This window comes from Nuphar pumila, chromosome 2 (genome assembly GCF_984573655.1).
Source record: "Nuphar pumila chromosome 2, dmNupPumi1.hap1.1, whole genome shotgun sequence".
NCBI lineage: Eukaryota > Viridiplantae > Streptophyta > Magnoliopsida > Nymphaeales > Nymphaeaceae > Nuphar > Nuphar pumila.
Window position 1 is genome coordinate 29,685,975 of NC_143250.1, and position 72,089 is coordinate 29,758,063.

At 35.3% G+C, this 72,089-nt stretch overlaps 1 protein-coding gene across 2 annotated transcripts; it reads left to right on the forward strand.

Moving 5' to 3' along the window:
- Positions 1 to 11,561: 11,561 nt before the first annotated feature.
- LOC149845133 (RNA polymerase sigma factor sigF, chloroplastic-like) lies at positions 11,562 to 42,324 on the forward strand. 2 transcript variants are annotated; one of them, XM_089997482.1, is made up of 9 exons: positions 11,562 to 11,788; positions 12,792 to 12,907; positions 26,881 to 27,002; positions 27,110 to 27,352; positions 27,458 to 27,737; positions 27,844 to 28,074; positions 29,229 to 29,369; positions 29,917 to 30,114; positions 41,858 to 42,324. In XM_089997482.1, the coding sequence occupies exons 1-9, from the start codon at positions 11,695 to 11,697 to the stop codon at positions 42,143 to 42,145; spliced, it is 1,713 nt and encodes a 570-aa protein (XP_089853608.1). In that variant the 5' UTR covers positions 11,562 to 11,694; the 3' UTR covers positions 42,146 to 42,324. The 2 variants fall into 2 exon arrangements, with proteins under 2 accessions (XP_089853608.1, XP_089853607.1); XM_089997481.1 differs by having other exon boundaries at positions 11,582 to 11,788; positions 12,756 to 12,907.
- The last annotated feature ends 29,765 nt before the right edge of the window (positions 42,325 to 72,089 follow it).

Genomic DNA, 72,089 nt, shown 5'->3' on the forward strand with positions numbered 1-72,089 from the left:
TACATTATCTATAAACTCACGACTCTTAACAATCCCTACTCCATTCTCATTCATATTTATAAGAAGCAAACATTGTTTTCAATCAATTCCTAGATTGAGGAGGATTGTATGAGACCTAAGTCTAAGTAAGCATGAATAATGCCTCCTCAATCGATCCTACCAAATCAAGACTAAGTCTACATGCAATCCATGTCAGCTGGGTTTGAGTCTAGGCTCCTAGGTTCACAAGATATAGAACTGACATTATAGAACATTATTTTGACAAGTTAGATAGAGCAAAGCACAAGATTGATCAGACGATGACAGGTCCCATCATGGTCGCCAAACCTGTAATCATTGCAAAATTTTACTTTTGCAAGTCAAATTGACCTTTGAAAAAGATTTTGAAAATAACTCGCCTCCGTTTTAAAATGCAGGATAATTCTGAAGAATGGGACTCGCCTGTCGGTACGAGGTTCGACTGTTCTTGGCGCCATAACCAGAGATAATTGAACCAAAGATCAATCTGATGCTTTGTTTTGCTTAACTGTCTAAATCGATGTTCTATTTCCTAAATGCACAAAGAAGCATGCATGTGCTATGATCTTTGGAAAATGCAGATTAAAAGCATGATGTTTGCTTGGAATACTTGAAATACTTGGAGAAAGGACACTTTGAAAATCGTGAATCCCATCTGAGATTATTTTTGAAGAAAGAAAAATTAATTTATGAAGAAAATAAGATCTTTTTGAGAAAATCAAATTTTGAAGAAACTTTAGAGATTTTTGAGAAAATCAAATTTTCTGAGTTTTGAACTCTTTAATTGATCAAATGGATGGGCGTGTAACCCTGTGAAAAAACTATTCATGATGCAATCTAACCTAGATAATACATGAATGCAATTTGAGAAAATATTTTCTAAGGAATTTGAGGAAAATCTTTGTAAAAGAGATTTTTGTGCCTTATAGAATTTAGATGAAATAAATTCTTTACATATCCCTGACTATGACCACGAATACATATTGAATATATCTCATTTGATTCTAAAAGAGATAAATACTTAGAAAAGTCTGGAAAATATGCTATAATTTCTGAAAATGCCTAAGAGTGTAGGTTGTTTGTAGCTTAAAAGAAGATAATAAATCTGGATTTTGTTCGTATTTTGACTATGGCTAAAAATACGAAACCATCAAGTTTATCAATTCCTTAGAAGCTAGTGCACGTGCCATTCATGTAGACTTTGGTGAATTTGAATATACATGAACCATCATCCATCACACATTAACATTTATAAAAAATAAACTATATGCAATACAGTCTTATTCTAAGCAGAAAATTAAATTCTTATTCCAATGTTTAATTACATTTTACATCAATAATAAATTGAAATAAAAAAATAAAAATAAAGAAAATATAGTCTTGAGTATCCTTGCAAAACTAGCAAACTCATTAGTGAAGATATGTTGGCTTTTCTAGATTTATCCAATAATATCTAGAAATTGCTAGATTTATCCAGATATAAGTCTTTTTCTATGTTTTCCTGAGATAAACATAATAAAAGATGATATAAAATTAAATATATAATAAAAACAAATAACGTTAAAATTCAGAATTTTGGGAAAAGTGATCAAAATGCCCCTGAAAACAAGACTATGGCCTTGAAATCAAGGTTTTCAGAAAAGATTTTTGTAAAACTTTTAATTTATGGATCAAACGGATTCAAATCAATACCAAATCGAGTATGAAGCACCCTAGCATGATTATGAACATGATCAAACCCTAAAAATATAAAACTTTTCAAAAAAAATCAAAATATCATAAAAATATCAATTTTTGTCTGTGTTTCAGTTGAATCGGGACTTTGTGGGCATCCTGTTTTTATGACTTAACCAAATAATGTATCAAATAAATTTCAAAATTCATAAAAATCAACATAGACACTTCTAATAACGCTAAAATTAAAGTGTAATAAAAAAAATTGGTATTATTTTGATATGAAAAATAAACAAAATATGAAAATATGCGATTTTGCCTACAAGCACGTACCTGTCACAGTGTTAGACTCAAATCAGGCATCAAAAAATAATGAAAAGTAATGAAATTTCATATTAAAAAACTAGACAGATAGACAAGAATATTCCTTTTTACATATTAAAAAAAGCATCTTTGGTTAGGAAGATATCATTCTGACAATATACGCTTGATTCCGGCAAACACATAACGACTCCATAAAAGATAGTTCTGATTTTGTTTCAAATAAAAATAGCAGATAGAATTAAAAAATTATAAAAATCATACTTATAAAACTAGACATATTGCTGAATCTGGAGTATTTTATGGATCAGAAAAATGGTCTTCGGTTAGGGAGATACAATCCGCGTAAGTTGAACTCGGGTTTAAACGATATATATCAGTCACTGTGAAATAGATTCTGATTTCTGACAGAGAAAAAATAACAAACGATCATAGAAAAATCTAAAAGTTTCTCAAGATATACTAGACATCATAACGAACACACAATAACTTACATATTGTCGATCGAATCTTGGATGAGGGAGATATCACCTCGACAAGCCGTTCCTGATTCCATGTAGTGTTTTTATGGTACAAGAATCCGAGTTCAGTTTCTGATTTTTTTAGCAAAGTTACAGAACTCAAAATAATCCAATTTTTTAATATAAAGTCATTGACACATGCACAGTTTAACCCTAAAAAAATTAAAATTTAATGACAAAAAAATAAACATAAAATAACATTATTCTCGCATACCTGGAATCAAGAACGCATATTATCAATAAAGCACATGAATAAACCTAATCAAGTATGTAAAAAACCATAAGAAATATAAAAACAATATAACGAATCATGATTTGATGCTTGCATTCATAAAATAAATATTAGCATGATAAAGTAAACAAAAAAAAATCAAAGAAAACATGGTTGGAATTTGATTTAGCCATTAAAAGAGGGATTTGACCCATCGAACGGTCAAATCTCGATCTTTTTTGGGCGTTTAACATAAAAAATAAATATTATTAATGAATTAAAAATGTGTAAAAGAGCATTAAACGTCATCTTATTATCATCTTGAGGTCCTCACATGATTTTTTTGAAATAAAAGAAAAGAAAAAGCATGCTAAAAGAGGCGACAATGGTGATTTTAATGAAAAATAAACAAAAATTAAGAAAATGGGAGAAGACCTTACCTTGAAGCTTCAATAGAGGAGGCTGAAGCTTGGAGGAGAGAGAGTCATGAATTTGGGAGAGAGAGAGGAGAGGAAAATCATGGGTTGACCCCCCCTAGAGTCCCCTATTTATAGTTTTTCAAAACATTAATTAAGAAGTTCTAATTAGTTTAAAATTTTCTTAATTGAGTTAATTAAGGGGGGTGGTTTTTTCAGCTGGGTTTGACTTTTCAATCTGCCTAATTAGACTCTAGTTAACCTAATTGAGTTCTAATTAATCTAAAATAAGTCCAAATATGGTGCCACCTAGTGTGGGCCTACATTTGATTTTAAAGCTTTAAATAAAAAAGTTTTAAAAATGTTAAATGAAAGTGAGATTTTAAAATCAATTTTGACTCTAAACTAACTAGGACATTGCCTAATCTTAAACTGACTTAAACACTTTCAAATGTGGTGACACCTAGTGTGGGCCCCATTTGAGTTTTCAGAAAACATTTTTTTTTAAACTCGAAAAATGAAGGATTAAAAAAAGAAGATTTTCAAAAGGGAATGGAATAAAAAATGAATTTGAAATTAAAAGTTCTGAATTAACCAGAGTCTTGACTGGATCAGAATTCCTCCAGATGTGGCGCCAACTGTGCGGGCCCCACATCAGAATTTTGAAAAAGTTGAAATAAAGACTGAAAAGGGTTTTGAAACAGGGTTGAAATCACCAAATGAAAATCAGAAGTTTTAAAAACAGAGTTCTAGACTAACTGAAACTCTAGAACAAAGTTCTGAAATTTTGAAACTCTTAAATTTGGGTTTTTAAAAGACAACCAAAGAGATTTTGAAAGTTTTTCTATGAGATTAGTAGAAATAAACAAAATACGAGACCAGGGTCAGAGTCCTAATCAATTTTAGTTTTTGAAATACGAGACTAGGATAGAGTCCTAAAATTTTAAAACTCTTAAATTTTAGTTTTTGAAAGACAAACAAAGAAGAAAGATCTTTTCAGAGATTAGTAAAAATGAACAAAAAGGTAGAATCAGGGTTAGAGTCCTAATCATCTAGGACTCTGGAATAGAGTCCCAAAATTTTGAAACTCTTAAAATTAGATCACTTTTTTCAAAAAAAAGTGAAATAAAAGTAAAAAGAGGAAACCAGAGTAGAGTTCTGGACTGACTGGAACTCTGGGACAGAGTCCTAAATTTTGAAACTCTACAACGAAGTCCTAAAATTTTGAAATTTGATTGTTTGAAAGATAAATAAAGAAGTTTTTGAAAGATTTTATCAAAAAAATGAAGTTAGGGTTAGGGTCCTAATCCAACCGAAACTCTGGAAAAGAGTCTTGATTCGACTAAAACTCTAGCATTTTGACTTCTTTCAAAAGATTTTGAAAGATTTTCTTGAAAACAGGTAAAAACAGAAGTGAAAGGTAGAGTCCTGATTTGACTGAAACTCTATGATAGCGTTCTAGTCCTACTAAAACTCTAAAATTTTGGTTTATTTTGAAAGATTTTGAGAGATCTTATTGAAAACAGGTGAAAATAGAAATGAAAGATAGAGTCCTAATCCGACTGAAATTCTATGATAGAGTCCTAGTCTGACTGAAACTCTAAAATTTTGGCCAAAATGAAGGGAATGGACAAGTAACAATGTTACTTATAGTTTAAAATCAAAATGAAATTTTGAAAAGGGTTTAAAAGGTAAAAAGACAGAGTCCTAATCTGACTAGGACTCTGAAATTTGAGAAATCTAGATAAAAGAAGTGATCCAGAAGCGGCACCACCTAGATGGGTCTCATCCGAGAATTAGAATCAAATTAAAAATTGAGTTCAAAATGAATCCAGATTATTTTTCTGAAGAAAATGTTTCTGAAATGAAAAATGCAAAGCTCTTGAGTTAACCAAATAGAAAATGTTGATTTAAAACCCAAGTTTTTGAAATTGATTTTGAAAGAGGGTTTTAAAACTCGAATCTGGATTGGAGATTTTGAAAAACCAGAGTGCTGGATCTCGAGAATGACATGCAATGCAATGTAATGCGATGAAATGTCATGAAATGATATGAAATGCCATGAAATGATGTGCAAAAGGCAAACCCTGGATGGGGAATTTGAAGTCCCGGACCCCTGGCAGAGACAATGAATTGAACATTTTTGTTCGAATGCAAAAAATTAATGATTGAAATTGAGCCAAAATGGAGATTGAATTTTGAAATGTTTGAATTTGGGGCAAAATTTGGGCTCTGAATAGCCTTGGCTCAGATGTTGACCAACTGGTTTCCTGAAGGATTTAGAGAGCGGGCCTTAGTGGCAAGAGGAAAGGGTTTATGAGTGAAGGTGAAAAAATTGGGGTGTTTACACTTGCCATAAAGGCCTCACATCTATTCTCCACCTTCCTCTGAGCCTTCAGAGCTAAGATCAATTTCGCCTTCTCTAAGGATTTACCTGCCCGATACTCAATGACATGCTGATTTGGGTAAACAAAACGAATCCACCTCTCACAACATGTCATAAAAGCGTAGTGCTCGTATAACCAATCCATACCCAAGATTATGTCATACTCGATCATTCCTAAAATAATCAGGTTGACTGGCAAGTTTTGTCATAAAATCATTATTTTTATATTTGGCAAATAACTTCAAGTGACCGTCCTATCGCTCGGGGGTATAACAATTTCTAATAGATAACCCAAAGTGACAGAAGGCAAGTGCAACATACTAGCAAAATATTTAACAATAAAAGAATGAGTTGCTTCAGTATCAAATAAAATTCTAGCACTGTAGCCTGAGATAGGGATAGTACCTTCGATCACATCCACATCTTGCTCAAGATTGGCCGCAATAGTGACATATATATGACTTGTCATCTTTTTCTGTCCTTGAGGCTAACATTGTTGTTGTTGAGGTTGTCCTCTAGCTGTATGACTTTCTCTATTACTCTTCCTCTAAGGGCACTCCCTGATGAAGTGACCTATCTTGCCGCACTGCAAGCACACTCTCGTGTCTTGTGGACACATCTTCTCTTTATGGGCCTATTAACACTTCGGGCATCAAGTATACTTATGATGTTGGTGCCTCTTACTTGGTGGCATGAATTTCTTCTCGCCTGATCTCTTCTTGTTGCCGTTCTTCTGACCTCCAGACTGCTGATGTCTTAGCTTCTTCCATGAAGTTCTCTAACTCTTGGTCTAGTCATCCTCCAACAGGGTAGCCACCTCGATGGCCTCATCCAATGTCCCTGGTCCACACATTTATACCTTTATGTGCAAAGTCGTCTTCAACCCATAGACAAATTTCATAGCCCATTCATGCTCCATCATATACAGGTTGGAGCAATACCGCTCAAAGCAGTGATAGCTGGTAATATACTCTGCCAGGGTCCCTATCTGCTATAGGTCAAAGAACTCTTGCATCTTCTTATCGCAAGCGTGCTTTGAAAAATATGTTGCATTAAACACTTTCAGAAACTGGTCCCAATTCACTGGCCCATCACATAACCTCACAGTATGGGTGGTACTCTACCACTTCTCTGTTTGACTTGTTAGTCGGTACATCCTATAATTGACCTTCCAATTCTCGGAAACCTCCAAGACCTAAAAAATGTGTTCGATCTCTCGAACCCAATTTTTTGCATCCTCAAAATCTGCCTTCCTTGCGAAGGCTGGTGGTGCCATCTCCATAAACTTCTTGCAGGACATACCGCTCCTTGTGGCAGGCCTATTCTGAGTAACTTGTTGTAGGTTGGCTCCTATGGCTTGCATTGCTTTGGCTTATTGTCCTTTCGCCCCAGCGAGGTGGTTAAGGGTGTTCATAATATCGTTGTAGCGCCCTTGCCAAGCCATCTATTTAAAATAAAAATAAAAATAAAAATAAAAATTGAAGCAAACAAGAGTTTCCGACCAAACTTCCATATTATGTTTCTAGCATGTGTCTAAGTTTTTGCATAAACTATAGTTTCAAATATTAACATGCTCAAGGTAAACAACTACAACTGAAACATACTAGCAATGATGCCGGATTACTAGGTGTCCGAGAATCATCATACTCTTCGCTTAAACTTGCTTGGCTCTGATACCAAAGTTGTAACGCCCTAGATTTATATCGAGAAATTTCAGAGATTTTTGTTTAAACTAGCTATCCAAGTCATTTGCAAACCCGAATAAACTTAAGCGAGCTACAATAAAACCACAACACACATGATTAAAATAGAGTCCTAAACAAACCATTCATTAATTTAACATTCAATCATAATAAAATCAGAGTTTTAATACATTATTAAAATGTCTAAAATGCCCAAGAACTAAAATATAAGCCAAATATTCAGGAAGAGTGATGATGTCCGTCTTGACAGTACCACAAGCATACCGCATCACCAACTTACTTATTGCCTAAAAAATGGTAAAAGTAAAGGGGTTAAACCGTGCTCTAGTAGGTAACACTCAACTACATAAACAAAAAAATAAATTCTAAATACACAAAGCATGCAATACACATATCAGTTAAGTATATATCATCGATCAAGATTACTTACACACTTGAGCATACAGGTAAATAAACAACATTAACTTACTCTTTAGCACAATACTTGCATTCAAACTTGTCAGTAATCAAGATCATGCACTATTGCATACAATCATTTCATATATCTCAATATAAAATATGTGAATCATGTGACTCATATGAACCTCATCTTAATATATTGTTTCTTTTTTCTCACCTTGTAAGGGTACACTCTTAGGGACTCAACTTTGATCTAACCAATCCGATGGGGGTTCGCTATGCCATATATTTTATTAACCTCATGGGCTCATAAAGATATGCAATTGCCCACCGAATTGACCAACCGTCGAGAGACACTTCAGTGGTCTAGGGAATTGATTTTTACTTTACAGAGATGTGAATCTACCAACCTAGGCCTTATCAGGTAGTCTTGGTTCCCTACATTGAGGATGGGTAGGGTAACTGGGAAGATACCTCGCTCTCTAAATTAATCATTTCTTTCCTCAGTCTTATATATCGCCTACTCTCTTTAAGGTAGACATTGGTTTGAACGAGTTACTTAATGTTTTTTAATTAAACTCAACAGTCAACTCAAGTGCCTAAGCACCAAGGGCTCTCCAGCTTGAGCCTTCACTCAGGACACTCTCATAACCAACATAAGATAAACCTTAACTCATTCAACACCAAGCTCTCGAAAACCTATCCTCACTCTGAGATACCCTTAAGTCCTAACTCATAGTAACATACTCCCCTCAGGAGTATCCTTGAGCCACACATCCATTAAGGTTTAGAGTTAGTATGAGCATATATGACACATTCATAATATAGTGCATACAAACACTGCAATGGTTCCACCAAACCCAGGCTCACTTATGAGCTATATGCATGTAGGGTTTCTCATGACCCATAAATACACCATTCAACATAATGCATGATGCCCATAACATAAACCAATTATGCATCCTTTATGAAATTCATCATCACACATCGTTCATCTCATTATGAAGCATCATATCAATAAACATGGCATTCATCATAACTATCATGCATAAACCATTATCATGCTATCATACATCAATTTCATCAAATTCTGTGTACACTGATCCACAAATCGACCATGTACATGGAAGCATGTTATACATTAAATGACATAGGTTCATAATTCATTATTCAGGAATAATATATAGCAAAAATTATCCTCCTATAACAGACTCTCTCACGATTCACACAAAGCTCAGACTGACAAGCAAAACTTATGAGGAACACCTACAAGTGTCTCCTAACATTTTCAATTTACAAATTCGTAAAACCTTTTATAATTTTACTGTAGTAATTCTCAGACTGAAACTAGTTTTTTCTATTAATAGATAGAGGTGCAAAATTCTACTCCATGAAGAAGTAGTGATTCAGCACCCTATCCAATGGCTTATAATTTTCTCAAATTTTTTGATAATGGCCTTTCCTGTTACCTTTCAATAAAATTTATTCTTGCTGCGAAACTCTCTACCAATATTTTTAAATTTATTCTGGACCAAACTTCTATCAGGGAATTACATGATTCCCGATTTTCTACAAGTAACATATCTTTATCAACTTGGATGAAGTTCTGGTAATTACTAGCAAGAGTTATAATTTTTTTTCCCATGGATTTCATAGATTGTTTTACAAGACATATCCAAGAAACAACTGAAAAATCCATAAAACAGATTTAATGATTTTTTTGTGTGGTAACATCTAACAAACTCCTTTCTGTAAAGAGGCCAGATTTCCTGGTTTGTGTTACAGAAATAATAACCCTCAAATGATAGACTTTCTAGCCAAACCTTATTTACTGAGACTTTGTGTACATGTCTACTGATTCACGTAAAAATTTTTTGTTAGAATCTAATTAGTTTAAGCATTATGATTTTCCTACCGACATTGTTCAGTTAGGAAAATACAAACAACATATAACTATTTTTTTGAATTTAACAATATACATGAAAACACAAATGTAAAAACATATAATCATGGATTTATAAATATGGTACACACATGATCAAACAATCATGATGTTGTAACATAGAATAGAAATCGATTCATGCATTAACACAACCAAAATCATGTTTTTACCAAGATCTAAAGCACATGTTTTAAAAAACACTCGCTTCATAATGTATCATGGTATTTAATAAAACTAATTTTATTATAGATCTATTAAATCATCATACACATCAATTTCAAAATCATTATTCATCTAATCATGCATATAAATCAATAAACATGCATGATCAAAACCGATTTGCATCTAATCTACAATACTACATGTTTTTTCCAAAAACTGTTTTTTGGTAAAACCCCAAATTAGATCTTGTTTTCAAAGAAATCGATATTTTTGAAACATATCAGCATGATGTATTTCAAGTTTAGATATTTAAAACCACTCTAATACAAGATCTATGACTGATCCATCATCGATCACCATTGATCTTGATTTTGCATTTTTTACGTACCCAAAATCCACTTTTGAGCCTATAGAGGTACCTACCTCAAGTGTGAAATCCAATAAATTAGACGTCTCCTCCACTCTAAGAATCAATCAATTGCAACTCTAATGATTACTGAAACCTCCTTCAAGATTGGAGAAGAAGAGAGAAGAGAGAAGAGAGAAAGAAAATGAAATAGAAATAAAGAGAGCGAGATAGTGTGTTTCACCCCCTTGGCTCCCGAACTTTTTAATAGAGTTTGGGACTTGCTAAGGCAAGTTCTTGGGTTTGCCTTTGCAGCCTAAAAGGCTAGGAAAGGAGGGTTGGTCGATGCCCCCTCACTGCCTCTTTCTCTTTCACAAAAACTTCAAACAAGCTATTTTAAAATTTGTCTTTTTTGTATATATTTTTTCTTCTTCTTCCATTTTCTTTCTTTCTTTGATTTTTGGAAAGTAAGGTCCAACCAAGAGGGCGTGGGCCCACTTAGGGGGTGTCCCACCCTCCTTGGTAGTTTGCTTAATTAATTTTATTTATTTAATTATAAAAAATCTAATATTTCTAAAATAGATCTTTGATCCATATTAAGCGTTGGATTTCATACTAAATCCAAATCCAATAAATTTTCAAACCTAATTTGGATCCAAACCCACATACTAAATTCAACTTTAAGCAAAATTAATTTCAAACCCAATTAAAATTTGAATTCTAGTTAAATTTTAATTTACATGATTTTAACTCCGAGGTTAAATTCCAATTTCATTTTAGCTTTCTATAAAATTTCAATTCACCTGAAATTTTATTTTCAATCAATGTACTACATAAATTATAATTCATAAGCATATTTAAATAAATAAAACCCATATTTTAGATAATAAATTATCTTTATTTATTTAAATAATTATCGAAAATTTTATAAGTATTACAGAATCGGTGGCTAAACGATTCAGGGCTGATACCGATAATGACAAAATTGAGTGCGAGTACAGAGTCTAGACCTGAGTTCGATTAGATCTGCCATAAGGAAAACCATATCTAGATCTTATAAGAATCACATGAATAAGATCCGATCTATACCAAGCAATATATATATATATATATTTCTTTTTTTATATTGAAAAGTCACATATCCTAATCAGAATTCAGGTCAAACCTGTGTCAGATATGAAATTTCACAAACCATACCCAACTTCATATTGGACCCGGATTCTAGCCTTCTTCTTTATGACTAAATCCTGAACCTATGAGGTTTGGTACGGGTCGGGTCTTGGTTAAATCCGACCAATTGACACGCCTAGCCTAAACGCTTGCCGTAGATATTTTTTTTTAAAGGCAAGCGTCCCAACACAAGGTGACGTGCACTAGCTGCTCCTGCCAGACAAGCGGAGCTCAACACAAGGTGAGTAAGACGTTGGTGCTCGCCTTAGATATTTTGCACAAGCGATATCCGTTTATTTTGTGTGTGCTCGTGGTGGACCGATTGACGGTGAATGCAAAAATAGAGAAATACCCGAAAAAGAAAAGAAAACAAATCAGAGCAGCATGGTGGTGTAGGGAGAGACTGAAGCAGCGAGCCCGGCAGAATGGAGTCCACCAGTCGACTCTGCTCCCACCCTTTCCTTCCTTCGAGAGCCCATCTCAAAGCCCACCCACCTTCTCTTCCTTGTCCTGCTTCAGGTGGGTCCTTTTCTTATCCTTTCTCTAATCATAATTTGCATGGTTTGGGCTCCCAAGCACTGCGGGAATTCTTAAGAAGGAAAGAAACCAAGAAAAGATGAATTTGAGTGCCTCTGTTGTAGTGTTTTGGTGTTCTGAGTGAAGTTTGAATGTGGAACTGAAGTGGGTATCTTGTATTTTTACTTGTAGTCTAGTTTCTGTAGTTGTGGATTGGATTCCGATAGCTTTTTCTTGTATTTGAGACACCATAATGTTGGGTCGCTCAGCAGGAGATGCGAAACCAATAGAATAGAAGTTGGGTTGTATTTTATTAAGTGTTTCATGTGAACTAGTAGGACTAGGAGATGGAAATACATTTGATTTTGCTGTACCCTGTCTCAATTTTTTACTTTTTGCAATTGCTTAGCCCTGGTTAAGAGGGTTTCTCTATGGTAGCAGTTTGAGATAAAGGGTGTGGAAGGAATTTTGGGTTTGGTAGGAAGGATGTGTTTAGGATTTCCATGCATTGATAGGCGATAAATTTTCGTGATATTTGTTGTGCAAGTGGGTTTTGGTTTCAGGTTGTTGGATTTAGTTTTGCTTGGGCGTTTTGGTGAAACTCTATCTACTTTGGGAATGTTGGTCGCTAGGGGAAGAACTGAATTTTGTCATGTGGGTAATTGTCAAGCTAATGAAATGTTTCTTGCTGTGGTTTGTTCATCTTCTACCCACATGGTGTGCCCAAACTCCAACGAGACTCTTGAAATCCCCCTAAAACAATTATATCTTTAAGGTTGTAAAGCTGGAGCGAAAAACAAACGTTTTGTTGTCCACCATAGTGTATGTGCCTACACTAATATCACATTGGGTTGATAATTTTCACTGCAATAAATATTTCTGTTTCAAATGATGCCCCCTTTTTGTTTCCAGAAAACTATTGAGAAGTTACTGTTAACATCCTTCATGCATTTCCATCTTTGTTGCACAGTAATGTTGCTTCATGAATGCACACCTCTCATTGTAGGCGCCATGTCAACTACATCAACACTTTGCCATTTCCCTGCATCAGTTCTTTTACAAGAGCAACGTGATGATTCAAGGCCTTCTCTGCATATTGTTAGGGAGGATAAAACATCCCAGGTAAGATTTCTATTTTAGTTTAGTTGTTTTACTCTTTTATTTTCTGTGGTAGTTTGTCATTGTGGATAAAGAACAAATTTTTTCAGACTTACGACCTATGTCACACTGATATAGTATGTGTTCTAAGCATAGTTACCTATATTGTTCATGGTAATTTCTCGGCTAAGGTTTTTCTCTGAGAGATTTTCAAAAACTAGTTTTTCTTGGGAAAACCTTGGGAGTTTTAAAAATTAGAAAAATAAAAAATAATAAGAAAGGTAAGAAAATAATAGGTTTTGTGTCATTTTTTCTGGCAAAAGTATAAGGAAATAAGTTTGAAATTTTTTTAAAATACAAAAGAAACAAAAGAAATACAAAAATTAGCTTAAAATATATAGAGATAAGATTTTTTTCCAAAAATATCGGAAAAATATTGTGACAAAATCACGATATTTCATATTTGTTGATATTTTGCCGATATTATGGGCTTACATGAATTTTTCAATATTATCATGATATTTTCCAAATATTATCGATATTAGTGACACTGGTTTGAAGTACCATGTAAAGAAATCAACAATTGTGTGGACAACAAACACACGACTAAGATGTCGATCCTCACATGAAGAAGGAACTCATGCACACTCAAAAGCAGAAACCGAATTTTAACGTGGTTCGGTTATGTCTACGATACCTCTATCTCTCTTACACTTAACGTGAGATAAAGGTCCTCTATTTATAGAGAATAGATTACAAGTTGGTTATCAACTTGTTTCCTTCTTGAGGACCTTGAATAATAGGTTTACATAGGGAGTCTCTTTTGATTACATCTCTATTAGCAAGAGGTGTTACACGAGCTTAGTTTCCTTCTTGGGACTTGCTCTCATTGAATGTTTCCTTGTTGGACCTGCTTTCTTTGCTCACATTAGGAGTGTCATTAAACTTGTTTTCTTTAGTCATTGGATCCAGATGCACTTGGATCACAGACTGTGGATCTGGATCATGTGTCTTGACATCCCCCGCAAGTGCAATGGGCCTGGGATGACGTTGAGCTTGGACCGTAAATAGGTGAATCGCGGAACAACAAGAGGCTTGGTGAAAATATATGCAAGCTGGTTGTTGGTGGAAACATGTTCAACAACAAGAGCATGGGAAACAACCTTGTCCCGCACAAAGTGAACGTTGAGTTCAATATGCTTGCTGCGACTGCGAAAGTGGGGTGTGCAACAAGGTACGTAGTGAAACATTATCACACTATATGACAGGAGACGCTGCGACCTGATAACCGAGTTCACAGAGAAGATATTGAAGCCACATGCATTCAACAACTACATTAGCAATAGACCTGTATTCAGCCTTGGTATTGGAGTGGGAGACAACAGACAGTTTCTTGGAGCTCCAAGAAATAAGATTGTGCCCAAGGTATGCCACATACATTGAGGTAGATTTATGATCATTGAGTGACCGACCCAGTCAACATCAACATAAATAGAGAGCTGGTAGGAACTGATCGGAGAGAAGTGCAGCCCATGTTGAATGTACTTAAGATACCAAAAAATACACTTGATGACAACCCAATGGTCAGTGGTGAGAGAATTTATGAATTGACAAATGCGGTTGACTAGAAAGGACAAATTCGGGCGAGTAAGGGTGACATATTGGAGAGCACCGACCACACTTCGGTACACATACGGGTTGTCCAAAGGTGTCCTAGAAAAGGTAGAAAGACGAGTGGAGGTTGCCATCGAGGTAGACATGGGTTTGACATCAAGCATGTTGGTCCATAGAAGAAGTTCAAAAATGTATTTCTAATGAGAGAGATGCAGTCCGCGAGAAGAGCGAATGACTTGAATGCCCAAGAAGTAATATAAATCTTCGAGATCCTTAAGCCCAAACTTGTGACCCAAATAACTGATAAATGAACTAACTGCAATATGAGAGCTTCATGTGACAAAAATATCATCTACATACACTAAGACATATAAGCGAAGACTGCCACGAATGAGGATAAATAGTGAAGGATCAGTGCGAGAGCTATGAAACCCATGTTCAACGAGAGCCTGACTGAGCTTATGGAACCAAGCACTTGGAGCCTAACATAGGCCATAGAAAGCCTTGTGCAACTTAACAACATAATGTGGACATTGTGGATCCTGAAACTTGAGTGGTTGTGCCATAAAAACCAATCCCTGAAGATCACAATTTAGAAATGCATTATTGACATCGAGTTGTCGGACATGCCAATGATTGCTGATGACAATAACAAGAACCATGCGAATAGTGTGTGGCTTGACAACCAGACAAAAAGTCTCAAAGAAGTCTAGTCCCTCTTCTTGATGAAAACCTTTTTGCAATGAGATGTGCCTTATAACGATCAAGGGATCCATCAACACGCCATTTGATTTTGTAACCCACTTGTAACCAACAACATTCTAATGGGGATGTTGAGGTACAAGTGCCCATGTGTTGTTATGAAGAATATGATATTCAATATGCATGACACACTGCCACATACGATCACAGGAAACTTGTTTATAAGTTGTAGGTTCAAGGCCAGACAATAGTTCAACAAGAAGAACAATGGATAGAGAATGTGCTGTAGTAAAAAATAACCATGGTTTGCGAGTGCCGTCCAGATGGGTGCGCTAGGGAGGAGGTGGCGACACTGTATGGGGGTGGGGGGTCAATGGCCATCAGGATTCCCGACAAGGGAGAGAGTGACGGGGAGACTGAACCTTGCAGAGAGAGACGCAGTGGGCGAGGATGCAGGACTATCACTAGAAGGACCAGTTGACGATAAAGGCACAATAGGCATATGATCGAGGAGGGGTGGCAATGGAAGAGCCACAGGTTGGACTTCAGGTGGTTTAGGGGAAACCGAGTTGGTGGCAAGTGTATTATGCAAAGGAAACCTGCCTTTATCAAAGACAACATGGTGGAAGATGACGGTTTATTGGACATTGGGTCCTACAAATATAGCCATGGTGAGTAGGACTGTAACCCAAAAAATATGAAGTTTGGATTGATACTCGAGTTTATGAGATTTATAAGGTCTAAGGTTGGGATAACACGCACAACCAAATTTCAAGGGGGGTTTTATTCCTGAGGTTAGGGGTAGGTAGACAATTTATAAGGTAAACCGTTGTAGGAAAGACATATGTACAAAAACGTGTAGGAACACCTGCATGTGTCAAAAGGGACAAACCAATTTCTACATCGTGTCAGTGCTTCCATTCAACACTCCCATTCTATTTTTGGGTGTAAGGGCAAGAGACATGACGTTGAATGCTACACTTATTTAGGTAACGGTCGCAAGGCTTTGAATTCTCGACCACCATTCGATTGAAAAAAAAATATTTTCTTGCTAGTGGCATTTCCAGCTAAATTTTTGAACTTTTGAAAAGCCTTAAGAACATTATATTTATGAGACATCGGATATATCCATATATATTTTGAGAAACTATCAACAAAAACCACATAATATCACATGCCATTATTTCCCGGATCAGGGGATGGTCCCTAAACATCAGAATAAACAAGCTCAAGAGGTTGCGTCATAGGATTAATAGAAATGAAAAAAGGCAACTTATGAAATTTGCCTATTTGGCACGCCGAACAAACATGTAAAAGAGTTCTATTTATGAGCGACAAACCAAAACGATTAATAACAGTTCTAACAATTCTAAAAGATAGATGGCCAAGGCGATTGTGCCACTGATCCAGTTAGACACATTCACCAACATTGGCCTCTTTATTGCAATCATCAAAGTTTATGGAATATAACCCATTTTTACTCATGCCTCGGTGTAACTCCTATCCGGTTCTGCTGTCCTTGATGCAACAAAATTAAGGGTGAAACTCAAAATTGACTTTGTCATCCTCTATGTCATATAGACACTCTATTTTTTCCTCCATACCCGTGTCGACACGCATGTCTTCGTGTCGACACGCATCAACACTTGGACACACCATTTTACCTTCCGTACATGCAAGTTTGTATTCAATTCATAATTTATAATTATATTTTTAGCTATGTCACATGGGTGCGGGTGCGGGTGCGGGTGCGACACGGGTGCGGCGCAATTTCAAAAATTTTGGACACGGGGACTCGGCTATATATATATTAAAATATATATATATATAAGACTCGGTCAAAGTTGTGCCCATTAGGGGACAGGTGATGAGTTGTAAAGGCATTCTGTACACTTTCTTCATACAGGAATAATTCACTTTTGGGCACTTTCTTCATACACTGTAATAATTCACTTTCTTCGTACAGGAAAAACCACAAAAACTTGAGTTGTGCCCATTCTGTACTTAAAACTTGAAAGTGTACAGGTTTTTTAGTTGTGATGGGTTTTTTTAGCCCAGAAAATTTAAAAAAAAATTTCAATTTTTTTTTCCAAAAAATGGACCAAAATGACCCTGGGTGCGTTGACCACACCCAGGGTCGGGTTGACCGAGTCCGAGCCGCACCCGTGTCCGCACCCGTGTCGGTGCGTGTCGACGCGGGTGCGGCGACCTTGGAGCCGAGTCCGTGTGACATAGATTTTTAGTTTATAACTTTATATTTTCAGTATATAATATTTATTTTAGATATATCATATATATTTAGATTATATTCAGTTTATTTTATGTTTATGTGATATATATATATATATATATATATATATATATATATATATATATATATATATATATATATATATATATATATATATATAGCCGTGACCCCATACTCGCATTTTTTGAAATTGCCATGTCACACTCTCCGTACCTGTACCCGCACCCGTACCCATGTGACATGGTTGTCCTGTGTGAATCTTTGAATAGAAAGTAACCATTTAATAATCTCAGGCACATGTAAGATATCTTTCAACAGGAAATTAGAGGAATTCAAAGTAAAAGAACTATTTCGAGTGTGAAGAATGCTCAAACCTTTATCGTTTCTGATTTTCACAGTCATTGCCACGATATTCATTGTGAAGACTCAAGAAATTCAGATATGGAGCGACATGATGTGACACTCCGGAGTCGAGGTATCATGTATCGTTGTTGTTTTCTGAATCAAAGTTGGCTGAGTCGACATGAGGAGAGCGCTTTCAGCCTGATTTTGTGCAAACAAATTGCACGACTTGGTGGTGTGACCTCCTTTGTCACATAGTTGGCACACAAATTGCTGGCCGTACGATTGATCTGAATTTTGCTGATTGCCATGGCCTGCATTATTTTGATAACCACGACTTGATGACTAATTTTGCTGAAATCGTCCTTGTACAAACCGTCCTCTACTCCTATCTCTATTACTGCGATTAGAGAAACCACCTCTATTGCCGCGATTATTATTGCGATAATTATTCTTTTGAGTGAAATTGGCCTCTTATGGGCTCAACTTCTCTTCATCGTCGAGAAGTCGAGCCTCCTCAAACAACAATAGATGTTGCAGTTCACTCATGGCGATGGGTTCAACACGAGTTGTTACAGATGTGCGAAAAGATGCATATTCATGCAGTAAACCCCTAAGGATGTGCATCACCATATCCTCATCACCAACTGGCTTAGCAGCCATAGCCAGTTGGTGGTCGATCGACTTGACCTTTTGGATGTTGGCTTCAATGGACTTGTCACTCTTACGCATGGTCTGCAGTTGGCCTTGTAACTGCATGATCTTTGATCGAGAGTGGGCAGCATATCCCTCTCTCAGGGCTTTCCAAACGTCAAATGACGTTCTTAAACCGATCATCTGTGTGTGCGCAGGTTTGGTAAGAGATGAGATAATCCAACTTAGCAAGGCCCTGGTCTCGCCTCTTCCATGAGACATACTCAGGATTCAACTTTCGAATTCCATCCTGAGTAGTATATTAATTTGGACTCTTACAATCCATCTATGAACCCTTCCAGATCATGCGATATAAGAAGAGTGAATTGAGACTCTCATAGCATATACTTTTTTGCAGTTAATTTGGTCGAGAGCAAATATTGAAGAGATCTAGGAGAAGGTAAAACGAGCGATGATGAGATGGAGAAACCTATCTCAGATGATGATGACTCCATCCTAGATCATGCAAGCAGCTGGAACAAGGAAGATCCTTTCTATGATGACTGCCCAAGATTGTGCTCTGATACTATAAATTAATCGACAGTTGCGTGGACAACGAACACACAACTAAGACGTTGATCCTGATGTGAAGAAGGAACTCACACACTTAAAAGCAGGAACCAAATTTTAACGTGATTCGGTCTTAATGACCTATGTCCACGATATCTCTCTCTTATACTTAACGTGAGATAGAGGTCCTCTATTTATAGAGAATAGATTACAAGTTGGTTATCAACCTGTTCTCTTCTTGAGGACTTTGAATAACATGTTTACATAGGATGTCTCTTTTAATTACATCTCTATTAGCAAGAGGTGTTACACGAGCTTGGTTTTCTTCTTGGGACCTTGCTCTCATTAAACGTTTCCTTGTTGGACCTGCTTTCTTTGCTCACATTAGGAGTGTCATTCTTAAACCTTCTTTCTTTAGTCATTGGATCCTGATGGACTTGAATCATGGATTGTGGATCTGGATCATGTGTCTTGACACCATGTAGATACAGGTACGGCCGGTGCACAGAGGAGTTGTTTGGAAATAGTGGTGCATGCATGTGACAGCACATATGATCATGCACATAAATGTGCCAACATACACATATATGAATGAAATGTACAAAAATACACTACATAATATATGTATATATGGCATCACCTAAGACCAATGACCATGAGTACCCTGAAGGTCCAGTGTTGGCATCCGTACACTGGGATTTTTAGGTGTCCATATCACATAGCTTTCAGGAAATAATATTGGTGGTTGCTTAAACGGATGAAACATTCCCTTGTTTTGGCTGATCATATTGTTACTCTAATCAATATAATTCAAGTTTTCAGGTTCTTTAGTTCATGTTCCACTTCTTAGGCTTTCACACATCATTCCTAGTCTTTATTTATAAGTAGAGTTTGATAGAAATACTCTTTTTGTGAATCTTTTGTCTAGAACAAGCACTAGATTGATGTCATATGTGAGTGGCATGTTACTGTTAAGAAAAAAAAGATATATTGGAGTGAATCTATATTGGTCAATTCTGTTTTATAAAGCATGCCATTTATATATCTCTATAACCATGGTCTTATACTTGTATGAAAACACACACACACACACACACACACACACACACACACAAACAAGCACAAACACTTGATGGTGCATCTTTGCTGTGCTTAATGAATACTGAGGGGATCATGAAATTTAAACTGTTTCATCTTTATGGCTCATGAAAAGAAACCTTGATGAACGTCACTAGCTGGATTCTTGTGTTCATGTTTCTTTTATTTTGTGCTCCACGCTGTTATTGGCATGATACTGCATATAGGACTTCTATTAAAGCTTTTAATAAATGGAAGGAATGCATAGTGGATGATGTTTAAGGCTCAATGAGGCCTGGATCAAAGCCAAGCCAGGCCAGGCCAATTAGCTCAGACACAAAGCTAGCCCAAGTCTGCATGGTCCCTCCTATTCCAAGTTGAGGGTTCATTGATTTTCTTTTGGTAGGCCCAAAATCCATTTTTTTTGTGGCAAAAGGCTTGTGTCATTTGGCTGATGCAGTCAAATGCGCTATGATTTGGCTGATGCAGTCAAATGCGCTATGAGATACAAGGACTGGTGATAACAGACGGAACCAGAGGGTAGAATGAAGTTGATGTTGCAGTTTCCAACTGAAGTGCTTTTTCACATATTTGGTCTCGTTATCTATGTTTTCCTTTTTGTTAATTTTCATATCCACTCATCTGCTTTTGAGTAGGCTTGAAAGTTGTTTCCATACATAGGTCTTCTGCTTAAACAACATTAGGAAAAGTGGAGGTAAATTTTCTATATTGAGGAAAATGGTCCATGTGAAATCAAGTCCACAGGAAGGAAGCATATTTATGGTGAAAACTTTTGTATCATAACTCAGCAATATAGTCATTCAACCCATATAACTAGTTTGTAACTGATAAAAGATATAAATTTCACCTGGAGCCTCCAAAATCTATACACCTTCAGGGGTAAGCATTTTTTGTTAGTGATTTGGGCCACCTTGATATTGGAATGAGTCTGAACTCTGCAGCTCCTTTGCCCAGTAGAGTGACCCTTCATTTCAATCAGTATGCTTGAAAATTCTTCCTCTGCTGTACATCTTGTATCTTGGCATGCACATGTGATTGGATGCAGTTTCAGACATTGAGTGAGATATAATAAAAAATAAAGAATGTTTGAAATACATCTTTGTTCTTTAGTTCAGCATAGTGTTAAAATACATTGTGTATATATATATATATATATATATCAAGGGTATTTTGGTCTTTTTATATATTGTAATATATACATTCCAATAGGGATTGTACAGTCTTTTTATTTTTTATTTTTCTATTTATTTTAGTATGTAAATCAGTGTTGACTGATTGGGAGTGGTCCAACTAGTCGTTGGACTGCTCTCAACGGTAATAATTCTGACTGTTGGACTGCCTCCCTTTTCTCCTTTTTGAACTACATGTATTGATCTATAAATAGAGCCTCTTGTAAATGTAGAGATATGCTTTTCTAAGCATATTTGTTGAGAATACAAAGATCATTATTTTTACATTGTGTTCTATTGAAGTTTGTGGTTTAGATATCTCTTTTATGAGATTGTAATCGGTCCATTAGAGACCATATTGTATTTGTGCACTTGTGTATCCCTTTGTTGGCATTGTGATTGTGCACATCTTGTTTCATTTCATGGGCTCTTGTAGTGTTGAAAATCATTTTGGTTGTGCTTTATTTGTGGTGGTGGTCTTCAAGCTTTGCTCTTCCACTTCAAGCCATTCACTTCACCGTTAGCATGGGTTAAAGAGAACCCACCTCCGTCATCTTCTACAAGGTCAATGAAAACAACTACTTGATGTTGGCTACTGCAATGGAAAACCACATCAAGGGAAAAAAACTTTGGGGCTTTGTTAGTGGGACAACTAATGAACCCCAACTTAAGCTAACGAGAAGAGAAGGAGATCAAATCAAAACTCTTTCCGAACAAGAAAAGGAAAAGACTTTGCAAGACTATAAAAAAAAAATGGAGGGTTGGGAGGCTAATAACGCTCAAATACTCTCATGGCTCATAAATACCATGAAGCTCAAGATTGCCACCATCTTCATCAAGTTCAAAAAGGCATGCATGCATGGATCTTCTTAAAACGTACATTCATTCAAAAGGATATGGCTACACTATTTTATCTCTAAAACAAGGTACGTACAACCAAGCAAGAGGATAAAAGTGTAAGAGTTTTTTATGGTCTTTTATCACCTATTTAGGATAAATTGGCTATGTTAGAATCAAAATAAGAAGGTTCGGCAATTGAAATAAGAAAACAAGTTGAAAGAGAAAATCTCCTCTTTCCTATATGGTCTTTGATCAGAATTTGAGCAAGTTAGGTCATCTTTACTTCATAGGATTTCGACTCCTATAAGTGAGGCCCTTGCTCAAATATGTCAAGCCGAAACTAGACTTTGAATACACAAGTCTAGTGATGAGGTGCTTGTCGTATCAAGACCTGACAACTTTGGAAAAACTTATAAACCTCATCATTTTGAGAGAATTCAATGGAAAATGATATAACGAGGAAGGATATAACGGAGGATACAAGGGAGGAAAAATTACTTGTCACTATTGTAAAGAACCGGGACACATAAGACTGGATTGTCCTAAACTCAAAAAGGTGGCCACGGTAAGTGAAGAACCTCAAGAATCAAAGAAGGCAACTTCAATGATTTGACAATTGCCCCAAATTACGGAGGCTATTTAACAAATACTAAAAGCCACTCCTACATCCGATGCTGCCGTCTGTTCTTCTTCTCCTCTGGGTAAGTCCTTTTGGATTTTGGATTCGGGAACGTCTTTTCACGACTCATAATGAGTCATGTGTATCTGATTGCACTAATTCATACTTTTCATGTGTATCAACTGTCAATGATACTTCTTTAAAAGTTGAAAGTATAGAAAATCTTGACAATGATTTAAAAAAGTTCTTTGTTCCAAATGTTAGGGTTATTCCAAAACTTGATTTAAACTTTTTTTTAGTTTCTCAAATTTTCTATTATGGGTGTAAATTATTTTTCTCATCTAAGGCTTGTTGGGTGCAGGATCTCCAGTCAGGAAAGCTGATTGGGCTAGGCCATAGAAGAGAAGATCTTTACTATATGGATTCCTTATGTTTACCTAAAGATTCTTTTTGTAATCATATTCAAGAAATTAATTTAGATCTTTGGCATAAAAGACTAGGACATCTAAGTATATCCAAATTATCTCTTTTTCCATTTTTTAGAAAAATTTTGTAAGGAAAAAAAATTTGTATGTAAAAATTGTATACTTGAAAAAATGCAAATGTTGCCTTTTAGATCTAGAACCTCCTTGACTAATGAAAGTTTTGAATTAGTGCATTCGGATGTATGGGGTCCCACTCTCGTTTTGTCAAAAGGTGGTTATTCATCATGGTTGCCAGTTGAGGAAGCGGGAGCAGGAAGCGATACGGGAAGCGGGAGTGGGAAGCGATACGAGAAGCGGGAGCGGGAAGCGAGGCACTTTCAAAATTTTAGGAAGCGGGAAGCGTGGGACAACTTAGGAGTGAGTCGAGAATCGTCTCGGAAGCGACCTAGGAAGTGAACCGGAAGCGACCTAGGAAGGGAGGGGGAAGCGAAAAAAAAAAATAAAAAAGATAAAAAAATTGAAAAAAATTGGGGAAGTGTGGGGGAAGCATGATGGGAAGCGCGTTTCCCATTAAAGGGAAGCACACTTCCCATAAAAGGGAAGCGCGCTTCCCATTTAAAAGTGGCGCTTCTCCGCACACTTCGGAAGCGCGATGTTTCGTGCTTCTGAAGCGTGCTTCAGGGAAGCGCGCTTCCCCTTTTACCTAGGCGCTTCCGGTAACTCTGTTATTCATACTATGTCACATTTATAAATGATTTTAGTAGACACACTTGAATCTACTTTCTTAGGCTCAAATCCAAAGTTTTTTCGTATTTTAGAAATTTTCATAATCTTGTTAAAAATCAATTTAAAACAAATATTAAGATCTTCCGCTCTGACTCAGGGGGATAATTTCTTTCAAATGATTTTCAATCTTATCTAAAAACCCATGGTATTTTTTATAAAAAATCTTGTCCTATGACCCCTTAACAAAGTGAACTTTAACATCGTCATATTATTGAAACTAAAACTACTAGGACCCTACTTATTTCAAAAGAAGTCCCAAAGAATTTTTGGGTCGAAGCTGCCCTCACTGCGGTTTACTTAATAAATAAAATGCCTTCTCAAACTTTAGGAAACAAATCTCCAATTAAAAAACTCTTCAAGGTTACTCCTGATTTAAAAAAATTAAGGGTTTTTTGGATGTTAATGTTTTATGCTTCTTGAAAAATACAATGAACTTTATCCTAAAGCTATTAAATGTGTCTTTCTTGGATATGCCAAAAATAAAAAAGGCTATTAATACTATGATTTTAAAAATGCTAAACTTTATCTATCTAGAAATGTAACATTTCTTGAAAAAGAAAAGAGATTTGATCTTGAAAAACCTAAGGAAGAATCCGAGTATACTTTCTTGTTTGACTTATTGCCTAAGTCGAACATTGAAATTTATGATGAAATTAGTGATAGTATTGAGACAAATGATAAACCAAGTAAAGAACCACATAACATTATACAATACTCTAGATGAGATAATGGGGAGCATCCATGTAAAAATATAGCAATCAACAAATATAGAAGAATCTAGTGTTAGAAGATCTGAACGAATACCTAAACCTCCAAATAGGTTTGTCTCCTATGAATCTTTTTCCCCCAAAGTATAGGGCATGTCTTCTAGCAATTCACTCATATCATGAGCCATTCAACTATAGATAAGCCAAAGATATAAAAGATTAGGTAGAAGCTATGAAAATAGAATTAGATGCATTAAATAAAGTCCGTACTTGAGAAATTCAATATCTTCTTAAAGGAGAAAAGATAATAAGATGTAGATGGGTATTTAAGGTGAAAACAAAGAGTGACAAATCCTTAAAAATATATAAAGCTAGGTTAGTTGCGAAAGAATATGATATAGATTATAAAGAAATCTTTGCCCCAATAGCTCGCATGACCATAATTAGATCTCTAGTTGCAGTAACATCCATTAAGAATTAACCTTATCAGTTAGATGTTAAGAATGCCTTTTTAAATGATAATTTAAATGAAAAAGTTTACATGAATCCTCCACTTGGTCTGACTATTGAAAATGATATGGTTCTTTGTGTTCAAAAGACTTTATATGGGCTTAAACAAGCTCCTAAAGCATGATATGATCGATTTAGTGGAACTATGGTTAATTTTAGATTTAAGTCATGTTATATTGACACCACTCTTTTTATAAGATCTACAAGTACTGCGTTCACCATTTTACTTTTATATGTTGATGATATGATCATCATTGAGAATAATCACAAAGAAATTGAAGAAATTAAAATTATGCTTAAGAAATATTTTGATATGACTGACCTTGGTTTTTTGAGGTATTTTTTAGGTATTGAAGTAGCATATTCGCCAAGAGGATGCATTTTGTCTCAAATAAAGTTTGCAGCTGATATTGTTGCACGTTCGGGAATCACATACACAAAATATGCTAACACTCCTGAAATGATAAATATCAAAATGAGAGTTGAAGACAAAGTTTTATTAGATGATCCAACTCCTTATAGGAAACTTATTGGATAACTAATGTACTTATCTATTATTAAACTAGATATAGCGTATGCAGTGCATACTGCAAGTCAATTTCAGCATGCGCATTATCAGTTCATATGAGTGCTGTGTTAAGAATAGTTTGATACATCAAGAAGACTATATCTAAAGGGCTATTCCTATCATCTTTAAATCATATTACTTATACTGATTCTGACCAGGGAGGAGATCCCAATAACCGACACTCAACTACGGGTTTTTGTTTTTTGTGTGTTTGTAGGTGATTCCCTCATTTTTTGGAGATGCAAAAAGCAACAGAAAGTGTCTTTATCTTTCACGGAAACTGAATATAGGGCAATGACTATAGAAACAACCAAGGTCGTGTGGATGAGATCGTTACTTTCAGATTTGGGTGTTGATATTTCAGAACCTTCAAAGTTATGCTTTGATAACAAAAGTGCCATATACATAGCTAGAAATCACACATTTTGTGAACGAACAAAATATATCGAAATGGATTGTCACTATGTTCGAGAATAATACTTCAAGGGAACGATTACTCTACTATATGTTTAGTCCAAATTTCAGATTAAAGACTTATTCACCAAAGCTCTTCTTTTACCATGTATTTTGTTTCTTCTTAACAAACTTTCAGTGATCTGGCCGTAAGTTTGAGGGGAGAGTGTTAAAATACATTGTATATATATATACATGTATGTATATATACCTGATATACATACATTTATATATACACGTATATCAAGGGTATTTTGGTCTTTTTATGTATTGTAAAATATACAGTTCAATCAGGATTGTACAGTCTTTTTTATTTTTTATTTTTCTATTTATTTTAATATGTAAATCAGTGTTGACTGATTGGGAGCAGTCCAACTAGTCATTGGACTGCTCCCAACAGTCATATGTTGGACTGCCTCCCTTTTCTCCTTTTTGAACTACATTTATTGCTCTATAAATAGAGCCTCTTGTAAATGTAGAGATATGCTTTTCTATGCATATTTGTTGAGAATACAAAGATCATTATTTTTACATTGTGTTCTATTGAAGTTTGTGGTTTAGATATCTCTTTTATGAAATTGTAATCGGTCCATTAGAGACCATATTGTATTTGTGCACTTGTGTAGCCCTTTGTTGGCATTGTGATTGTGCACATCTTGTTTCATTTCACATAGTTCTAACTTTGTGGGGCCTTTTACTTTTTCTTGAAGACAATGATAGCCAAAACAATAATTGATGATGAGGCATTATCTCTGAGGAATTATGGTGATTTTGATCAATACCTGAAAGACTTTCAGCGTCAACTACTTTACGGGCCAATGTTTTGGAATGTGTAATATACTGAAGCTTTTCTTTATCTTCACAGATCAGTCTTGTTCCCCCACTTGATTACATTTTGATAAAGGGTTCATGTAGCTAACTTCTTGTTTCTATTTGCAGAACGCCACCTTCATGTGTAGAAGCACAACCATTGCTATCCCTGCCTGTGGAAGCTGGAGAGCAAATAAGTAATGATGTTTACCATAATGAAAGCCAGACAAAACAGCATTGTTCCAATGATGCAACACCATGGAATGCTCTAATGCTTGCAAGACAAGCGATGATGGCCTCCTTAGAAGCTGCAGCTTTATTGTCAGATTCTATAAACTTAGCCGCTCATTTTGAAGAATCACTTTCTCTAGGGTCTGTCCTGAACTGCTTGGTGCCTCTTTGTGTGTGTAAAGTTCTATTTATGTTTTTGTTATATCCCTTTCATTTTCTTTTTATTTTTTGTTGTGAAACTTACAGTTTGATGACAGAAGAATTTGTTGATCATAACCCCATAGAAGAGCAGATGACAGTAAGATCAAACAGGCATTTGGAAAGGAAATCAAAGAGACGGAAGTTGCCCAAAAAAGTGAAGGACCTATCTCACAAAATTCCATGTTCACACATTCCAGATAAACATACAAAAGACAACCTTAAAGGCTTTGACCTCAAGCACCCCCTCAGGTTATTCTTGTGGGGTCCTGAAACAACAAAACTTTTGACTGCGAAAGAAGAATCACAACACTTTGTCCAAGTTCAGGTATGTTATTTTGTTCTTCACAGGAAGACCTATAGATTGTCATTGGATTCACAGTATAAAAAATGTGGTGCTAAGTTCTGACTTAAGTTGTTCAACCCTATTGTAGAATCTTATGAGACTCGAGCAATTGAAACAGCAGCTGCAGTTACAGACTGGTCACGAACCAACGTTGGTTGAATGGGCTGATGCTGTTGGCACAAGCTGTCATGTTCTGCAGTCGGAGCTTCATTTGGGGATGAAGAGTAGACATAAAATGATTTATGCAAATCTTCGTTTGGTGGTTTATATTGCAAAAAAATACCAAGGCATGGGAATTAGCTTGCAAGATTTACTTCAGGTATTGTTTGAGACGAGTATGCTGAATGTGAAATGGAGACCCCAAAATTTGGTCTCGTTTCATAATGCAGTTAATTTGAAGACATTGTCCTTAAGGAAATGACAGTTGACTTAGTTCTGATTTAAACAAAATTGAAAATTCCCATGGATTACTAATAACTGAAGATTTTGTGTTAATATGACCTTTGACATGCCTGAATGAAAAGGCGGAAAAAAGGACTTTTTGAACAATGTTGAATATTAAATGCAAAAATACAATTTCAAAGCTAGTGTTCTATTTCTTAATTAGTACATAAAAACCCGATTTTCTAATTAGCTACTAAAACTGAAATAATATGTTACTTTGATATTTTATGTGAATCATTTTCTTAATTTCAATTCTTTTGATTCTTCATCTCTCTCTCTCTATATATAAGAAAATTGGTAGCTGCTTAATCCATAGGGGTTTAAACGAAATGCATGTGCGCTGACCGTCCATCGCGTGCGCGTGATGGACGGTCAGCGAGCAAAAACACACAAAAATGCACAAAACACAAAATTGACACTTTAGTGGCGCTTTTGAAGCACTGCTAAAGGTCCCAGTTCCGCTGGTACCTTTAGTGACACAAAACACCGCTAAAAGCCTCTGCAAGGATGCACCTGGTATTTAAAAAAAAGTTTTTAGTGGCGTTTTGAAGTGCTTCTAAAGCCCTTGTTTTTTCATTTTTGTGCGTCTTTGCACAAAAAAAATGCTGAGCATCCATCGCGCGCATGATGGACGCTCGCTCAGGGTGAGTGTTTTTTGTGTAAGCACCTATGGATCAAGCAGCTACACACACTATAACTATAACTATAACTATAACTATAACAATATATATATATATATATATATAATCTGCATGTTTGTCCATGCGTCCTTTCTGCTGCATGGATGATATCATTTTTTGCTTGACATGATTGGTTAGTAAAAAAAAATTGCTTTTTCAGTCAAGTTACAGTTAACACTTTATCAGTTTAAAGTAGTTTGTTCCTTCTTATCCCTAAACTTTTTGGGAACGTTATAATTGTTTTCCTATTCCTACTTTTTCCTTTTTATGCAGTTGCATTAAATGTTGAAATGCATTTCCTTGTTATTGATTTGATTGTTTAAATGAGATCAAACTTCTGTTGGTGCAGGAAGGAAGTATGGGTCTTATAAGAAGTTTAGAGAAGTTTAATCCCAAATTTGGTTGTCGATTTTCAACATATTCTTATTGGTGGATACGCCAATCAATTAGAAGGGCTATATTTCAAAATTCAAGAACGATACGGTTACCGGTATAGTCCTTTCTGCACATGCAAAATTTTCTCTTTTTGTGACATTCTACATGGGTCTCATTGATGATAAAACTAAATAAAAACAAGAAGATTTTCCAGCAAGTAGTTAAATAAAGGGGACTAATGAAAATAGTCACTCAATGGCATGATTCTTCTTGCTCAAAAGCAAACTATTCTAGCCTTTCCAACATTATTGGTGATGTTGACATCTGAAGGTGTATATATCACCATACTGCTGATTCTATAATCACTCGTCAAGTTGAATGCCCTGCCTGTAGTGCATCTGCTGTTTAAACAAGGTCCTCAGTACATTGAAGTGAGCTTTTCCTTTTCATCAAGATGAATTTAAAAACACCTCTGTGGAAAAGAATGTTTTTGGGCATCTGTATTTTCGCATAAATGTTGAGGAAATTTTGATGTTCTCTCTCTCTCTCTCATCTGGATATGCCTGCATGTTTGTCTACAGTGTGGAGGTTGACATGTCCTGTGTTTGGATTCAAGGTATTCAGTTGAGGTAGTTAAACCAATTTCATGTTTCTTGTAACAGGAAAATGTATATGGGACCTTAAAACAGATACAAAATGCAAGGAGGCTATGCATTCAAGAGGGACATGTCCCAACAAATGAAGAATTAGCCAAGCGAATTGGTGTCACTGTTGAGAAACTGACTGGGATCTTAGCATTTACAAGAAAACCAATGTCGCTCCAGCAATCTACATGGATGGATCAAGATATCACCTTTCAGGTTTAGTTTATCATTACCTGCTTCTATTGCTCAAGGTTTTAAATACTCACCATGGATATGGTTTTATTTGAAGGAAAAATGATTCATAAACTAGCCACCTATGCAAGTCTGTCGTTGGTTGTTAAATTGGTCTCATTGCCAACTAATGGCAAGTTTTTTCTGTTCTTGCTCTTCTCTGTGCAAATTTAAATTGAATATTTGTGTACATTATTTCATTATTAGCTGTAGAACGTTACTAAAAAATACCACAAGGTAGCACACAAATCTTGGTGTATTTACTTTTTAAATGTCTAAATTTTGAGCCTTCCATCTCAGGTGAATGATGTGTTCTTGTTTCATGTCTTTGACCAGATTCCCTCTTTTGTACCTTTTTTTTCCTTGTGGAAAAATATGTGTTGTATGAGGCATAACTGTTTCTGGATCTCTAAATCTTGGTAGCACGATCCTTTTCCTTCAAATCATCCTTCCACTTCCTATATGTTTTAGGGCACTTCTGTATAAAATGAAGAGCAAAGATGATTCTGATATTTCTCCTGTGTGCCCTTGTGGCTACTATCGATGGAAATACCTTGTTATGTGAAAGTAATTATGATTTTATTGGTGTTCATTTATCCCTTAAAAACATTGAAGACTAGCTAAAAGGAAACTAAATTGTCAAAACATGAGCTGTGCAAAATGGTGAAAAAAATAAGAGCAATGGCAGGATGCTTTGTGTGTTCATATGTTGGAGCCTCTCTCTCTCTCTCTCATTTGAACCCCCGTCCCAACCTCTCTTTATAATAATAAAACCTCACCCATGGCTACATTACCAAAGAATGCCAATGGGCTTGGAATCCATATACCAAAAATGATAAATGAAGCCTTATTGGCAAAATGGTGGGTCCTCATCCATGAAGATAAGATCTGGACCAGGTTGATTAAAAGCAAGTATGGTTTGCAAGGGTGGCCTTGGAGATGGGAGTTTATTGGTAGCTGGAAGCACAGGTTTAAAATGTGGATTGATTGAACCTAGGTGTTGGATTATTTTAAGCAATTCCTTAGGCCCCAACTTGGTGATGGTTGCTCTCCAAAATTTTGGACAGATTGTTGGCGAAATGAAGACACCCTTAGGCTCCGTTTAGATGACAAGGGCAAAACCTAGTTTTTGGCAGGTTTTGCCTAAAATCTAGGTTTTTGGCAAACCTAGTTTGCCAAAAGCCAACTTTTTCAAGCTGTTTGGATGACCAAAAACCTGATGTTAGGTTTTTGGTCACAAAAAAAAGAAAAGAAAACACAAGGTCAACCATTTTCTAGCCAGCAGTTGAGAAATGGTTGAACCAGGGTTACCGGAAGTGCCATAGGACATGGGGAAGCGCACTTCCCCGAACCGCGTTTCGGAAGCGCGAAACGTGGACCTTCCGAAACGTGCTATGAAACTCTAAAAAAAATTGGGAAGCACGCTTTCCATTTAAGGGAAGCACACTTCCCAATTTAAGGGAAACATGCTTCCCATTTAGGGGAAGCTCGCTTCTCCTTTTTTTTTCACTTTTTTGTGTTTTCATTTTTATTTTTCTTTCTTTTTTCTTTTTTTTCGCTTCCCCCTCACTTTTTAGGTCGCTTCCGGTTTGCTTCCTAGGTCGTTTCCGGTTTGCTTCCTAGGTCGCTTCCCGTTCGCTTCTCTTCTCGCTTTTGAGACGATTCTTGGTTCGCTTCTAAGTCATCCCGCGCTTCTCGCTTCCTAAAATTTTGGAAGTACCTCGCTTCCCGCTTTCGCTTCTTGAATCACTTCCTGCTCCCGCTTCCCCAACTGACAACTCTGGGTTGAACCAGTGTTGCCCTCACTGGCCTTCACCGGCTTGTCCATTTATAGTCAGTGGCTGGTTGGAAAATAGCCAGCTATCCCAAAAACTGAAAAGAAAAAAGTTAAAAGAAGAGGAAAATATGGTCAGGCATTTTTTGGCCAACCACCAGTAGGAAAATGGCTGGGCTGGTGTCACCCTTGCTGGGTGACATCGAACCAGCCATTTCTCGGCTAGTGTCTGGTAAGAAAATGGCGGGCCACCTAAGAAGCACGTTTAAAAAAAGGTATGGCCTGCCATTTGTCAACTCGTGGCTGGTAAGAAAATGGTTGCCCAACCATAAAAAGGAAAAAAATTATAAAAAGTGATTTTCTGCCATTTTCTGGCCAATCAGTGGGAAAATGGCTGGCTAGCTATGTCACATTAGTGAGGGTGTAGGTGCGGCGATGCGGCACTTTAAAAAACTTGGGTGCGGGAGGGTATATATATAATCTCAGACAGACCTATACACAGACTGATTCAAACTTGGGTTTACTTTGACCCAGATTTGAATTCAACTGAGTCAAAGCAAACCCAACAGATCATGTCCAATTCAGACCTAAGTCTGCTTTGACACAAGACTGAGTTTGACTTGAGTCAGAATAAGTCCATGTCCAATTCAGATCTGGGTTGCTTTACCCAAGTCTGAATCAGACTTGGGTCTAAACAGACCTGGATCAGACCCAATTAACACCTGTCTGCTTGCTTGCGCCAGGTGTTGTAAAACTATAAAAAAATAAGGAAAAGGGAAAAAACAGAGAGAGAGAGAGAGAGAGAGAGAGAGAGAGAGAGAGAGAGAGAGAGAGAGAGGTATGTACTTGAAGGTGAGGCTCACTAAAAGGGACGCAGGAGGAGAGAGGTACGTACTTGAAGGTGCAATAGAGATACGGAGGAGGGGCTGACCCTGCCCCTCTTTTCTTCTTTTTCTTTTTTAACTTAAAAGTCCAAAATTGGACTCGGTTCAGACAGTTTTGAGTTTGGATGCAGTTGACCGTGCACCCAAAAAGTTTGATCGCACCTGGTGTGGCGAGTCCCGCATCACACCACACCGGATGCTGCACCTGCACCCGCGTCATTGGGCAGTACTTGTCTGGACCAGAGTTATCGGAAGGGCCTATACCATAGGGGAAGCACGCTTCCCCGATACACATTTCAGAAGCGTGAAACATCGCGCTTCCGAAACGCGTGGGGAAGCATCCATTTTTTTGAGAAGCATGCTTCTCCCTCGTTTCCCTCTTTCTTTTTTTTCCTTCTTTTTCGCTTCCTAGGTCGCTTCCGGTTCGTTTCCTAGGTCGCTTCTGAGACGGTTCGTGATTCGCTTCTAAGTTGTCCCACGCTTCCCGCTTCCTAAAATTTTGAAAATGCCTCGCTTCTTGCTCCCGCTTCCCATATCGCTTCCCGCTTCCTCGACTGGCAACCATGGTTTGGACATTTTCCGGCCAGTGGCTGTCTAGAAATGGCTGGACACAAGATAGGGGCGGGGGAGGCAACTCATGGTGGAGGGGAAAGAGAGAGAAAAGGGGTGGGAACTGGCCTCCTCCCAAGTTTAAAAAACTTTGGTGGGGAGAAGGGTGTGGGGGGGCCTGAAATGTAAAACTGGGTTGAAAACCCAATTTTGACCAAAACCAGGTTTTGGCATCCAAACAACCACCAAACTAGCTTTTGTGTTTAAAACCTGGTTTTGTGTGTCATCCAAACGGTACCTTAAAGAACCAGTAGTCAATGTACCCTTCATTATACATCATTCATGAGTTCTGTCAGTGAAGCAGTGGTGCCAACAAGGTTCTGGTTAGTGCGTCACTTTTAGAATGAATTTCAAAGATGCTGAAATGTATGAATGGTTCAACCTACTTCCAATGTTAAAGTATGTGAATACTCCTACCAATAGCCCTGATGAGATTATTTGGTGAATTAGCGATACAGTTAAGTATACCGTGACGTCCTTCTATAGATCCTTGATGGAGCCTACTGTCCAACCCTGGCTGAAGAATACAATTTTGGACCCTGACCCTTCTCTAAGAGCAAGGACGTTTGCTTGGATTTTCTTTGGACAAGGTGGAACTTAATGAATAACGGTATTCAAGGAGCTAGTATGTGTATCTTTGGTTATAAGGATAAAGAGCAAATCTCCCATGAAAGAAAGAATAACCCACAATAAAAGTATTTCTCAACAAATACTCACAAGGAGATTACAAGGACCGAAAGGCTCCTCAAAGAAGGCTCAAACACAAAACCACACAAAATACCCAAAAAAGGGTATACACGAAAAAAAGGAGAGGAAAAACTTCATTAAAGTGGGAGAAATCCCAACTAAAAAGAATAATACAAAGGGGAATAGGACCCTATATTTATAGAGGAAGTAGAGAAGCCTTTAAGGGAGTCATTGGGCTCCCAACGACTCTATTTAGAGTTGTTGGGAGTCCAACTCCTCTTTTGAGGAGTGCTTTTTGACTATAGTCAAAAAGCACCTTTTTGACTAGTCAAAAAGGTAGAGGCTATGGAAGTCCAAAAATGAAATCTAACCTAATTTTTAGTTAAGTTCTAACTAAGGCTAACTAAAAACTAACTAAGAAAAGAACAAAGTACATGCCTATGAGATTACATATTTTAACACTCCCCCTCAAACTTACGGTTAGATAACCGAAAGTTTGTCTAAGAGAAAGTGAAATCTAGGAGCAGCGAGAGGTTTGGTGAAGAAATCTGCCAATTGATATTCTGATGAGACATAGAGAAGATTAATGGTGCCACGCAAAAATTCCTCTCGTACATAGTGACAATCCATCTCTGTATGCTTGGTGCATTCGTGGAATGTTCGATTGCTGGCAATATAGATAGAGCTCTTGTTGTCACAGTACAAATTTGATGCTCCTGGACTTTCGACTCCCATGTCGGAGAGTAGACGTCGAAGCCAGACTACTTTCATAGTGATTGTAGTCATTGCCCTGTATTCAACCTCTATTGATGAGAGAGAGACTTTTTGTTGCTTCTTGCATCGCCATGACACCAAAGATTCTCCCAAGAAGACACAAAAACCAGTAGTTGAGTGACAGTCATTTGGATTACCACCCTAATCTGCATCAGTATAAACAAGAAGTTTTAGGTTAGAAGTAGATAAAAATAAATCTCGAGAAATAGAGTTTTTAATATATCTAATAATACGCAAAACTGCTCCTATATGAACAGAATTTGGGGCATGCTGAAATTGACTAGCTGTATGAACAACATGTGCAATGTCAGGTCTTGTAATGGAAAGATACGATAGTGCCCCAACGAGTTGTCTATAAGGAGTTGGATTCTCAAGTGGCTCTCCATCATCAATTTTCATTTTGACATTTACAACTTCGAGAGTGTCAACGTGTCTTTCATCTGAAATGCCTAACCTGACAACAATATCCAAGGCAAACTTAGATTGAGTTAGCAAATATCCTCTAGATGAGTATGCAACTTCTATACCAAGAAAGTATTTAAAAAAACCCAAATCACTCATTTCAAAATGTGTTTTGAGAAACTTTTTAATATTGTAAACTCCTTGTTTATCACTTTCAGTGATGATCATGTCGTCAATATAGAGAAGTATAATAATACCTGCATTAGAATTCTAACCAAAATCAATCATGACCTTACTAAACTTATCATACCAAGCTTTCGAAGCTTGTTTGAGACCATACAAAGCCTTATTCAGGTGAAGAGTTTTCCCTTTAGGGACACTAATTCCTGGTGGGGGATCCAGATACACTTCTTCAACTAAATTTTCATTCAGAAAAGCATTTTTAACATCCATTTGAAAAATATTTCATTTTTTTATGGATGCAAGAGCTATTAAGATTCTAACAGTGGTTATTCTAGCTACTGGGGCAAAGGTTTCTTCATAATCTATTCCATATTCTTGGGAATAACCTTTAGCAACCAACCGAGCCTTGAACCTCTCAAGAGTGCCATCACTCTTGGTTTTAACCTTGTACACCCATCGACAACCAATAGGTTTTTTGTTGGGTGAGATATCTTGAATGGTCCAAGTGTTTGCTTTTTCTAAGGCTTCTAATTCAACTTTCATAGTTTTGACCCATTCAGGTTGATCTTTAGCTATAGTGTAACTAAAAGGTTCTTCATAAGAGTGAATTAAGGCAATGAAGGCTTGATATTTTGGTGAAAAAGACTCGTATGACATAAACTTTTCAGGGATTTTCGAGATCCTAGTGGATTTTCTAGTAGAAGACAGGTTCTTGTTCCTTTGTGTATTTTTCAAGGGCACACGATCTTTCTAAGTTTTCTCGTTTAGAGTATTGAATGCAGTCCTGATTGCTATTAACTGGTTCTAAATCGGTCATATCAATTTGATCATCCTGATCAACTTCTTCTTTATTATCCCTTGGAACTAGGTCTAATAAGAAGGAATACTCATCTATTTCGGTAGAGTTTTTGCTTTCAAAAAAACTTTTATTTTTTAAAAAGGATAAATTTCTTGAAACATATAATTTGTTGGTTTTAGGATCGAAACATCTGTAGCATTTTTGATGACTTGCATATCTTAAAAAGGCACAAGGAATAGCACGTGGAGAGAATTTATCATTCTTATCTGTAAATACAAAACATTTGCACCCAAATACCCTTAATCTAGAATAATCTGGAGTTTGTTTATAAAGCTTTTCAGTGAGAGAAATATTGTTTATCGAGGATGAGGGCATTCTATTAATAAGATATACAACAGTTAAAATAGCTTCGACCCAAAAATTTTTGGAAACTTGATGTGTAATGAGTAATAATGTCCTTGCTGTTTCTACAATGTGCCTATGTTTTTTTTCAGCTAACCCATTCTGTTGAGGGGTATAAAGGCAAGATTTTTGATGTGAAATCCCATATAAATTCAAATATTCTTTAAATTCTTTTGATAAGAATTCTCCCCCTAAATCAGTGCGTAATATTGAAATATCATTCTTAAATTGATTTTTGACTATATTATGAAATATTTGAAAAAACGAAAACACTTCGGACTTATGTTTAAGAAAATAAATCCAAGTATGTCGTGTAAAGTCATCTACAAAGATCACATAATACATAAAACCACCTTTTGATATAACCGGTGCAAGACCCCAAACATCAGAATGTATCAACTCAAGTGGTCATGTAGAAACAAAGGTTTTTTTCTGAAAAGGTAGTCTTTTCATTTTTCCAAGAATACATTTTTCACATGTAAAAGTTTTGAAATTACAAAATTTTTCCATGTTTGGAAAAAACTGAAACTTGGACATACAAGGATGACCAAACCTTTGGTAAAAAAGATCCAAGCTTAATTTTTGAACATTGCAGCATAGTCTATTCTTGGGTATTTCCAAAAAATCCATATAGCACAAACCTCCTTCTCTATGGCCTTCCCCAATCAGCTTCCCTGACTAGTGATCTTGTACTCGACAATCACGAGAAGAGAAGGAAACATTACACCCATGGTCAGTTAATTGAGAAACAAATAAAATATTTAAATTAAGTTTAGGAATATATCTAATTTTTGGAACACAAAAAACTTTTGAGTTATGAAAAATATTTTCAAAATTCCCTATTCCTTTTATCTGAAGAGATGTTCTATCCGCAGTAAAAACACTTGATCAACTTAAGTTATAACATTATGATATTTATTTTATGTTTGATGTCATACGAAAGGAAGCACCAGAGTCAAGAAGCCAGAGAGATTTACCAGGATCGAAAACGCCGACGGAAGAAACAACGGCTCCGACATAGGAAGAAGCTCCTTTGAGAAGTGGTTGCAGTGCCTCCACCAATTGAGTTAGAGACATGTTTCCAATATATGTCTCACTTGATTCCTTTGAAGATTCGACTGAAGCTACCTTTTTTTCATAAGGTCTTTTTAGCTTTGGACAGTAAGTCTTGACATGTCCCGGTTCACGACAATAATAGCAAATGACTTTTTTTTTTCAAAGTCGCTTTCTTGTCTTTCATCATTTGTCCTCTCAACATGTGGAGGTCTGTATGAGCGAATATGATTTCCTGGTCTAGATACGGCTAAAACTGTATCGTCATCACTTTTGGAGACTCTTTTCTTGAGTCTATTCTCTTCCATACTTAGTTCTTCAATTGTGTCCTCAATAGAGGGGACTTTTCCTTGATGTAGAAGAGCGGATTTTGTTGATTCAAATTCTGATCTCAACTCATTAATAAATTGAAAGAAATATTTCGCATTTACTTGATTTTGGCGAAGCTCAATGTCTTATGGACAATGTCACTTTAGTTCAAGGAGAGCTAATTCTTCCCATAGCTCAGACAAGCTATTGTAGTATTCTCTAATACTTTTATCCCCTTGAACCATATTGTGGACCTTTTCTTGAAGATTGCATATGTAGGCAATATCTTTAAGAGAGTATATTCTCTTGAGATAATTCCACGCATCATTGGCGTGTTCAAATTTTTGCAAGACTTGAACACTTCTTTATATCAACACTAGATATAAGCCAAGACATGATTTTGGCATGACCCATTTTCCATTCTTTCCACTTATTCTCATACGTGGAGATGGCTTTGGCTTTTTCTACCTCCGAAAGAGGTACTTCTCTTCCTCCTTTTTGGTGAGAATTTGTTTAGGTTCCTCATCGGTTCCATCCACTAATCCCCATAGACCTTTTCCCTAAATAAGGTGCTTCATAATAGAAGCCCATGTTACATAATTTGAATCGTTGAGTTTTATGGGCTTAATGATAACATTATCATTGTCATCTATTTTACAAACTTGAGAAGGAAAAAATAAATGAGTAAAAGAGGAGAATACTTTACCACAAAGAGCAAGAATAAGTAGTCCTCCAAGCTTTCAAGGTTACCACTCCTTCAAAGAGGCTTAACTCTCTTGAAGAAAACTTGAACGGCACGTTTCCCAATGCATGAAAAGAATTTGTATCGATTGCTTCAACCTCGCTTTGATACCATGAAAGAAAGAATAACCCACAATAAAAGTATTTCTCAACAAATACTCACAAGGAGATTACAAGGACTGAAAGGCTCTTCAAAGAAGGCTCAAACACAAAACCACACAAAATACCCAAAAAAGGGTATACACGAAAAAAAGGAGAGGAAAAACTTCATTAAAGTGGGAGAAATCTCAACTAAAAAGAATAATACAAAGGGGAATAGGACCTCATATTTATAGAGGAAGTAGAGAAGCCTTTAAGGGAGTCATTGGGCTCCCAACAGCTCTATTTAGAGCTGTTGGGAGTCCAACTCCTCTCTTGAGGAATGCTTTTTGACTATAGTCAAAAAGCACCTTTTTGACTATAGTCAAAAAGCTAGAGGCTATGGAAATCCAAAAATGAAATCTAACCTAATTTTTAGTTAAGTTCTAACTAAGGCTAACTAAAAACTAACTAAGAAAAGAACAAAGTACATGCCTATGAGATTACATATTTTAACATCCCACACTTTCTGGTCCTGTGACTTGTTCCAAACAATTATGAGACAATCATTTCACAGCTTAGTCATGCAAAGATGTAATTGTTCCTGCATGAGAGATCTCCTACATGGGCCAGCAATATCTAGAGGGATATATATTTGGAGATGCTGGATTGTAACAGCATGACAGATGATATGAAAGGAGCAAAATTTGAGGACATTCCAGGACAAGTGTACCCATGTTCTAATTTTGCAAAAAATGATTATGGCTGAGGTTCACTCTTGCTCAAAGGCCAAATGGTCAAATTCAGATTTATCTTGGATTGCACACGACTTTTCTTTCTCATTATACTCTAGCTAACACTGATGGATGATTCCTTGTTACACATTCAGTGGTTCTCTAGACCTTTCTGATTTAATATTATTTCCCTTTTCCTCAAAAAAAAAAACCCTCACCCATATATGGAAATTAATAGACCTAATCATATATTAAATTACTGATTAATTATATATTCTTAAATTATGTTGTTCAATATAACATTTCAATAACCTTCATGGAATCTCCCCACCCTCTATTTTCTGAAGTCCCAAATAGGTTCTCGTGTGATAATTGTGTCTATGGAGTGCTCATGGAATCTTTGGTTATGTTGAAAGTTTTTTATCAGCATGAAGTTCTTTATCCTTGATAGCATGTCATGATCAGAATTTGGTAGCACCAAATTGTTGGAGTGTGGAGCCTGTTTCCTACCTGGATATAAATATCTATTTTTTGCGATTTTTTTGGAGGGTAGTTATGTAATTTTACCGTAGACTCCTTGTTGTATCCAGCAACACTAGTAGACTCCATGTAAAAGGCATCCTCCTCTGTATTGTGTATCCCAATCAATAAAGAAGAAGGCTCAGTGTGGTTGTGGACAATTCTTGCCGAACCACATAAAATCCTTGTTTTCATATGTGGTTTTTTCATGCTTGTTTCTTCGATCGATCGGTGGTTTGAAGGGTTGTTCCCTAACACAAATTTCCAGTTGCATATGGTGATGCCTGCAACAATTATCCACTCATTAACTAGGTTCTGTTTCTCTCAACTGATGTTCTAGTAGGTGTCACCATATGTAACTGGAAATTTGTGGGTAAACTAATATATGGAATAGCTATTAGTTGTGAAGCTTGTGAGGATTGCTGTTGTCAATGATTTATTTTTCATTAACGGAGTTGCATGGTTCAATGCTAATGTTTCTGCATGTATCATGCCTTCTAGTGTGACTGTCCACCATCTAGGCAACTCTAAGGATCCCAAAGTACGTAAGCCTGTTGCATTTTCACACTGCTTAGAATGAGCATAAAGCATGTGTAATAAATTATGACCTATGATCATAATCTCATATTCTTCAGTTTAACCCAGAGTTGCCAATCGGGGAAGCAGGAGCGGGAAGCGAGGCACTTCCAAAATTCTAGGAAGCAGGAAGCATGTGATGACTTAGAAGCAAACCAAGAATTGTCTCGGAAGCGAACCAGAAGCGACCTAAGAAGCCAGGAGAAGTGAAAAAAGAGAAAAATAAAAAGAAAAATAAAAATGAAAACACACACACAAAAAAAGGGAAAGTTGGGCCTAAATTGGGAAGCAAGCTTCCCAAAAAATTTTGGCGCTTCCCAGCACGTTTCGAAAGCAGCACGTTTCACGCTTCCGAAACACGCTTCGGGGAAGCACACTTTCTCATGTCCTATGGCGCTTCTGGTAACCTTGGTTTGACCCATAAAGGATGGTAGGGTTGTGTTTTGACACACAATCGTATGCATCCATCAACAAAATCAAAGCAACTGACTGCAAGTGATATGGGTGCTATCCATTGGTTGGGGTGGTAAGAGGAACTTGGTTGATATTGAGATAATATGTTGTGGTGGACTGACATGGAGAATGTGATATCAAAAAATAGCCACTATGTCTCTCTCTCTCTCTCTCTTCAAAGGCACACAAATCTCACTTTTGGACTAGGATTGAAATGCAAATCTATATTAGTACAAAAGAAGGAATAATTACAATGTTGATGATAAACAGTCGAGCCATGTGACTCTCTCTCTCTTCAGAGGCACACATAAATCTCACTTTGGACTGGGATTGAAATGCAAAAATATAACAGTACGAAAGAAGGAATAACTACAATGTTGATGATAAAGAATAGTCAAGCCAAATACTCTCTTTCTCTTCAGAGGCACACATAAATCTCACTTTTGCATTACGATAGAAATGCAAAGATATATTAGTAAGAAGGAAGGAATAATTACAATGTTGATGATAAAGAACAGTCAACCCAAATAACTCTCTCTCTCTTCAGAGGCACACACAAATCTCACTTTTGGACTAGGATTGAAATGCAAAGATATATTAGTACGAAAGAAGGAATAATTACAATGTTGATAAAGAATAGTCAAGCCAAATTCTCTCTCTCCAGAGGGCCGCACACATGCACACACACTTGGATGTATATGTTGATCAGTTGACTAGATTTCATTGTGCTTATGGACATTTACCCCTGCAGGAAGTCACTGCAGATCCAGAGGTTGAATGCCCAGACATGAGCATTACTAAGCAGTTGATGAGGAATCACATCCGCAATCTACTCAGCATACTGACCCCTAAAGAGAGGATGGTAATTAGATATCGTTATGGGATTGAAGGTGGCAAATGCCACTCACTATCAGAGATTGGTGAAGTATTGGGTCTGTCAAAGGAGAGAATTCGGCAAATAGAAAACCGGGCTTTAGACAAGCTCAAGAAGTGCAATGAAAGCCAAGGTCTCGAAGCCTATTCACCTTTACTAATGTAAAAGTGCTAATGTCAAAATACACAGATCTCTCTATATTCATTATGTGCAAGCGCTTTTCTTATCTGTATGATAGCCTCATTTGTCTTTCCTTCACCTATGTAATAACGATAGAAAAAGCTTAATTTGTATGTAATTACAATTCATTGAAAATCTCTCGATATATCTTCTCGTTTTCCATATACTCGTGATTTTTGTTAATATCTTTTCCTTTCTCCTGTACATCAGAAGTGTTAAATTGAATATTTTCCTGATTCAAAGGTCCTTATCAAGTGGGACCATGGATCATGGTTCAGTCTGGATGATTCATTCAGTTGGTGCTGAGTCATGTAGAACCTGAAATTGGTAAAAGGTGATCATTGCAATGAAACATGCAAAAAGTGTGCTGCTGATTTCTTGATGGTGAGGATGTCTAGTTTTCTACACTTGAATTTACATGGAAGAAACCCCCATCAAGCAGTTCCAAAACTTCCAATGGAGTGTCTGAATTCTAATAACTGCGGCAATTACTCCAGCAATGGGAGAATATTGGATTAAATATAAGGTGAATCTGAACATCTGGACTTAGTTGAGCTGAAGGATGCGACGATTTCTGCACACGGCATGTGGTGTACGAAAACATATGCTAGCTCCAAGTGTCACTCTCCACATTGGCAAATCACTGCTGGACTAAGAAGCCGTTGCAATTGAGTAGGATTTTCAGAGATGTTGCTCCATGATGTCAAGAGCATCAGGTCCACTTGATAGATACGTATTTCTTTCAGCTGAATATTATGTTCAGTTGGGGAAAGAAAGAGTACTGATTTATAATCCAGCAAGAACATCACCGCTTGATCGATTCAATATTTGCTTTAAGCTGGGTATTACGTTCACTTGTTGACAACCGCTTCACTGTAATTAGGATTTTCATAGGGTTTTATAAGGAATGTTGCATGAAAGCTAGTGGGACTAATCTAATACGAATTGGCCAAGCATACACTCAACATATCACTCAGTTCCTGGTTAGCCTACGAAACACACATATCAAGCACCATTTTAGCCAACACTGCTGGAAGTCCACAAGCTCAAAATTGTAATGCTTAATTACCAATGGTTCATATAAGCGGTCGCGCACTCCCCTCAAATAAGAAAGGATAAAAGAAGAGACTATTCAACTAAGTATATTCTTGTACGTTCATGTCAAATTCCAACATTATGTCACAAATGACGTTCTGGAAAATTTTCATGTAAAATTTCAAGATAGTTGATATTTCTTTTTCGGGTGTTTCTTAAGTCCTGACATAATTGAATGAATACCTGAAGAGAATATGGAAAATAAATACAAGTTCCATTCATCAATGTGATCGCCACTTTCAATTCAAAATTACTTGATAAAAAATCATGATATCCTTCGGACTACTATGGCTTCAGACACACGGAATTTTCTAACAAAAAATGACCTTACAGTAGAGATAATTTGACCCGATTTCCTAAAAACCCTACAATGTTTGATATTCTCTCGATGTCCAAAATCACAAATATCTACATCATTAGAATACTTTTACCCTTCACAACTGCAAATTTAGGCTTTTTCGCTATAAAATTGTACCACCCGTTGAATATGTCCAACACCCACTTAAATCCAGAATCATAGGTTTTTTTATGTGAATTTAGACCTCACGAACTTGCATAAATTTTATTTTTGAAATCTTGGTGAAATTGAAATCACAAATATCCTACCTTTTCACATATATTTAATAAAATCACAAAATATATGTGCGAAACTCCACTTATCACTAAATTTGCAAATATCATAATTTTTTGCATATACTCCCCGAAATCGTATAAATTTATGTGCAAAACTGTACTTACACTTACCATCAATTTCTCAAATATCTTACTTATTCGCATATATGATGCGATATCACATAATTTATAACATTGTTCCATTGTAAAACTTGTAAATTTTGAGAGTTATAAATAAATAAATAAAGAACATCTTTATTCACAAGTTAGAAATTTGTTTCTGGCTCTAATCTCATTTTATGATGAATTTCATCTTCATTTACTCATTTCTGGCCAATAAGGGTAAATTTGATATTTCTAAAAGTATTTCAAAAAAATTATTATTTAAAATATTTAATTTATAATTAAAACTATTTATTTTAGTGAGTTGTGACTCACCAAGGCATTTTCAAAGTGTTTTAAGCCTAATTAGAAGTATTTTGGTGGTTTCAAAAGAAATTTTAATGAAAAGTATTTTTATCATAAAATAATTTATGGAAAATATTTTAATCGAATAAATTAGTATTTAGAAAGTACTAAAACCATGAACTATTTACAATTAGTATAGCTATTTTTGTGTTAATAAGATAAGAAAAATGATTTTTTTAGAAAAAATTTATGGGTTTTAGAATGGACCCGGTGTCCAAGTGGATTAAGACCCAATTTGATAATAAGGACTATTTTTCTTAAATTTAAAAATTCATTGGAATATAGATATCTTAACCTTTTAATTTTAAAAGAAAAAGAAAATAAATAATGATTAATTAAATAATATTATGTCAGTTGTTTTTGTGATGTGTGGTTTGGTGGGAACTGACTCACTTGGGTCGGGACGCAATCCAGACCCGCTCTTGTTGGGCGCACAATGAAAAGAAGAAGGGAATGAGTGGGCCTGTAAAATCCGAAATTTTTTCTTGATAATTAAATTGAATAAATGATGAATTATCGATGCATTCATGACTATAATCGTGAATTCTTGATTTTCTTAATTTCGATTAATTATGAACCTTTGTCTCAAGTTATAAAAATTATTTCAAGAATAATTGGAAAAACTAAAATATGTTGACTAAACAAGAAAATAAATGATTTATATATTTTTAGATTATAGATTTTGGATTTGGATTTAATCTTATTAGATTGGACTCATAGCGTAGGACGCTCTAAACAACATCATTATTGTTTCGACAAAATTTTGGCCAATCATTGACTCATATATTAAATCAAAGTTGACCTTGACTTTTTCATTTTGAGGGCATTAAAATCAACTATCTACACACCCAAATTGGTGTTGATTTGAGTATTTTATTATCGATCAAAGTTTATGCCTAATTATAAGTCAAAAATTAATGTTTTTCAACATCGACTAAATTTTTTTGTCAATCTGTATGTGTATGATTAAATCTAAGACCACCACGATGATCTATGTTTCGAAGACTATGAAATCCATTATTTAAACATCCAATTATGATGAGTCTTTGGGTTTGTAGGCCTCCCGAAAGGTTATCATATCATTAGAGCCTAAGCTAAGGTAAAAAGTCCCTACTTTTCTTTTATAGCTTAAGTAATTTCAAACTTAAATGAATTAGGTCTCATACTTTTTTTTATTTTATTAATAAAATAAATTAATAAATATTAACTCCTTATATTAGAGATGAGACTCTTATCTAAGCCCATCTATAAATAAAGACCCTCATGAGAAAAAGAAAGATTAATAAGGTTAGTTTTCTCTCTCTTTCTCTTTTTTTTTTCTTTTTGTTTTTGGGTTTCTTCTCTCCTCTAAAACCTCTAGGAGGTTTGGAAAACCCTTGTGTAGCCATTATACCTGCACTTAATCATTTGGTGGTGGTGGAATAGGAGTTGGATCGTTTGTTTCTCCGTTCTAACCGTGAAAATCGATCGTAGACTGGTAAGATTTACATAGCTAGTGTTCTTTACATACTTGGGGCATGTATGATTTGATTATTTTGATTTTCAGCAACTTTGAACATATTCTTGATCTATTCTATATATTTTTTTGGTTGAAAAAATTGTTTATTGAATCGAAAAACATGAGTAATTAGTTTTCCCTAAAAACGATTTTGAGAAACATACAAAATTAGGGCTTTATTTTTATTTCATATTGGATCTAATCATAGTATGATTATTTATGGTGTTATTCATGTATTAACCTGTATTAAGTTAGATCAAACAAAAAATAATCAGATTCTAAAGGTTTTATAATCTTAAAAAGGGTTTTTACAAAATCATTTTCTGAGAAACTTAAAGCTATGATGTTTGATAAATTTTTCCCGATCAGTTTTGGAAAAAAAATGACAACTCTATGAATACCGGACCCAAAAAATCTAAATAAAATCACTACAATTATCTACATATCTTGATCTTAAATTTATAATCTTTTTCGCTTGTTTTGGATCTATATTGATGCAGATATGCCTATTTTAACATAACTCCATTTTTTAGCACTATTTACAGGATGATTTCGACCCATCTTTGATAAACATTATAAACACCTATAAAAAATGACTCCAAATATTTTATAAAAATTTTGGGTAAATCTTAATACTTAATATCAGACTGTGTAAAAAGGGTTTTGTCAAAAACGTTCTGAAATTTTTTTAAGAAATATCTTAATCTGATTAAAATCCTGTAGATTACAGATTTTGGACCGAAACTCTATCAGAATAAGGTTTTGTAAGATTTTTAATTATTTATATATTTATTTTTTTTTGCGAACAATTTATTGGATTATATTCTTGACAGGTATAGGTAACCACGGTAAAAATATTGTGATTTTATTAATGATTTTCTATTCTTGATAGATTTTATAGAAATAGGTTAACAGAGATCCAAATTTTTCTTGAAAACCTATGCTTGTAACATGTTAGGAATTTATGAGTTTAATATGTTTTTGACTTGTATTGCATATTATTATTGTTTATTAATCATGTTGCATAAAAAATAATGTATTTGACATATGAGAAGATCTGAATAAAGGTTTATGTAAATTGTATGCATAAGATATGACTTGATTCACATTGTCTTGCAAATAAATTATCTTAATTGATTTTAAAAGCATATTTAAATGAAATATAAATTGTTTCGACTCATATGTCCTGTTTGCTTGAGAAACATGTGTGTATAATATATGTTGAGATGGTCAATAAGATTTTGACGTACCTTTCTTATGCAATTATATATAAGGTGATATATTGATTTATGTGGTGAAATAATGTATATATGACTATAATCTTGTGTGCATAACTCAAACTACGTAGAAGTTACGTATGTTGAGGTTTAACTGCTTCATATTATGAATTGTGTATGTTCACGTATGCATGCATAGAACTCGTGTTTTGTTTACACATGCTTTAAGGTTCAATTTACGAAAATACAATGTTTCTTATGGCGATGATTGATGTGTAGGATAATATTCTTCTGTATAATTTGATTTAAATGTCACGTGATGTAAAATTATGAATACATGCGATAAATATTTAAGTTCAATAGTGAACTATGGTTTATAGAACCTTATTTGGTTAAATGTACAATTTTATGATTTTAATATCATATGAAGTGATGTATGATATGATACTTATTGATTATATACATGCTTGTGCCCGTATTGGTGGCTATAGACCCTGAGAGTGGTCAATTGTTTTAATGCATGTATGACAATAGTTTTCACTGGATATTATACTCATTGAGGAACTGTTCTCAAAGGATTCTCTGTGAGGGTGTGTATGACCAGATCAGGTAATACGCTAGAGCAGTAAGTCCTTGTGAGAAAGTGCATTGTCCAAGAGCGAGTAGCCCGCAAAGATGGTATATTCCTGTGAAGAAGTGCATTGTCCAAGACCAGACATGCCATTTGTCTAGGGCAGTAACTCCTTGTGAGGTCATATATTTCCCAAACCAGGTGATCCAACGTGGATCTTGTAAATCTTTATTATGAATAAATAAAATATTGTGATAAATGGTGATGATCTTTTAAGCTGATTGAGATAGCTAGTTATACAACAACAACAACAACAACTACGCATTCATCCCAAAACAATTGGGGTCAGCGATATGAACCAAAAAAGAAATTCATTTTGGGTCTTCCACATGAATCCTTTTCCTCCAATTATTTCTATCCAATGCCATGTCCTCGGTGAGGTTCAAAGCATCCATATCCTTTCCTATCATCTCCACCCAAGTCTTCCTAGGCCTACCCCGACCTCTTTTAACTAATATATTTTCCCCTTTCTCCAACCTTCTAACTGAAGCATCATTAGGCCTTCGCCGAATATGTCCAAACCACCGTAAACGATTCTCTCGCATCTTATTTTCAATGGGTGCAACACCTACCTTCTTACGTATCTCCTCGTTCCGAATCTTATCTTTTAGTGTATTTCCACACATCCATCTAAGCATCCGCATCTCAGCTACACTCATTTTTTGAATATGATGTCTCTTGGCAGCCCAACATTCCGTACCATATAGTAAAGCGGGTCTAATAGTCGTCCTATAAAACTTTCCCTTCAACCGCAATGGCATTCTACGATCGCACAGCACTCCAGTTGCACTTTTCCATTTCATCCACCCAACCTTTATCCTATGATTTACATCTTCATCAATTTCTCCATACTTTTGAATGATGGATCCCAAATATTTGAAATAATCATTCACCGGTATTTCTTGCTCACCAAGCTTCACTACACTCCCATCACTACTTCGTTGCTTACTAAACCGACATTCCATATATTCAGTCTTACTCTTACTCAACTTAAAACCTCTAGCTTCCAATGTCTGTCTCCATAATTCTAACTTAGCATTAACCCCAACTCTAGACTCATCAATCAAAACAATATCATCAGCAAACAGCATACACCATGGTACATTTTCTTGAATTGATCTCGTAAGCTCATCCATCACTATCGCAAATAGGAAAGGGCTTAAAGCAGATCCTTGATGTAACCCAACCGTTATCGGAAAATTGGTTGTCACCCCTCCACAAGTGCGGACATTGGTTACTACTCCTTCATACATATCTTTAATTATACTAATGTACTTGAGAGAAACACCTTTCTTCATCATTGTCCACCAGAGAACGTCCCTAGGTACTCTATCGTATGCCTTCTCTAAATCAATAAAAACCATATGCAAATCTTTGTTCCTCTCTCTATATCTTTCAATAAGTTGTCTAAGAAGATGTATAGCTTCCATAGTTGATCTTCCAGGCATAAAACCAAATTGATTCTCCGATATCATGACAACCTTCCTCAACCTAGACTCAATCACCCTCTCCCAAAGTTTCATAGTATGACTCATGAGTTTTATACCACGATAGTTTGTGCAATCTTGTATATCACCCTTATTCTTATATAAAGGCACCAAAGTACTCTTCCTCCACTCATTAGGCATCTTATTTGTTCACCAAATCAAGTTAAAAAGATTTGTCAACCATTCTAAACCTTTCTCTCCCAAGCATTTCCAAGCCTCGATAGGTATACCATCTGGGCCAACTGCCCTTCTTGATTTCATTTTCTTCAAAGCCTCTGCAATTTCTTTCTTTTGAATCTTGCGCATGAAGTCACGATTTATCTTATGAAAAGGAATGGAGAAGTCTCCAAGATCTTGAGCATGACTATCATTAAATAGCTTATCAAAATAATCTTTCCATCTCTCCTTAATCTCCTCATCTTTGACTAAAACCCTTTGCGTTTCATCTTTGATACATCTAACCATACCCAAATCCTTCGATTTCCTATCTCTCATCTTTGCAAGCCTATAAATATCCTTCTCGCCTTCTTTGGTATCCAACTTGTCATAAACCTCCTTATATATCTTAGCCCTCGCGTTTCGAACAACTTTTTTAGCTTCCTTCTTTGCTATCATATACTTCTCCAAATTCTCATTATCACGACTCTTACTTAGATTTCTATAACACTCTCTTTTAACCTTAATAGCTAATTTGACATCCTCGTTCCACCATGATGTATCCTTACCTAGTGGTGCACCGCCTTTAGACTCACCCAATACCTCCTTAGCCACTTTTCTCATGCCACCCGCTATCTTATTCCACATTGATTCTGAATCCTCCTCGAGACACCAATCAACTTCTTTAACTACCTGCTCTACAAACATTCCTTGTTTAGCTCCTTTCAGTGCCCACTATTTAATTCTAGGATCTATCCTATGTCTATCCCTTTTGCGGCATTGTCTAATTCTAAGATCTAAAATTAAGACTCTATGTTATGTAGCTACACTTTCTCCCGGTAAAACCTTACAATCGATGCAACAACCCCTATCTCTCTTTCTAAGTAGGAAAAAATCTATCTGACTCGTATTAACCCCACTTTTAAATGTTACTAGGTGAGACTCCCTCTTCCTAAACCAAGTGTTTGCTAAGATCATATCATAGGACAAACAAAAATCTAAAATCCTTTCTCCACTTTCATTTCTTTCTCCTATACCATAGCCTCCATGGATACACTCAAATCCATCCCTACTAATGCCTACATGTCCATTAAGGTCACCGCCGATGAAAAACTTTTCTCCATAAGATATCCCTTGTACTACTCCATCTAAATCTTCCCAAAATTGATGCTTAATGGAATCATCTAAACCTACTTGAGGCGCATAAACACTAATAATATTAATAATATCCGTACCTAATACTAATTTAATAAGTAAAATTCTATCACCCTTCCTACTGACCTCAACTACATTATCTATAAACTGACGACTCATAACAATCCCTACTCCATTAAACTGACCTCAACTACATTGAGATAGCTAGTTATGAATCTATAAATTTGACTTTTCTGTTGTAGCATAATTATATGTTGAACTCAGATGTGATAATCAGATCCTTATTGATTTTAGATCTTGATATGAGGTTATGATTGTAACGCTTATGTTAGTGTATAGGTGAATGACTCATCATGCATACAAATGACTAGGTTGACTTATTAGGTGAATGATGCATCACACCTACATAGTTTTGTTGCAAATGATTGCATTATGATTGTCTGATTCAAATATAGCACATTTATGTATCATGATTAATGTGTATCATGAATATCTAACTGATTTACTTAGAAAGTATATGCATATATTTTACACTTGAATGACCAAATATGATTTGACCTATTGTTTATAAGAATTATAAATGCATATAAAAATGATGCAATGATTTAAATGTATAAGAGCAGAAGTGAGTGATCATGATCATCATTGTAACGTTGGTGTCACGCCCCTAAGTAGAGTTCTCTCAGAGCGGTTATTTCCTCTCACGATTTTGGGTTCCATCCTTGAAAGATACAACTCAGGGGGCTACTCAGGCATAGTAAAATACATAGCATAATAAACATCCAAGCTAGTCAGCCTGTTTTGGGTTGGTCTACGTCATACATAGGTAGACCAAAAAATTCAAGATGAAACATAAATTACTTGCTCATATTACTTTACTGCACTTTGCTTTACTTTATTTTATATTACTGCAAATTATTCTTGTTCCTGAAAGTTGATGAATTCATGCTCATTGATATATGTTTTGTTATTATCTGGAGTTTGATGTTAGCATATTTAAGATTGTTATTTCATATTTGCCTTGTTGATAGTTGATGCAAAATTCTGAGATACATATATTATGCAAGCTTTATTTGTTGTACATTGCATTAGCTGTGTGACTTTTACTGAGACTTTTAAAGTCTCATTCTTTCAAAACAAAATATTTTTCAGGAGACATGTGATGGCCAAAGTGAGTGCAAGAAGTTGGAGGGGGTTGTGTATGTTGATATTTTTTATGATCCCAAAGGCTTCTTATTTTATTTAAATTTTAATACTTTTTGAATTGTTAAAGTATTATTTAATTAGACATTTGATTATTAGTTTAATTCTGAATTTCGGTTACTTTGTGCATAGTCAATGTCTATTTAGATATGTGATGGTAGTAGTCTCTTAATGTAATGTGTCTAGTGATTTAACCAAGAAACCAGTTTATAAAATTGATTTTAAAAATCAATATTTTTCCGTTGTATTTACTCACCTAATAATAACATAAGGATTTTATCAGTTGGATGCTTTAACTTTGAACCTTGTTCTATGAAACTATTAAATGCCAATGCATGCATAGGCTGACTCCCTAGAGATGAATTCGATTAAGGTGAAGCCAATGATGAAAAACTTAGTATATTAAAAAATTCTTTTATGTAATAGTTCAATCAGATTTGTTAATGGATGGTGTTGTACTGTATCTGGTACTAGGAGGCTAAGACACCCTCATGCTTGCGCTCAGGCGGGCCGTCTAGTACTTAGTACGGTTGAAACAGGTTTGTTGATGAGACCGTTGTATTATTATATTTTAGAAAAAAAAACAAAGAAAAGAAAAGCATAGATTCAATCTTATAAAAAAATAAAATAAAATATGTATGACGTAGACCAACCCAAAACAAGTTGACTAGCTTGGGTTTATCGTCTGGGCTGTTATAGGGCCCACTAGGGAACCCGACTCCCCCTCTCTTCTTTCATTTCTCAAACACAAAAGTTGAAACTCCCTCTATCCCCTATTCATTTTACCCCTTTCCCCCTCTTCTTCTCGTAAATTCATGAACTCCCTCTCTCTCGTTCATATCAGCTGGGGTGGTTAAAACTGCCTGAAACCTCCGACCACCACCTCTATTTTTTTTCTTTTTCAAGCACGCCTACGAGGCCATCCCCATCGGTAGATCACCCGACCCTCCTCCCTTTTCACTGAATAGGACTACCATCACCGACAGGATTTCCAATGAGCAAACCCACTACTAGTGGTGTCGCCTGGCCCAACCATCGAAGATCACCTCCAGCCGTTGCCGGCTGGTGTTCTACCGAAACCAGGGTGGTCGAGGACCACCATTGCCATCTCCTTTTTCCTCTGACCTAGCCATGGAGCGATGATGGTGTCTCCCCAAACAGTAAGAGAATCCTCAGAACCCTTGAGTCTTCCGATTTCTCTCATTCGAGAAGGGCAAACTATTGTTGTCAATTCGTTTGCGTGAATTATGCAGCAAAATTCTTGGTTTGCTCAACAAAATTGGGTGAGACTCGTGCATTTAATATTTTTACATTGTCCCAATTGGACTTGGATCCATGGTTGGATCCAAGTTGAGGGTCGATTTTATTAGAGAACCCTCTCTAGAAGACTCTAGAGAGGGGATTAAATGTAGTGAGGAGCATGGTAGTGGCCAAGTGGGCCAAGTAGTGGGGGAATGTGTCAAGAATATTCCCTCCACTCACCCTTGTTGGTGGAATCTTTTAGAAAGATTTAAAAGATTTCCTCCACTACCCCGCCCCTCTCTCTATGTTTTTTATTTTATTTTTGAAAACCCTAACCTATGGCTACTAATAGCCCTCCATCTCACACTCTTTCATTCTCATCTCTCTCTCTCTCTCACACACACACACACACACACACATTATAACACCCCAAAAATTTCAACTTAAAAATTCGAGTTTTTTTTTGTAAATATGATTCTTTCAAACAACAAAAATATTCGAATACAAGTTAGACAATTCTGAGCAAATTATAATAAAAAGAAAACTACACAGGCCTGTCCGAAATCAATGATTCCGTACATCCAACTTTGATATTCATTCATCAAAATTAAAAATATAATTAATTTAACATCAGAGTAAATTGTCAAAATGGTTCCCACCTAACAAAAACCTCAAAATAGTCCTAGGAACAACTACTGATAGTGTCATGGTTCATCAACCTTGGTCCTGCACTGCGTCATTGCTCCAACTAATGTTCCTCACCTGCATTCCCCATAAAACAGAGCCAGTCTCTTTCGAGCCGGTAAGATGCAACACAAAATGTAATGCAGGTAATGAGTAAACTACTCTTTCAGGCGATGGCGCGATGACACGGCGATATCAAGAATCCATTATCTTTGTTGTTTGCTCCTGAGCACATTTTGACATTTTGTATAAGAACTTTTGTATAAAACTATTTCTATCCAAATCCTTATTTGAATATTTATGGTTTCAAATGATTGTATAAAAATGCGAGCCTAAATCCAAGACATTCAGGACCCGATCCATTTGTTAAAAAATTTGCTTGTAACCTACTCAAGGTTCACTAACTTGGTCTTTTCAAACTGCTATTAAACTAAATTATTGTTTTAACTCTGAAAAATGATTGACTAATTTTTTTTTAATTTTTTCTTAAATTTCACAAGAAAATTTGGGGTGTTATATATATATATATAGTGGAAAAACGCACTCTCGAATTATTGAGTGAAGTTACCGTCATGGACGTAGGTGCTAGCCACACCAAACCATGTTGTTTAGTGTGTTGAATTCTCTTTAGGGACATGCAGGTTTGACTCTCTCTCTCTCTCTCTCTCTATATATATATATATATATATATATATATATATATATATATATATATATATCTTTCATTGTTCTTGTTGGACTCGGTAACTTATACTATGAACTGAGCCAAGCCAAGCCGAAGCACGAGCTGCACGGTTCTCAATTCGAGCATGCATCGAGGCACAATATTCATAGAGGTCAGAGCCCATACACTGAAACATTTGGACCACATATAATAGTGTATATGGTATGTTTCATTTGGTCCATTTTCTATCCTTACGGTATCCAACACAAAGTAATAAACAAAGTCAAAATTCACAAGGCCAAAAGCCCACCACCCGACATCCTTTAAATTCACATCACATGGAAATTCCCTGTGGTCACATGGCAACAAAATGGTTAGCATTTTCTTATTTCTTGGTCAATGGACAAGCTTCGTCATTCATGTGACCACCGGCTAGTCAACCGATGGGAGTCATGTGTCTCGATTTGTGGTTGGCCCCAATTAAAATACTAATGCTCATTAATTCTCCCACCTAAGCATGATTACTAAAATAGTACATGAATTCCCACTAGAGAAGATTAAAAAAGATGAATGAAATTAAAGTGCATTTGTAGTTTGTCATACTTGTTCAATAGGATATCTGGATTTGGATTGCATAAGATAGCTGTACTAGCTACACTATCTTTCTTTTTATATATTTATCGAGGGAAAACCCCGCTCTGGTGGTGATGCACAGGAGTAGGGATGGCAGTGGGGCGGGGGACAAGGTCTCCACCCCCGCCCTGCCTCAAGATTTTATCCTCCACCCCCGCCTCCATCTCCGGCGGGGAATGGATTTTATCCTCCATCCCCGCCTTCATCCCCGTTTCATGTCCTCCATCCCTGGTTCAAACGGGGATGAGGCGGGGATATTGCGGGGAAAAGTAGTCGGGGCGGGGATGAGGCGGGGATCGGGACGGAAAAAAGTGCACGTCCATCCCCGCCTCCACCCCCGAACGGGGATGGATTTTAACCTTCGTCCCCGCCTCCATCCCCGTTTCATACCCTTCATCCCCGGTCCAAACGGGGCGAGACGGGGCGGGGCCCCGCTTTCCCCCGGTCCACTGCCATCCCTACACAGGAGAGAGCGATTGTTCTACCATATGGCCCACTCTCAAGCGATTAAAAACCCCTGGATCAATGTTGTCAGCATCGTCTCGGGTCATGGATCCTTTTTCAAAAGATTTGGGTGAATCGGGCAATACCGATTCAGGGTTGAATCTTTTTTTTGTTTTTTATGATGAGGAAAACCCCAGATGGGGCCCCACGACCACCCTGCCTAATTACGTGGCTAACTATAGAAAGACACATGTCAAAACAATATTAAAAACTAATTTTGACCATTTTCAGATTTTTTTTTGAAAAATTAACTGGTTCATACCAGTTTGTATCGATTTTCTGACGATACATATAGGGCGATTCAGGCCGAATTCACACTGATACTGACAACATTTCCCTAGATTATCCCCTTGCCCACCAGGGAGTTGCACTATTCTAACTAAGGAATCCTTAAATTCGAATCTCATTGGGGTGACACATTTCCCTGGACGATCCCCCTTGCCCACCAGGGAGTTGACTCTCCTAACCAAGGAATCTTTAAATTAGAATCTCATTAGGGCGATTGAGGCCTTTTGAGTCAAGTGACTATGAAAGGTAGCAAAGACAGGTAACGCTTCACAATCTTAACCAAGGGGTCTCAAGTTCTTATGCCACACTAACGCAGACATACCAAATAACTTGATTATCGTTAAGGTGGGAAAAAAGTTCCATTTACAAAAAAACAAAAGATTTTTTTACAATTCAGATTCATACTCGGAATTTTTGGTAACTCAAATGCATACCTAATTTATTTTAAGGTCAACCAAAAGAATGCATGTAGTTGGTTCCTAATTAGGTTTATCCCATTTTTACTCAATTTCATGATTTTACCCTTAAAAAAGTCAATTTTACCTTTATATATAAATAGAGAGATTAGTGAAGGATAAACAATAGAAAATAAATGTACTCTCCTTGCAATTCAGATTCAAAAATCATGTATTGCCTCCAATTTTTTAAACCAAAATTTTAAGAAATTTGTTTACCCTATTTATATGATTTTCAAGAAAACAGTAAAAACTCTTTTTAATCTAGGTTCAAGCCTTGGGCAGATTGCAATTTATAAGTCACACGTGTAAGTCTAAAAATAACTCAATCAAACCATCATTTGCATTGTAATAAATCAAATACTAGTCTTCCAAATATCAGAGTTTACAAGACTTAAAAAAATAATCAAATCACTGAAATTTATCAAGTCCTCTCAACAGCCTAAAGAAGTATGATCCTCTTGGCGCCACCCCGAGCCTCCTATCATCCTCCGCTAACTTACTCGTTACCAAAAATATTAAATATAAGGCCATTAGCTACAACCGCAATAGAAAAATACCCTACACATAGACATAAAAATGAGATAAATACATAAAGCATACATTTTTCTTAATGCAAACAATTCATAACATGTCATAGCATATAAACACAATAAAGATCATGACCACAACAATGATAATTTAAGCATACAGGATTTCACAATAATTCATTATTACCATCAAGTAGCAAACCTGCATCATATCAATAGTAATCAAGATCACAGTAAACAAATCTATATATGCCAATATATGCATGAACTTAATATCATTCATGACATGCATAAAAATTTACGCCAACATTCAATGAATTATTTAATCACTTGTGAACCTAATCTAATGCATTATTTCTCTTCTCTATCCTAAAGGATACACACTTAGAACCTAATCTTAACTTAGCAATCACATGAGGGTTTATTATGCTATGTATTTTAATTACCCCATTAATTAGAAAAGTCAAGCCAAACATCCACTAGAGTAGTCTTTAACCGAGAGAGACTTAACTGCTTACCTAGGATGAATTAACAGTCTTAGCCCCATAAATGGATGACTGGGGCCCAAGAGGTGTTTATGCCCTCAAAATGTGTCAGTCAGTGTGTACCAACTATCCTCTCCAAAGTAGGTCGCAAAACCAAATGGGCTATTAGGTGTTATGACACTAGGCTCAATTACAATACTGGGTGCACTTAACACCAGGCTCAACAATCCCAAGCTTCACTTTGGGTAGTTCAAACCATTATCTCTCAAGGCATGAACCCACACACCCCGAAGTCACTGAGGTGCACTAAAGATAGTTTATTTGATCCACTCAAGGTACATACTCAACTTAAGAGCACCAAAGAGTATTTCAAGGTATGTACTCAATTTAAGGAATATCCAAGAGTTTAACTTAAGTGTGTGTATAAGCATATTTATTATAACTTAAGTAGGTGCTCACTAGCAACCCTAGTTTTACCATACCTGATTCACATTTGAGCCTCATGTATGCATGTTTTGCATGACTTACAATATATATACCATACTATATGATGTATGAAACTCATTTCAATTTAGCACAAACTATAAATTTTATAAAATAACACATGCATGCTTATACACACTACATGGCCCAATCATCATGCTTAACTCTCATGTTTTAATAAGCAATCTCATATGTCATCATGCACAAATAATCAACATGCTTGCATATAGCATATTCATGAAACAACACATATTAGCATATACATGATTAACATCTCATATCATAAGCAAGCATATGATTTTAGTAAAACAAGTTCACAAGTCAAGATATTATCCAAAATCTAAAACTATATAAATCAAAAAAATTTATGTCATTCACGGATATGTTAGACCATCGTCCTGAATAAATATGAACCCATAAAAAATCTCAGATATACCAGAAAGTATTAACTTTCAAATCCAAGTTATAGCTCACAGAAAAAAAAAATCTTTTGCCCGCGAAAATTCACAGACCAGAGACCATTTTTCTGTTCTGATAGAACCTGTCAGAAACTTGATTCATAAAGAATCAGTTACTAGACACGATCCAAGAGGGATTTCATACTCTCAAATTTTTTGATAATAGCTATAATTGTTATATTTTAAAAGCATTTGAGTTTACCGACAAACTTCATCAAATAAAGTTTATAGATTTTCTGGACCAGGCCCTGTCCGAGATAGTTTTAGATCTAGATCTTCCGCAGAATCTTGAATTTCACATGACTTCTGTGAGACTCCAAGATTCACAGAAAATTAAACTTATTTTACTTTTATTTTTCTAAAACTAATGCATACAATAACCATCACATATCCAAAAATTAGTTATAAACATAAACCTTTGATTTATTAGATTTTTTGCAAGTCTGACTATCAAAAACTGCTCTGCATATAGGACATAAATGTCTTGGGTTGTAGCAGTCATAACACTCACTTTCGTACCACCACTAAGGCTCAATTTTTTTTAGATACCTCCTAGAGGTCTAGACAGTCTCCATAAAAGGGTTGGGCCGATGGTGATCTGATTTGAGAGTTATATTTATTTTTTCTTAATGAGTCGCTTAAAATTTTTAAGACAACATATGTATCACAAAATAAAACATGAAAAAAATAGGAAAAACACATGCATCAATATACAATATTGATTTTAAATCATGCTTCAACCATCTAGACAATATCTAAACATCATATAGAGTCATAAAAACACTACATGGTAATAAAACATGCTTCGGATCCTAAATTATCAATATAAATCATGATTTTTATACAAAATTACTAGTTTAAAATGCTAACATGCAAAATCATCATGAAACACATGAAATAAATTTGCAGGAATATGATTCATACTATAAACACATAAAAGAAATCAATATTTATTCAGTCATGCTGGAAACAAATACAACCATCTAAAATTATGTACGAATGTGAAACTATGCATTTTGCATTACCTGATTTTTCAGTTTAGTCGTCCGAGCATAGATTTACCAAAATTGTATCTGTAAAATTGTTTCAAAGCCTCATATTGATTTAAAAATACTTTTAAAACCTTTTTTAAACTTGTTACAGATATGATCCACTATGGATCAGCCTGTAGAAATGGCAAGACGCACGGTTTATGCTTTTGTATCTGATTTATGCTACTTGTAGGGTGAATCCTACATGAAATGTATTCTGAGATAAACCAACACCTTCACCTCCCATCTTAGCACCTTAGACCAGATTTAATGGCTACTGGAAAAATTTTAGGAAGGAAGAGGAATATGAAAAATATGGAAGAAAGAAGAAAAAAAATAAACGATGTTGAATTGGGAGAGAGAACTTAAATAGTTCTCAATAGGGGGCGTCCCCTTCTATTTGATCTCCTAAGTTCTCTTGGAGATAGTACTCTATCTCCAACTACCCCTAGGTGGGACGTCCCACCGAAACTTGTTGGAAAAAAAAATATTAGACTTCACAGCTTTAGGTTTCTCATAAATGATTTTGTAAAAACCTTTTTTAAGATTATAAAACCTTTAGAATCTTATTGATTTCAGTGTGTTCTGACTTAATAAGAATTAATACATGATGAACACCATAAAAGTTCATATTATGATTGAATCTAATATGAAATAACAATAAAGCCCTAATTTTGCATGTTTCTCAAAATTGTTTTTAGAAAAAAATTATTATTTATATCTTTCAATCCAAGAATCGATTTCTTCAACTAAGAAAACGTGTAGAACAGATCAAGAACATGTTCAATGCTGCTAAAAATTAAAATAATGTAATCATGTATGTTCTATGTGTGTAAGAAACATCGATTACGTAAATATTACCTATCAATGATAGATTTTTGCGGTAAAACGAAAAAATGAGTGGTTCGGCTCCTAATCCACCACTACCAAACAAATACGTGCAGATCTAATGGTTGCAAAAGAGTTCTCTAGACCTCCTAGACATTTTGGAGGAGAGAAGAAACCAAAAACAAAAAGAAAAAAAGAAGAGAAAAAGAAAGAACTAGCATTGTTAATCTTCCTCATAAGGACCTCTATTTATAGATGGGCTTAGACAAGAGTCTCATATCTAATATAAGAAGTTAATATTTATTAATCTCTTTTATTAATAAAATAAAAAAAATAAATTATGGGTCCTAATTCATAAAATTTCGAAATTACTTAAGTTAGAGAAGAAAAGTGGGAACTTCTTCCCCTGACTTGGGCTCTAGTGACATGATAACCTTTTGGGAGGCCTACAGACCCAAAGACTCAATAGAATTTGATATTTAAATAGTTGATTTGATAACCTTCAAAATGTAGATCATTGTGGTGGTCTTAGATTTAATCATACACATACGGATTGGCAAAAAAAATTAGTCAATGTCGAAAAATGTTAATTTTTGACCTATAGTTAGGCATGAACTTCGATCGATGATAAACGCTCAAATCAATACCAATTTGGGCATGCAAATAGTCGATTAAGATGCCCTCAAAATAAAGAACATCAAGGTTGACTCCGATTAAATATTTGAGCCACTGATCAGCTGAAATTTCTGTTGAAATAATAATGATGTTATTCAGAGCGTTCAACATTATTGGTCAAATCCAATGAGATTAGATCTAAATATCCAAAATCTATAGTCTAAAATTATTTACTTTCTTGTTTAGTGCACATATTTTAACTTTTTAAATTATTCTTAAAATATTTTTCATAATTGGAGACAAATGTTTGAAATCAAAAAAATAAAAAAAATCAAGAAAATCAAGAAAATTAAGAATTCACGATTATAGTCATGAATGCGCCAATAATTTATCATTTATTCGTTTGAATTATCAAGAAAAAATCTTGGGCTTTACATCCTACCCCACTTAAAAAAAAATCATCCTCAAAATTTGATATAAGCATAAAATAAAAGAACTACCCAAATATAGTTCATCACGCTTCCACTGCGCCCTCTGATTAAATAATTTAACTTTAAAAACAAAATTGATATGAGTTCCCAAACCCTAGAGTCAAGACTGTTGTGTGATGTACTCAACTTTTTATTTCTAGGTTCTTAATTCTCACAATATAATTCAATTATACTTTTTTTAATGCAACCTTTAAAAATAAATTATTTAAATAGAAAATACTTACAGCGATATACTAGATTGTTGGACAGTTGTGAATTGATGATTTTTTTATCCCAATCTCTGATACCAACTGTAATGGCCCGAAAAATTTCAACTACAAAAATACCAAGAATTTTTTTTCATAATATTAATTATATATTTTTTTTGTAAAATGTAATAATGCAACAATCTCATTAATGGACTTGTTTCAATCGTACCAAGTACTAGACGACCCTTTTGAGCACAAGCGTGAGCGTGTCTTAGTCTCCTAGTACCAGATCCAGTACAAAACCACCGTCAATAAATATGAATGAACTGTTATATCACAGAAATTATTAAACCAAGTTTTTCATCATTGGCCTTGCCTCAATCGAGTCAAGCTCTAGGGAGTCAGCCTACACAAGCACCGACATTTAATAGCTCTGTAGAACAAGATTCAAGGTTAAAGCATCCAAATGACAAAATCCTTATGTTATTATTATGGGAGTAAACATAGTGAAAAAATATTAATTTTGAAAATCAATTTCATAAACTGGTTTCTTGGTTAAATCTCCCAGACACATTACATTACAAGAACTACTACCATCGAATACCCGAATAGAAATTAACTGTGCATAAAATAACCGCAATTCAAAATTGAACCAATAAATCAATTATCCAATTAAATAGCTATTTAAATAATAAAAAAGTATAAAAATTTAAACAAAAAAAAGAAGCCCTTAATATCATCAAAAACATCAGTGTGCACAACCCCCTTTAGTCTCCTGCACTCGCTCTAGCCATCACATATCTCTTAAAAAATATTTTATTTTTAAAGAATGAGACTTAAAAAGTCCTAGTAAAATTCACACAGCTAATGTAAAATGCAACACATAAAGTTTGAATAATATAAATATCTCAGAATTTGCATCAACTATCAATAAGACAAATATAAGATTTTTACAAGTTATTCATGCATTCATCATTCGTAAGCAAGTCTAAAATAACAATATCAAGTATGCTAACATTAAATTTAAATGAGAACTAGATATATATCAATGAGCATGAATTTACCAACTTTCAAGAACAATAATAGATTGCAGTAATGTAAAGTAAAGTAAAGTAAAATAAAGCAACATACAATAAAGTAATATAACAAGTATCTTATGTTTTCTCTTGATTGTCTAGTCTACCTAGGTATGACATAGACCAACCCAAAACATGCTGACTAGCTCAAGTGTTTATTATACTATATATTTTATTATGCTCGAGTAACCCCCTGAGTTGTACCCCTCAAGGACAGGAGCCTAGATCGTGAGAGAAAATGGCTACTATGAGAGAATTCTACTAAGGAGAGTGGCACCACGCTATACGATGATCATGATCACTTACTTCTGTAGAAGTACACTGAGATCTGCCCACCTAGGATAAAGTAGCAGTCATGGTCCTCCTAAATTCTCTAGGCTAGGGGACCGGCAAGGCATTGCCTCTCACAGGCTAAAAAAATATAAGGCCCAAAGAGTTTTATACTGCCTACCCTCTCTAAGGAAGGCCAATTTCAGCAATATGGTTCAACATACCTTGTCAAAATAAAGCATACCTGAAAAGGGAAACCACATGGTTATCTTTAAGTTAGGCCATAGGTAAAATAAATGAAACTACCATTTAGGCTAGTGCATTGTTATCTTATTATTCCCTCTTATGAAACCTTAATTTTTTTTTATTTCCTCAAGCACATAAAATGTCCATCAAACCCTATGGGATTTCGACAATTCCTGCATGTATTTACAATTGCTGCATATCAAAGCATAACATGTATTCTCAAAATCAGGAATCATGTTAACATGCTATTGAGCAATTCATTCATGCAATATCATATTGTCTCAAATATTCAAGAATAAACATGCAACAATATCTCATATACATCATTCTGCATCTGTAGGGCCAATATAAAACAATATTAACATGCTCATATTCATTTTTCATATGTCTTGCATTTATAATTATTCTTATAATCAGTTTATCGTAAAAATCACATGATCAAACTGCTATAATTGAACAAATTTACAAATCTCAATCGCAACATACGTAGGAATAATCAATCTCACCATTATCTCTATCACAAATATTTATATCAGATCTAATATGTTTAAAAACTGAATTTATGAAAAGATTAAAGAAAATATTAAAACATAATTAAAGTCATAACCTTGACTTTCTTGATACGAACTCCCATAAATCCTTACCGATCAAATCAATATGACTCCAATTAATATCTTGATTTTTCAGTTCTCAAATCATATCAGACCTAATTAAAATATCTATGGTAGCATACACATTAAAGAACTCACTACAACTGACCCGTAACTAAAAACACGTAAGCCTTTTTTCCTGATTTAAGTCCCCATAAGCCCAAAGTGGAAAGGCTCATATATTTTTAATTGCGTTCAATTGTAATTATGCTTAAACAAGATGAATACACATTACTTAAACTTAGTTCATGCTATACAAACTATAAACAATTCATATCTCAATTGATTATGCCTTTGGAATCAATCAAAATAATTTATTTGCAAGACAATGCGGAAGGAGTCATGTATTAAACATCTCATTCATATATTATCACATGTCTAACTCATTAATCTTGATGCAATATGATATATAATCACTAATAATATGTAATACATGTCAAAAATATATTAAAAATATAAGTCTCTAACATATAAATAATTAAAAATAAGTATAAGTTTTTAGGACAAATTCGGATTTCTAGTGACCCAATTTTATAAAATCTGTCAAGAATAGCAGAACATTTATAAAATCGTGAGATTTTAACCATGGTTACCTGTACCTGTCAAGAGTACAACCCATAGACCATTCTCAAACATAATGAATATAAAAATAATTGAAAATCTTTTATGAAACCCTGTTCTGATAGAGTTTTAGTCTAGAATTTGTAATCTATAGGATTTTAATCAAATTAAGGTATTTCTTGAAATTTATACCGAATATTTTCGACAAAATACTTTTTACACAGTTTGTTATTATGTATTAAGATTCACCCAAAATGTTTATAAAATATTTGGAATCATTTTTCAAAGATGTTTATAACTTTTATCAAAGATGAGTCAAAATTATCCTGCAAACAGAGTCATAAATTGGGGCTATGTTAAAATAGGAATAACTTCAACTATACAAATGCAAAATGAGTGAAACAAGATTCTAAATTAAGATCAAGATGTGTAGATGATCATAGTAATTTTATTTATATTTTTTAAACTGATATTTATAAAGTTATTAATTTATTTTCAAAACTGTTAGGAAACAAAATATCAAACATCACAACTTTAGGTTTCTCAAAAAATTATTTTGTAAAAACCCTTTTTAAGAATATAAAACCTTTATAATTTTATTATTTTTAACTCCGCCTGTGTAGTTATACACTGCCGGTCCCAAGCCCGGATAAAGGAGGAGGGTTGCGGTAGGCCTGTGACAGCCAGCATAAAAACTTTGTCATATCCTATGAAAATGAACCAATATGAGAATTTCGTTGGGGCGTTCCCTACTGAGCGACGCGCTGTACTCTCTAGGCCCGGAGGCAGTGATAAATGTGCAAGGGTTGCTAGGTCGTCGCCCAGAAGCGACGCGTCACACCGGCGCCCGGGTGTGGTGTCAAATAGGCAAGGGTTCCCTCACTTTGTTGGACGGGTGGGGGTAAAGAAGTTAGTCCAAGACCATAAAATTAGGTTAGCCACTTGGAACATAGGGTCTTTAACTGGTAAGTTGGTAGAGTTAGTAGATGTTATGTGTAGGAGAAAGATTGATATTTTATGTCTTCAAGAGACCAAATGGGTAGGTGAGAAAGCTAAAGTGATAGAACCTTGGGGATATAAGATTTGGTATACAGGAATAAATAGGAATAGGAATGGAGTAGGGATTGTTATGAGTCGTCAGTTTATAGATAATGTAGTTGAGGTCCGTAGGAAGGGTGATAGAATTTTACTTATTAAATTAGTATTAGGTACGGATATTATTAATATTATTAGTGTTTATGCACCTCAAGTAGGTTTAGATGATTCCATTAAGCATCAATTTTGGGAAGATTTAGATGGAGTAGTACAAGAGACATCTTATGGAGAAAAGCTTTTCATCGGCGGTGACCTTAATGGACATGTAGGCATTAGTAGGGAGGGATTTGAGAATATCCATGGAGGATATGGTATAGGAGAAAGAAATGAAAGTGGAGAAAGGATTTTAGATTTTTGTTTGTCCTATGATATGATCTTAGCAAACACTTGGTTTAGGAAGAGGGAGTCTCACCTAGTAACATTTAAAAGTGGGGTTAATACGAGTCAGATAGATTTTTTCCTACTTAGAAAGAGAGATAGGGGTTGTTGCATCGATTGTAAGGTTATACCAGGAGAAAGTGTAGCTACACAACATAGAGTCTTAATTTTAGATCTTAGAATTAGACAATGCCGCAAAAGGGATAGACATAGGATAGATCCTAGAATTAAGTGGTGGGCACTGAAAGGAGCTAAACAAGGAATGTTTGTAGAGCAGGTAGTTAAGGAAGTTGATTGGTGTCTCGAGGAGGATTCAGAATCAATGTGGAATAAGATAGCGGGTGGTATGAGAAAAGTAGCTAAGGAGGTATTGGGTGAGTCTAAAGGCGGTGCACCACTAGGTAAGGATACATCATGGTGGAACGAGGATGTCAAATTAGCTATTAAGGTTAAAAGAGAGTGTTATAGAAATCTAAGTAAGAGTCGTGATAATGAGAATTTGGAGAAGTATATGATAGCAAAGAAGGAAGCTAAAAAAGTTGTTCGAAACGCGAGGGCTAAGGTATATAAGGAGGTTTATGACAAGTTGGATACCAAAGAAGGCGAGAAGGATATTTATAGGCTTGCAAAGATGAGAGATAGGAAATCGAAGGATTTGGGTATGGTTAGATGTATCAAAGATTAAACGCAAAGGGTTTTAGTCAAAGATGAGGAGATTAAGGAGAGATGGAAAGATTATTTTGATAAGCTATTTAATGATAGTCATGCTCAAGATCTTGGAGACTTCTCCATTCCTTTTCATGAGATAAATCGTGACTTCATGCGCAAGATTCAAAAGAAAGAAATTGCAGAGGCTTTGAAGAAAATGAAATCAAGAAGGGCAGTTGGCCCAGATGGTATACCTATCGAGGCTTGGAAATGCTTGGGAGAGAAAGGTTTAGAATGGTTGACAAATCTTTTTAACTTGATTTGGCGAACAAATAAGATGCCTAATGAGTGGAGGAAGAGTACTTTGGTGCCTTTATATAAGAATAAGGGTGATATACAAGATTGCACAAACTATCGTGGTATAAAACTCATGAGTCATACTATGAAACTTTGGGAGAGGGTGATTGAGTCTAGGTTGAGGAAGGTTGTCATGATATCGGAGAATCAATTTGGTTTTATGCCTGGAAGATCAACTATGGAAGCTATACATCTTCTTAGACAACTTATTGAAAGATATAGAGAGAGGAACAAAGATTTGCATATGGTTTTTATTGATTTAGAGAAGGCATACGATAGAGTACCTAGGGACGTTCTCTGGTGGACAATGATGAAGAAAGGTGTTTCTCTCAAGTACATTAGTATAATTAAAGATATGTATGAAGGAGTAGTAACCAATGTCCGCACTTGTGGAGGGGTGACAACCAATTTTCCGATAACGGTTGGGTTACATCAAGGATCTGCTTTAAGCCCTTTCCTATTTGCGATAGTGATGGATGAGCTTACGAGATCAATTCAAGAAAATGTACCGTGGTGTATGTTGTTTGCTGATGATATTGTTTTGATTGATGAGTCTAGAGCTGGGGTTAATGCTAAGTTAGAATTATGGAGACAGACATTGGAAGCTAGAGGTTTTAAGTTGAGTAAGAGTAAGACTGAATATATGGAATGTCGGTTTAGTAAGCAACGAAGTAGGGATGGGAGTGTAGTGAAGCTTGGTGAGCAAGATATACCGGTGAATGATTATTTCAAATATTTGGGATCCATCATTCAAAAGTATGGAGAAATTGATGGAGATGTAAATCATAGGATAAAGGTTGGGTGGATGAAATGGAAAAGTGCTACTGGAGTGCTGTGCGATCGTAGAATGCCATTGCGGTTGAAGGGAAAGTTTTATAGGACGACTATTAGACCCGCTTTACTATATGGTACGGAATGTTGGGCTGCCAAGAGACATCATATTCAAAAAATGAGTGTAGCTGAGATGCGGATGCTTAGATGGATGTGTGGAAATACAATAAAAGATAAGATTCGGAACGAAGAGATACGTAAGAAGGTAGGTGTTGCACCCATTGAAAATAAGATGCGAGAGAATCGTTTACGGTGGTTTGGACATATTCGGCGAAGGCCTAATGATGCTCCAGTTAGAAGGTTGGAGAAATGGGAAAATATATTAGTTAAAAGAGGTCGGGGTAGGCCTAGGAAGACTTGGATGGAGATGATAGGAAAGGATATGAATGCTTTGAACCTCACCGAGGACATGGCGTTGGATAGAAATGATTGGAGGAAAATGATTCATGTGGAAGACCCAAAATGAATTTCTTTTTTGGTTCATATCGCTGACCCCAATTGTTTTGGGATGAAGGCGTAGTTGTTGTTGTTGTTGTTGTATAATTTTATTATTTTTGGTTTTTTTTATTTAATAAGGATTAACACATGAATAATACCATAAAGAATCATATTATAATTAAATCTAATATGAAATAACAACAAAGTCCTAATTTCACATGTTTCTCAAAATCATTTTTAAAGAAAACTCATTATTTATATCTTCTGATCCAAAAATTGATTTCTTCAACCAAGAAAATGTATAGAACAGATCAAGAACATGTTAAATACTGCTAAAAATCAAAATAATCTAAATATACAGGTTCTATGTGTGTAAGGAACATCAACTACATAAATCTTACCTGTCAACGATAGATTTTTTGTGGTAAAATGAGGGAAATTAGTTGTTCGACTCCTAATCCACCACTACCAAACAAATACGTGCAGGTCTAATGACTGCAAAAGAGTTTTTCAAACCTCCTAGACGTTTTGGAGGAGAGAAAAAATAAAAAAGAAAAAGAAAAAAAGAAGAGAGAGAGAAAGAGAGAACTAACCTTGTTAATGTTTCTCATGAGGGCCTCTATTTATATATAGGCTTAGACAAGAGTTTATATCTAATATAAGAAATTAATATTTATTAATCTCTTTTATTAATAAAATAAGAAAATAAATTATGGGTCCTAATTATTAAATTTTAAAATTACTTAAGGTAGAGAAAAAAAGTAGAAACTTTTTACCCCGACTTGGGCTCTAATGACATGGTAACATTTCAAGAGGCCCACAGACCCAAAGACTCATCAGAATTTGATGTTTAAACAATTAATTTGATAGCCCTCGAAACGTAGATCATCGTGGTGGTCTTAGATTTAATCATACGCATACAAATTGATAAGAAAATTTAGTCGATGTTAAAAAATATTAATTTTTGACATGTAATTAGGCATAAACTTTGGTTGATGATAAATAGGTGAGCTACTGATCAGCTAAAATTTCTGTTGAAATAATAATGATGTTGTTCAAAGCGTCCAACACTATTGGTCCAATCTAATGAGATCAAATCCAAATATCCAAAATCCATAGTCTAAAATCATTTACTTTCTTGTTTAGTCCATATATTTTAGCTTTTTCAATTATTCTTGAAATAATCTTTATAACTGGAGACAAAGGTTCAAAATCAAGAATTCATGATTATGGTCATGAATGCACTAATAATTAATCATTTATTCATTTTAATTATCAAGAAAAAATCTCGTGTTTTATATTCTTTTTTAGGGAAGAATCATTTTTAGGAGTATCTTATCTATTCTTTTTGAAATACCCTTTTTGAGACACAAGTATTGCATCTAATTTGTCTTTGTCTTCTACAAATTTTGCAAGACATTTGTTCAAATCAATAATTTCTTTCTTAAGCAATTGATTTTTGTCACAAGAGTTATTTTTCTCTATTGTTAAGACATTAACTTTACCTTACAAGCTTTCATTGAGTTTAGTTAGTCTTTTAACATTCTTCTTAAGGTCTTTGTTTTAAATTTGAGATTTAACAAAAAAATTTAATAATTCAGCGAATGCTTATAGAAGTTCACCAAAGATAAAAAAAAAAGAGTGATCAAGATTAATTACCTCTTCATGATTATTCTCGATGGCCATGAGACATACATTTCATATTTCATGCTCACTTTCATCGGTGATAAGTCATCTTCATCACTCCAAGTAGCCATCATAACTTTCTTGCCTTTTTTTTTTTACTTTGATTGTTCTTCTTCAATAAGGGACAATCTATTCTAATGTGTCTCGATTTCTTACACTCAAAATAAATTATTTCTTCTTTAGCTTGTTTCTTGTGAGGTGTTGATTTCTTTGATAATCTTTCACAACTTATTTTTCAAACTTTTGTTGTCTAAGAAATTCTTTGAACCTTCTTGACATTATGGCAAATTCTTCATCTTCACTCTCTTTTCTTCCTCACTACTTGATTCAAGGAGATTTGATGACTTTGTTTTTAAGGCAAAGATTTTCTTACTTTTTTTCTCAGTTTAATTATTATCTTTTTTTCAAAGGTGATTTCGTGAGTTATTATAGAACCCATGAGCTCATCCAAAGATAATTTGTTGAGATCATTGGCTTCCTCAATAGTCGTTGCTTTTGGGCTCCAATTTTTGGCAAGTAATTGAAGTATCTTACTTACCAACTCTAGGCTTAAGTATTTTTTCCAAGAGCTTTCAATCTGTTAATGATATTGGTAAACCTTGTGAACACTTTGAATATTGATTCTTCAGGCTTCATTTTGAAGAGTTCATACTCATGTATAAACATGTTTACTTTGGATTGCTTCACTTAGATAGTATCTTCGTTGGTGACTTTAAGGAAAATTTTATAATGTTCTAAAAGAACTGAAAAATAGTTTTTGCTCTGTAAATTTTTATAGGCAAATGCAATTGGTTTTGTTTGAGTTGTCACTTGGATATGAGAGCTAATATCCTCTGGTATGACTGTGAATTTTTTAGGGCTCTAATATGCTCGATAGGATGGTCTAATAGACCTATGAACAATACTAAATTTTTGTTATGTAGAGTCTCTAGTTTGAGATATGTCATATCTTGTGAACTTGCTTTGTTCTAAATCTTATGCTTGCTTATGATATAAACTGTTAATCATATAATTTTTTACATGTGATGTTTCATGTTTATGATGTATGCAAGCATATTTATGTTTTATGCATGATGACATATGAGACAACATGCTAATATAAGAGTTTGAGCATGATAGATGGGTCATGTAATGTGCATTAGCATACATGTGATATTTTATGTTGTTCATGGTTCATGCTATGTTGAAATAAGTCTCATGCATCATGTAGAGTGGTATATGACATGCGATGTGCTAAGTCATGTACGACATGCATTCACTAGGCTCATGAGTGAGTTAGGTTTAGTGAAACCATAGGTGCTAGTGAGCACCAAGTTAAATATATGATCGATATGCTCATATGCACTTAAGTCTTAAAGAGACACTATTGACTTAAGTGTACCCATATGGGGTATGATCGCGAGCTCAGTCTTGAATGGCTAAAAATGACCCATGTTGTATTGTAGTCCTCGTAGGGGGACTGGGCTAAGAAAGCCTTAGTGCTAAGAGCACTTAAAAAACCTTAAATAAAGAACACCTAGTAGCCTATTCAGACCATGACTACCTTTGAGAGGGTGGTCGGTACACACAAACGAAGAAAGTGTTGTTAATGTTTTCGGAGAGTAAAGGTGTATTCATCCTCGGATGTAGGGACTTGAGTTACCAAAAAGGCTTAGGTAGATAGTTCATCGCTCTGCAAAGTAGGAATTGAGATTTTGCACAGTTCACTGTGGGTTCTCACGGTCACGGTCCACCCTAGTAAAAGTTTGCATACTCTTCAAATCTTTGGGACAATTAAAATACATGGAATAATAAATCCCCCAAATGATTGTTGAGTGGGAGTTAAGTCTTGGGAGTGTACTTCTGGGTAAGAAAAGAGAAACAATATAACAATGCATTAAGAGTGTTCATAAGTACATTAGTGTCATGAGTTATGCATTTCATTCATATTTTATGATTTCATGCATAGGCGGTGGATATTGGCATGTTTGGTTCTGTAATTACTTATGATCTATATTTCTAACAGGTGTGGCTGCAGGTGCTCTTACTTGTGGTTAAGATTGGTTAATTAGGAATGCTTGTGACCTTATTACGTTATGTGAAATCTTGACTTATGTTGTGTATATTTGTATGTAATGAAATTATCATGTTATAAATGTTTTGGATTATGGAAAGATGCATGGGATATGTATTGTATTCTTTCTATGCTTATGTTATCTGATGTTACATATTAGGGCCATTGTTAATGCCCCTACTTTTAATATTTTCAGGTAGCGAGTAGGCAGATGGGTGATGGCGGGTGAGACTGGTACTTTGAGTTATTTCAATTCAATTAATAGTTTGATTTAGTTAATTTTAGTCTCATGTGTGAGTTGGGAACTATAACCCACCCATGGCTCGAACTGCCTTTAAAATAGTTTCCGCTATATTTTTTGAAAATCATGTAAAGGGGATTTAAAAAAACTTCTCCTAAATTTTCGGTAAAAAATTTGGATGCTACAATATGAGATTACACATTTTCAAAGGTATTTTGGTGGGAAACAACAAATGAACTAAATCCTTATAAAAAGCAAATGATATGTACATTCTCATCATAAAAAATAGTTTATTTCA

What these genes read in the sequence shown, in the direction of transcription:
- LOC149845133 (XM_089997481.1), top strand. Translation starts at nt 11,695, where the DNA reads ATGGAGTCCACCAGTCGACTCTGCTCCCACCCTTTCCTTCCTTCGAGA. An exon ending in GCTTGCAAGATTTACTTCAG is followed by an intron (nt 28,075 to 29,228) that starts GTATTGTTTGAG and finishes CTGTTGGTGCAG; the next exon opens with GAAGGAAGTATGGGTCTTAT. An exon ending in ATCAAGATATCACCTTTCAG is followed by an intron (nt 30,115 to 41,857) that starts GTTTAGTTTATC and finishes TTACCCCTGCAG; the next exon opens with GAAGTCACTGCAGATCCAGA.